The following is a 60,948-nucleotide window of genomic DNA, read 5'->3' as shown; positions in this document are numbered from 1 at the left end:
TTTTTCAAATGATTTTTTTTTTTTGGCTTTTGATTGATGTCAGCAAGACAGTGTTAACATCTCTTAAATAAATCACATTTTTGCTGTGTTGAGGAAAAATTACTTTAGATTGTTGTGTTTTGTGTACCTAGAATCTTGTCAGTATGAAAGGCTTTTTGTGGCAAGAAATATGCACACACACACACACACACAACTTATTTTGCTTGAATTAACTAAATCAGTGGCGAATCCAGGCGGGGGCGCACCGGGTGCGCACCCCCTCTTAATTTTGTGTCAAAACAAAAAAAAAATATAAAAAGAAGGGGGGCATGCACCCCCCTTTAATTTTGTAAAGGCGCCGCCCCTTAACGAAGTTCCTGGATCCCCCCCCCCCTCCCCAAATTATGATGAAACTGCAACTGTTCACGGCAGGGAAATTTCGTAATCTGGAGACTTGGAGTCAAAGGCCTTTTTATGCCTCCGCAACGAAGTGGCCGGAGGCATTATGTTTTCGGGTCGTCCGTCCGTCCGTCCGTCCGTCCGTCTGTCCGTCTGTCCGTACGTCCGTCCGTACGTCCGTCCGTCCCGTTTTGTTTTTGTCGATATCTCAAGAACCGTGTGGTGGTTTTACATCAAACTTGGTATGAGGGTATATCCTTGGGGGATAATACTTTGTGTGGATTTTAGGGTCACAGGGTCAAAGGTCAAAGGTCACAGGTTATTTTGTGAAAAAAATTGAAATTTCATGTTTTTCTCCATATCTCGCAAATGGTTCAAGGTATCTTCATGGAACTTAGTATATATGCTTGTATCGATGGGCGGTGATTATCTAGGGAAGTTGGGGGTCATGGGTCAAAGGTCAGGGGGTCAAAGGTCAAGGTCAACTCCTCAAAATATCACTACTTTCCTTAAAATGCAATGTGCCGGAAGGTTTTTTTTTTTTTAAACTTGATGTATGGCATGTATTACCCAATATATATTTTTGGGGAAGGTTCTTGCCAAAAGGTCAAAGGTCAAAAGGTAAAAGGTCAAGTGAAAGTGCTAAATTGCACTTTTTCCTCCATATCTCGAAAGTAACTTAAGGTATCATCATGAAACTTACATATTTATGCATGTTCAACCTAACAGTGATTCTCTTTGGAACTGTGAGGTCAAAGGTCAAAGGCCAGGTTTAGATAATGCTATTTTCCCATTTGATACTGAAATTATACTTTTTCTCAATACCTTGAAAATTACTCAATGCATAAACTTATAACAGGGTCAAAAGTCAAGTAAAAATCATCAGTTCCCCAAATACCTGCACTCTGACATTTTAATCATTCATCCAATTGAACCTAGTTCTAGGAAAGTGAACATTCAGCACATTTGTGTCAAACCTGTCATTTTAATATTTTGCCAATTGTGTGAAACTGTCATCACACATTGTCAAGACATTGAACTATAAACCTATCAGGAGAACCATGCATTATGGCGGAGGCATATCAGTAGCCGTAGCGATATATCTAGTTCAGCATGAAACTTCTGTGACTTCCCACTTTGCAATAAAAAATGATACAAAATAATGTCCAAAATATCATCATCTATGTTTATCTTTATATTTTACTTTAGGGCTATAACGAAGCTTCGATACAATCAAAGAAAACTGCTGGTCTGGAGGACTTGGTTATATTGGGAGACGTACATGTATCTACTCTAGTTTCTCATTTTCTCTCTATGTATGTGTATGTGTGTGTGTGTGTGTGTGTGTGTGTGTGTGTGTGTGTGTTATTCAAAACCATCGTCAGCATGACACATGTATTGTATCTCACACTTCCATGAATGATTTGCGAAAGATGTAGAGTTTGTCGACAGTGCAGAAAGCAATGTTTCCTGTAGTTTTGAATTGCTGAAGGCAGAACCATTTTCGTTTAGGGATGTCAAAGAGCTGACCATCAACGAGTGTTTCCTTATGCTTCAGGTCACTAGTGTAATGATCGATGCTGAGTAGATTTTCTTTCCTATGAACCCAGGCTATCAAGATGGAGTCATCGCTGCACACTGCTGGATAGGCAAAGTAGATGTCGGCATTCTTCATGACACCGCTCTTCACTGCCCCGGTCTCGTCTATTACTGCCACGGAGTTCCAATGGGTTTGGATGACAAGCTCCTTGTTTGATTTCAACGTGTAGTGTTGTAGAGGCTCGTAGTCTTTGCAGGGTATCTCACGCACTGCCTTTCCACCTGACTTCATGAAAACTTTGATCAGCTGAGCTTTCCTGTAGCTCACATAAATGTGATCTTTATCGCCTACCGAAACTTCACACCATCCGCCCTCACTGTTTGGCAAAGTTTCAAATTTTACGTCACACTTTTTACCGTTTACAGCAAAAAGTGATATTTTGTTTGAACCGTCAACGATTATGCGGCGACCATCTGAGAGATACGCCATGCTTCTGATAGAAATGACCTTGTGATCATTTGACGGTGATAGCTCACCGTAGCACGTGTAATAATAAACCCCACCGAAGCGAGATCCTACGGCAATCTGACCTGTAGGTGTTAAAATCATTTCGTTCATACAATCCTTCTTATGAAGCTCTTTCTCCACAACCTTTTTCCATTTTACCTTCTGAAGTTTGCCAAGATGGAGCTCGTTGTTTGTCGTGTTTGACTGAAATTGAAGACTTTTTACACGTGCCTCGTTAGAACTGGCGTTAGCAAGATCTGGTTTATCTTTCCCTATCGCACACTTCAATTCGTCAAAAAGTGACCGGTGCATCGCAATTGTGCTGCCCTCTAGCGGCGCCTTTAAACTTTTGTTTGCCAACTCCGAGGAACATTTTATTCTTGCAATCTGTGTCTTAGTATCATCCAATATATCCTTGAATTTCTGTTCTGACTCCGTCTTCTCTTCCTCAAGTTGTCGAATCAGTTTCTCCTTCCTCATCGTCAGTTTCCTCACATATTCGTCGTAAGTCTTATTGATTTCTTTCTTTTTCTCTTCGATATGTGCGATGGAGTTTGTTCTATTCTGACTGACATTCTCGATGAAAGTTTCTAAATCATCTTTATAAACCTTACTTTGTTCGTTCAGTCCATTCATTTCTTGTAATCTCTGTGTGTTGTACTGGGCGTTGCTCAAGACTTTGTGACCCTTCGGCTGGTGATCCAGCATTCGACACCTTATACACATGATCTTCATGCAATCAAGACAGACATCCGAACAGTACTGCTCTCCTTCGTCCTGATCATGACTAGGACATAAAACCTTCTTCTTGATGTGCGCCCTCCCCTGTTTGATGTCTTCAACGGTGACGATCTGGTGGGTGGTGTTTGCTGGCCACTCATTGTGCTTCACGTGACATTTATCACACATGTAAGCCTTACAATTTTGACAGTAGGTCTTTGCGTCAGGGCTATCCTCCGAGGTACATATCGTGCATGGCTGAATGGCTCCTGCCATCTCGTCGACCAAAGACTGAACCTGAAGGTTAGTGTTAAGGGTTGACACATTCCTGTCTTTCACCTCCGTCTTCGTGCGGCAGAGTGGACAGGAAATATGATTGGGATTCCCGCCTGACGCTTGTAGGAGACAGAGGCAGTCCTTACAGAAAGTGTGACCGCATGACAGAAGTTTCGGTGTTTTCAGGAGATCGATACACAGTGGACATTGGAGACTTTTCGTTACAGCTTGTTCTAGTGAAGACATTGCGGAGAATTCTAAGGAGAAAATAACAATCAATCAAATATCCCAATTGTGATATGGGGAGAGATGACTGTAAAGGACCAAGTAGAAAATTTACCTCCACTTTATGATTTAGTCTGATCTTGCGAGATTCTTAGCAGGTATATTTACATCAGTTAGCAATACATTCTGGTTTAGAGCGAAAATGCAAGACCCCCCTAAAATGTGATTATAGTGCGAGATTCAGTCTGGCAAAATAGTGTTTTAAACCGCATTCATGCCAGACAGGGGCACTGCATCTGTTAGAGAAGTTAATTTCTGTAAATGTCAGCGTTTCCACCATGATAGTTACGTACTTTACACAATATGATTATCAATTTCCTCTCAACGTGCAACAGATGAATTTTTATGGATATTTATCAGGTAATCTCCCTTCACCACAGTTATACTTTGTTTTCAAGATAATATTCCTACAATAGTGTTTTTTTATATATAGTGATATATCTGCCGTATTTTCCAAGTTTCAATTCTCTAAATAACAAGACAGAGTGGATGATTGAAGAGAGTGAAATATGGGAGAGGAGGGAGAGAGGAGAAGGAAGAGAGGGAGGATCAGACACGACGCAACATCATTATCTGACATTATCCACAAAAAAGCAATGTAATCAGGCCTATATCCTGCTAATAAGGTAGAATAGACCAATAGATGTAGTATCATTAGCAGAAAAGTTCCCGAAATAGTGCAAGGAGAAGACAAGTATACAGTTATAACAATATGCAAGAAAAGAATTCCTCGGTAGTTTCGGGGATCAAGAAAATTGATATACGTAGATGAAATTCTACATGGGTCAGTCGGAACAGATATTTAGAAAAACGATTAGAGGATTTCAGTAACTACAAACTGAAAATGAACATGACTTTTTCGCTCTACTTACCTGTGAATGTGTATTCCAGTAGATAATCAAGGCGTGTTTTCACGTGAGCCTACACTCAACACCGAAGGATGTCTACAGTAATATATAGTGCAAACCAATCAGTAACCGTGAGATATAATTATACTCTTGAACATACTCTTGAACATACTTGTACATAATTGCATACGGAGTGTGCGCTTATTATAAACTTTGGACTAGTCATTGTTCACTTGATATCATAATCCAATGATGTCAAAATCATTTTCTCCTTTTAGTTAAGCGACTCTCCAATCAGACACATCGTAAAGGACGCTATCTAATCACGTTCCTCGAAATCATAAATATCTTTTGCATTCGAGAATAGTCTGCACCACCTCGACCACTGACAAGTATTATAAGGTCGCAGTTCATTTCTCTTTTAGGATGTGTAGGACTCTCATTAGCTTTTGTAGGATACTACTCAATAAAGTAATTTTTTATGGATATTTACCAATTAATCTCCCTTCACCACAGCTATACTTTGCTTTCAAGATAATATTCCTACAATAGTGTTTTTTTAAAAGTGATATATCTGCCGTATTTTCCAAGTTTCAATTCTCTAAATAACAAGACAGAGTGGATGATTGAAGAGAGTGAAATATGGGAGAGGAGGGAGAGAGGAGGAAAAGGAAGAAGGAGAGGAGACACGACGTAACGTCATTATCTTACATTATCCACAAAAAGCTATATAATTAGGCCTATAATATCCTACTAATAAGGCAGAAGAGACCAATAGATGTAATGGTATCACTGGCAATTGAAAAGGGGCTGAAAAAGTTCCCGAAATAATGCAAGGAGAAGACAAGTATACAGATGTAATAATATGCCAGAAAATAATTCTTCGGTAGTTTCGGGGATCAAGAAAATAGACGTAGATGAAATTCTACATGGGGGTCAGTCGGAACAGAAATTTAGAAAAACGATTAGAGGATTTCAGTAACTACAAACTGAAAATGAACATGACTTTTTCGCTCTACTTACCTGTGAATGTGTATTCCAGTAGATAATCAAGGCGTGTATTCACGTGAGCCTACACTCAACACCGAAGGATGTCTGCAGTAATAGTGCAAACCAATCAGTAGCCGTGAGATATTCGAGAACATACTCTTGAACATACTTGTACATAACTGCATACGAAGTGTGCGCTTATCATAAACTTTGGACTAGTCATTGTTCACTTGTACAATGTACAATGATGTCAAAATCATTTTCTCCTTTTAGTTAAGTGACTGTCCAATCAGACACATCGTGGAGGACGCTATCTAATCACATTCCTCGAAATCATAAATATCTTTTGCATTCGAGAATAGTCTGCACCACCTCGACCACTGACAAGTATTATAAGGCCACAGTTAATTTCTCTTTAAGGATGTGTAGGACTCTCATTAACTGTGTAGGATACTACTCAATAAATAACTATACTGGGTTCGGGTTACAGTGTTGATCACTTGGCATGATGCTGAAGCGGTGAGGTCCGACTGTAATGTAAGTCATATTAGTAAAGTGAGGAGAATATGTCCTATCGTCTTGAAGCAGTTCTAATGCAAAATCCTACTCTTTTCTCTAACCGTTATACAAGTTGTATTACAATTGGAAGGCGTTACCGCTGGCACGTGCTGCATAGTCAACATGTTGATAATGTCATCTTTGCACCTTGAACTGAGACAATAAAAGCTGAATATGGATCCCTCCATAAACTTTTATCGGGCTTCCTCCATCGATTCGCCATAGAATCTTGCACGTCATCTTACTTTTTGACGCTCACTCTCGTATAAAAGTGGCTAATCAAAATATTAATACAAAAATATGCCAGATGTGATCGACTATGCCAGAAAATTATTATAAATGGGTCTTTTTCTCTTGAAATAACAGAAAATGATGTGATTTTGATTTGACGTGCAGTTCGCTGTGGAACATTACCGGGGTTTTATCAGGGGGACAAATACATGTATAATGCTCACTTATGATAATGAAGTACCATTATGACACTAAACTTTATATATTTACTATTTTCTCTTTTGCATAAAGAATCTTGCCTTGGCCCAGCCGCGCGTTTACATTCAATAGACATGATAGGAAAAAGGGATCCAAGGGTCCTCAAAGATAATTGTGTCTAGTCTAGTCATCCTATATTGTGTTCGTCTTGGGCGGATGCACAAACGACCAGTTAAGGAAGAAAAATAAATACTAGAAATTACAAAGAAATTTGTAAAATTTATCAGTCGCCTTTAAGGCCACACTAGTTCGTCTCTGTAAAACTTCAAAAAACACAACACTGTTTAATTAAAATTGCTTGCTCAGATGGAATACGCTCTAGCTATACTGTTATAGCTGTACTATACTGCTATATGTTAACCATTACTATATTGGACTTCTCACAGTAACATGATTTTGTATACCCATAATGACGTGAAGTAAGCCCTATATTGAATTGAATTGAATTGAATTTATTTATTTAACCACGGTAAAAATCCTGCTATCAGCTATAAGCTGTTTTTCAGCAAGGCCGTGAAATGATAACAAAACATAGAAATCATACAATGAAGAGAATTCACATAAAAAAACACAAAATAATCATTAAAAACGAACGCCAGAAAAAACAAATAAAAGAAAAAAAAGTCACAGAGTATACATTGTGTAAGTACAGACACACAGAAAAAAGGAAAAATCAAACATGTGACAAGTTATTGGGAGATAGTAATTACAGAAGCATTGTGTACTTTGATAAATTCGATATAATCAGGTAGAATGATTAGCAAAGGAGATGTGCGAAATTGCTCTTGAAAATGCAGTAATTGAAGTTAAGGATCTTGTTTCTGTTGGTAATGTATTGAATAATCTCGATGCCGAATATAAAGTGCTATTTTTAAGAATAGCTGATTTGGGCTTAGGGAGGTGAAGAATATTTTCATGACTACGTAGATTGTAGTGACTTACTCTTTTCTCGAGACGTTCACATAAACTTTCTGGTAGAACATTATTCAGCAGTTTGAAGATGAAAATCAATGCTTGCTTTTTCCAACGATCAATTAAACAGTCAACTTTAAGTGTACTATATAATGTTTGGCGGTTAAAACGATTATCAACTTGCAACACGATTCTCAGCGCCTGTTTTGTATTATCTGTAATCGCCTTAAGTGCACTGAATTACCATTCATCCAGAGAGTACAACAGTATATAGTCAAAGTGACTTTGGAAAGTGTGGTACAGCGTAAGAGCTGTTGCTTTGTCAATAAAACCCCTTGCCCTTCTGAGTAAATAAAGATTTCGTATGGCCTTAACTCTTACACTTTCAATTTGCTGGGACCAAGTTAGATTACAATCAATAATAACACCGAGGAATTTACATTGATAAACCCTTTTGAGTTCTGTATTACCAATACAAACATTAAAGTTGGTAAAGGGTCTTAATTTTGCTTTAGATCCTAAGATCATGTAATTACATTTCTGTACATTTAATATCAGGTGGTTATGCGAAAACCAGTTAGCCATCAGCGAAAGATCATTGTTCAAAACGTGTTGTAATTCTTGGGGGGTTTTGGATGCAAAATACACACAGGTGTCATCCGCATACAAAGACAGGCGACACTTTTCAACAGCTTTTGCGTGAGGCATATAAATTTCCACTGATTACATTATCTCATTAATGTTTAAACCACGTCAGCTGATAATTCTACTGTACAGCTGTTGTCCAAAAGATATCCTCAGGGTGCAGGTCCATACCAGAATAATTATAAAGGCGTTCTATGTGAAATAAATCTATGTATAATGAGCAAATACCGAGTCAATTATTTTTGTGATGTGTGACATTAATTTTGCATGACAGCTGCAGGCCATGGATACTGTACATCATAAATAAAAAACTACCTCATCGAATGGGTAAATGTTGGCATTTCCCTTGGCTAATAGGCAATCAGTTTTCTGCAATCTTTCTCCACACTTCAAAGCTTACGATGACTTTTGTGTCTCAATCACCCCCACCCCCGAAAAAAAGAAATATATTTATATATATATATATATATATATATACGTATATATATATATATATATACGTGTATATATATATATATATATATATATATATAGAAGTATTGCAACAAGTTCACTCGGTTGACATCAGGTTCATCCGTATTTTATTGCTACTCGGAGTTTCATGCCACCTTCATTTATGGGCAATCATCAGGCAATGATTAAATACATCCCAGAAATGCATTTGGATTGAATTAACGCATTTTTAGCGCGTGATACCAAAACAAAAACAAAACAAAACAAACTATACGCGCCTGGACCATAGGGACCAGTGCGCACTTAATCATATCCATTATTACGTATATCGGGCAATGATTAAACCGTTGGACAATGCATCGACACCATAAGCTTGTGCGCTATGACCGTAGTTACCAGCGCAAATTCAATCCAAATGCATTTCTGGGATGTATTTAATCATTGCCTGATGATTGCCCCTAAATGAAGGTGGCATGAAACTCCGAGTAGCAATAAAATACGGACGAACCTGATGTCAACCGAGTGAACTTGTTGCAATACTTCTGTCTAAAGCTCTTCCTTTGAGGATATCGAGCACTCTTCATAGAAGGATAGAATCACCAAGTGTCTGTATATATCGTCGGTGTTTTCACGAAGTGGCACGACCGGCCAAAATCGAGTAAATTTTCGATTTTAAGATTTTTGCATGTTATGATAGTAAATACCGAGATCTACAACCTGACAAATTTTTGGACCTCAATCTCAAATAATTACGTAATAATAACGACCGTGTCACTTCGTGAAAACTTCGACTGGTCGGTCTACGATTTTCACGAAGTGGCACGATCGCGGGTTGATGGTGCGTATACGCCGGACGTCATCATAAATCATTATCCGCCAAACGTCCTCGTACGCGCGCGTCTAAAATGCCTGCGCCCAGAGCAACGGAAACTAGACGGATGAAATCGGTAAAGTTACATTTTGCTCTGTATTGACACTTTAATTGTTCGAATTTTTCACATTCTTGAATGTAGATTTATGAATGAGGAATTAGAATATCAAAATAGCGTAAATATGTATTCTTGCAGATCACATTGACTTCGTTTGGCGCTGTCCTAGGTTCGTTATCTACGTGTGCAGTCCCACATCTATTATTCGGTGTAAGTGGAGAATAGGCAGGGAGAGTGATTCGAACTAAAGTCAAATTAACACGTCTCACATTTGCATCGAATCTTAGGCGCACTAACTGGTGATATATTGTGAAGTTTTATTGTTTCCTGTATTACGAGCTCAAATATGTAATGCAACGACCTACTTCTTCCCAGGTGGCAGGTAGACTGATTTAACTCTCTTATCTCACTTGATTATGTCTGAATCTTCCAGGAATTTAGATCCATTAGGGAGTCTATATCTAGGCCGACAACTTCAAGATCTAATTAAGATAGTTAACAGTGTTACAGTGTTGATAGTGTTCTTGAATACCGTTGGCGTTACCTGTCCAGGTTACTCTCAAAGTGATGTTATTTCACTGACTACCTTTGAATTCTCAATTTAAAAAAAAAAAAAATGATTTTAGAGTTTAATACTTCTGCTAAAAGTCTGACGTTAAATCAGGGAGGTCCTCTTCCCACCTCCCTGTCTAAATTCAGGCGTTACCAACAACAATGAAGAGTTTGATAATGTTGTCGAGAATACCGTAACAGCAAATTTGATTTGGATAGACAACAAGCAAAATGCAACGTTTATGCTCAGCACCTGAATTCATAAATTGTTCTATCATGCTATATAATTATGAGCCTAAAAGCCTCAATGTGGTCGTAATTGGCCTATACATGGCAAGTACTTTTGCCTTAGTTTGCAATTTTTTTGTTTTGTTTGTTTTGATTTTCTACAATCTATGGTTCTTTGAAACACAGAGGGTTTGGGGGGGGGGGGGATGGAGGCTGGGGATTCGGAGCTGGGCAAATTGTAAAATTAAACCAAAGAGATGTTCATTGTTCATAAACTTCAGATTCTGGTAAGCCGTAGAATATAGACCTGAAAGGGATGGGGGGGGGGGGGGGGCAGTGTGATGTTTTGCAAATCTGTGCATCAATTTTATGATCTTACAGAACTGGTAGTGATGGAGTTTCATGTGACTGACATCTTTCATTCATCTTCCATTACAAACAGATATTGAGGCCTTTGTGTAGACAACCCAACAACTTGCAGACTGGAATGAAATGAGTGCTGTCCTTCGATGATGGGCTACTTTACAGAATTGTACTCCATACCGCATTCCTGCAGATTTCTCCTATCATCTCAAGCTTGAACAAGAACCGTAAGTTACATTGCTATCTGTCAAGGATTAAGAGTAAATTAGACAGACCAGTGTGTAATAGACAGTGCAGGCACACTACTAGTAATAATAATATTACTAATATGATTTGCCACATACTAAAATAATTATTTTGATTACCTTTGAATTCTCAATGAAAAAAAAAAAGATTTTAGAGTTACTTCTGCTAAAAGTCTAATGTTAAATCAGGGAGGTCCTCTTCTCACATCCCTGTCTAAATTCAGGCGTTACCAACAACAATGAAGAGTTTGATAATGTTGTCAAGAATACCGCACCAGCAAATTTGATTTGGAATAATGGATAGACAACAAGCAAAAAAAAAAAAAAATCCTGTGCAACGTTTATGCTCAGCAACTGAATTCATAAATTGTTCTATCATGCTATATTATGAGTCTAAAAGCCTCAATGTAGACGTAATTGTCCTATACGTGGCAAGTACTTTTGCCTTAGTTTGCAATTTTTTGTTTTGTTTGTTTTGATTTTCTACAATCTATGGTTCTTTGAAACACAGAGGGTTTGGGGGGGGGGATGGAGGCTGGGGATTCGGAGCTGGGCAAATTGTAAAATTAAACCAAAGAGATGTTCATTGTTCATAAACTTCAGATTCTGGTAAGCCGTAGAATATAGACCTGAAAGGGATGGGGGGGGGGGGGGGGCAGTGTGATGTTTTGCAAATCTGTGCATCAATTTTATGATCTTACAGAACTGGTAGTGATGGAGTTTCATGTGACTGACATCTTTCATTCATCTTCCATTACAAACAGATATTGAGGCCTTTGTGTAGACAACCCAACAACTTGCAGACTGGAATGAAATGAGTGCTGTCCTTCGATGATGGGCTACTTTACAGAATTGTACTCCATACCGCATTCCTGCAGATTTCTCCTATCATCTCAAGCTTGAACAAGAACCGTAAGTTACATTGCTATCTGTCAAGGATTAAGAGTAAATTAGACAGACCAGTGTGTAATAGACAGTGCAGGCACACTACTAGTAATAATAATATTACTAATATGATTTGCCACATACTAAAATAATTATTTTGATTACCTTTGAATTCTCAATGAAAAAAAAAAAGATTTTAGAGTTACTTCTGCTAAAAGTCTAATGTTAAATCAGGGAGGTCCTCTTCTCACATCCCTGTCTAAATTCAGGCGTTACCAACAACAATGAAGAGTTTGATAATGTTGTCAAGAATACCGCACCAGCAAATTTGATTTGGAATAATGGATAGACAACAAGCAAAAAAAAAAAAAAATCCTGTGCAACGTTTATGCTCAGCAACTGAATTCATAAATTGTTCTATCATGCTATATTATGAGTCTAAAAGCCTCAATGTAGACGTAATTGTCCTATACGTGGCAAGTACTTTTGCCTTAGTTTGCAATTTTTTGTTTTGTTTGTTTTGATTTTCTACAATCTATGGTTCTTTGAAACACAGAGGGTTTTTTGGGGGGATGGAGGCTAGGGATTCGGAGCTGGGCAAATTGTACGTAAAATTAAACCAGAGAGATGTTCATAAACTTCAGATTCTGGTAAGCTGTAGAATATAGACCTAAAAGGGATGGGGGGGGGGGGGGGCAGTGTGATGATTTGCAAATCTGTGCATCAATTTTATGATCTTACAGAACTGGTAGTGATGGAGTTTCATGTGACTGACATCTTTCATTCATCTTCCATTACAAACAGATATTGAGGCCTTTGTGTAGACAACCCAACAATTTGCCGACTGGAATGAAATGAGTGCTGTCTTTCGATGATGGGCTACTTTACAGAATTGTACTCCATACCGCATTCCTGCAGATTTCTCCTATCATCTCAAGCTTGAACAAGAACCGTAAGTTACATTGCTATCTGTCAAGGACTTAGAGTAAATTAGACTTGTGTGTAATAGACAGTGCAGGCACACTACTAGTAATAATAATAAATTATTCCTAATATGATTTGCCACATACTGAAATAATTGTTTTGTCTTACTCTTTCTTTAATTACGACTGTATTTGTAGTTTTACGAAAGTGAAGCACTGACATAATTTGGAATCCAATATTTTGACATCTAATTATCTGTAGTCATGTTGCATTTTGGTATAAAGGCAATGCTGTCCCTCAGTCTGATTTTGATATGGTACCAGTATGCATTTCTTCAGTGTCATTAATCTTTCAGGACTGTTGTAACTGTAGTTTTTATTGTTAGTTTGATTATTGTTGTGTTTTTATTTTTTTTATTGGGAGGGGGGCAAGGGAGATGAGGAAGAACAGTTATACACTCTGTACTGATATGAGATACCATCAACTTTGCAAAAGTCAATGGGACATACTGTATGACAAATTCTTGGCAGAGACGATGAAAATGAACTGTCTCAATATACATTTATAGTTTAACTCATGTCAATGTGTTTTTTTTTTCTTTGTACACTCAGAAGTCAAATGTCTGAGACATTACTTTTAATACATGGAATTGACTATGTCACTGATTTTCACTTGTGATGTCCTGCTTTCTTTATTCTTTACTTTAGTTCTGCTCCTGATTCTAGTCAACAATGTGTTCATTCACCATTTCATCTGGCTTGGCATCCTCTTCTTACTGCACTCAAAGGTTACATTGTGCACCATGCTAAAGGTTAGCAAGATCAATAAACAGCAATCCATGCAACACCTTTTCATGTAGTATTTGGTTTTATTTTGTCATAAACAATTACTAAAAAAATCCAGTGTCAATGGACAATAAGGTGTAATCCTAGTACAGTCTTGTTATGCACATTATCACATTGATTTAAACTTTATGATTAAAAAAAAATGCATTAGCACTTTTGAGTAAAACATTACCAGAGTGTTGATATGAAAGGAACATTATCATATAATTATTTTCTTAGGGAAATCGGTGTAGTTTTAGAAATGTGGCAAATTAATTAAGAAGTATGTTATGACTGTTGTATCAAATGTCATCATTCCCCTCTGCAATAGAGAAGTAATATTGTCTGTGAAAAACAATTGTTCCTCTTTGCATAGGGAGAGAAGCAGATAACTGTCTACTGGAGAAAGCCAAGAGAAACCCGAAACAGCTACAAATGACTAGGGTGGCTGAGCTAAACATCTGCACTAAAATCCAAGCCATGGGATCATTATGGAAGGAGATCATAGCAATATTTCACCACAATCACAGAGTTGCTCCACACAGCAGCATCAAACTTTTCACAAGAGTGTGTGCTTTATGAATGGACAGGCAGGTTCTAGCAGAACATTATTTCGATGTTCTTTTTGATTTTCTATTTAATGACTTCGTGTTTGTATGTGTGCAGAAATGGGGGGGGGGGGGTAGTGGTGTCATAAAGTAGGACATCATTTTTAATAATGATAATAATAATAATAATGATAATAATAATCATAATCATCATCATCATAATCATAATCATAACAATAAAAATAGTAATAATTATAATAATCAACAGTGCTTATATAGCATATGGAAACATTCTGTATTATGCCTTTTGTGCTCAAGGATAGAAATGATTGAACAAAAACATACAATTGCAATTACAATGATACCTTTTTTCACGTTTAGACTGTGATGACAGGTGTTTGCAAGGCAGACTTAGATTTGTCAACATTTGCAATTCATTTTGAATTCTGGGTAAGATTATTATGCCATATATGGTAGAGACATTACAAGCAAATGAATGCCATTGCTTTTTTATTCAGAATAACAAATAAGTCACTGCCTTTTGAATGAAGGTTTCTCTCTGGTGTGTTTCCTATTTAAAGTAGTTCTTTCAAATAGTGTGGATTCAAAAGTTAATATCAACATTTTGATCTGTATATGAATTTTGACTGGAAGCTAGTGCAAGCTTCTTAGCACTGGTGAAAGTTTTTTGTATATGTTTTTTTTTTTTTAATTTGGACACTACTCTTGCAGCAGAGTTTGGAATAGCTTGTAATCTCTGTATCTGTTTGACTGACAATCCACAAAGTAATTAATGACAAGATCAACATGTCACATTAAGAAACCATGAATTGAATGTACTACTGTTAATCAGTAAAGTCTCAAATTTTCCAAATATCTTATGTGAAAGAATCAAGGAGACATTAAGGGATATTAATCCTACATACTGTATCTCTCACTGTCACCTTATTCACTGACATTACTCTTGATAACCATCAATCCATGGGTCTCTCTATACTGCTTTGTCACAATTATACCATCCTCAATTTCCGCTGTATTATGCTTCCCCTCTCTGACTTTAAACAGTGCTTTTCACAACAAAACCATAGCAATGTCAAATACCATATAGATGTCTCTTCTTTTACTTTGTTTATGAACCAGCTCTCCCATCAAACTATTCATTTTGTCTCCCTTAGCCCAGCCACCATTATGCCAAACCCATAAACAATTTTCAGTATTTTTGAATTATGCCTACCCCAGCACCTGTGACACCCACAGCAGACGTAAACTAAAGTCAGGACCAAGTCAAGTCAAGTTGTGCAAGTTAGAAAGGTATTAGTAGACTGCAAGAGGGATATAAACAATTGGATGCTCACATCTCCCCTGCTTGCTCTCTCTCTGCAACTCAAAAATGACTAATAAACTTTGACAGAAAATGTTTTCTTGGATGATAGATGTACTGCAATACATAGCCATATTATTGCAGTCTGTGTCCACATCAGAAATTATGGCCTAGACATCATTATCTATGTCTTTTTATATTGTATATTTTTGTGGATTTTACTTTTGAAACAATAATGAGTAAATGCAGATCTGATAGCCACTTCTTACTGAGCTTAGATAAGGAACTTTGTATATGGTATCCTCTAGCAGTGAGAGAAAAGAAAGGGAAACATGAGGATTTTCATATCTTGCAAAATAACATGGTATGGTAATGAATAAAATTTCAGGCACGTACTGTGCATAATATGAGTGCTTACAGACTTTTACAAAATTAGGGAAGATAAAGACTGTTTGCAGAAGATTTATAACACACTTTGTGAACTGTCACAGCAATTTAAACATCAATTAGTTCAGTCACTGTCTACGAGATTGTATTGCCTTTAATATGAAGAAGGTTATCCATACCAAATTAGCTAGTGTCTTTGTAATTATGTACTTGTATTCATATCATCAAATTCTAGATTGATTATAAAGTCAATGTTTGGTAAACAGCATTTGACTAGGTTGAAGTTAGGTGATGGGATATGGAAGGAGGTGGAACATTTTGGTCATTATTTTGTAAGATTTGGGGGCTTTAAAGGCAAAAGTCAGTCTAGTCTCATACGTCTGAATAACATTTTTGAATCTAAAAAAAAAAGGAAATGTTGTAGTACCCTGAATGCCATAAAATATAGATATCATCAAGGTGGATGATACATACAGAGCTTCGTATGAATGTTAGAACATAACAGAAACCTTCGTTACATCTGAAAAATAAATGAAAAGTAATGTACTGTACCTTAACTTCATTCAAGTTGGAATCTGCATTATATGAGTAGTATGATCCACGTATAGTTTATTGAAAAGCCATATTTAAAACTCGTGTACTTACGTGATAATAAATCTATGAATGAGAAAAGATACCCAAATAAAGCTCATTTAGTTTTTATGTAATTTAAAAAGTTTTGTAAGGTGTCACGTGTAGGAAATAAATAGAGAGAGAGATTGTGTGTTTGTTTGTGTGTATGTGTGTGTTTGCGTGTGTGTGAGGGAGAGAGAGAAAGAAAGCGAAAGAAAGGGTGGAAAAGAGAGTGATATTACCAGCACAGAATTATTTTCTTTACAAGAATGACACATTCACAAAGCAATAGAGCAAACTGATTACATTTCATATTCGAAAACAACATGCTTCGTGGTTATAGCACGAGATACAATAATGCTCCGAGGAAGAGAGTGAATCTTGAAAATTATGATCCGAAATAATGTGCAGAAAGACCGATGCAATGAGCTGAGAGCAATGATCAATGTGTAATATAATGAAGAACAACTCAATAATAATGCCCTTCTGCGAATGGATGAGAGATTTAGAAGGGGGAAAGAAAAAAAAAGTATCAAACAAAATCTTGATACCCTATTCATATCACTAGTATACAAAGGAGCATCGCTAATGCGCGCGCTCGATTATGTGCGCGCGCGGCTATGAGAAATGATGAAGATAACCTAACGCGCAGCGCGTGCGCGCCGATGGTGTCACTTCGTGAAAAATGAAATCCGCACCATGCGCGAAGAATCAAAGCGGCACGGCCGACGGTGCCGGTTCGTGAAAATATTGGAAGCGTTGTTTACGTGTTTTTGTGTTTTCACGAACCGGCACGACGGACTTTGCCCGATATTTCAACGAAACTTTTGTTTTTCACGATGAACCAAGAACATGAAATACACAAACAACTCCTAATCTGTCGTGCAGTGTGATATTTAGGTAACTGGACGTGAAATATAGGCGCAATCATGGATTTTGCAAAGGCGAAAACTTCAAACGCGATTATCTCGAAACTTACTTTCGCGGCTCCGGGGCCGGCTGTGCCGGTTCGTGAAAACACCGGCGATATATGTGTGTAAAACCTACGACTCAAGAACCTCGCTGCTACGTCCTAGCTTGCTTGGCTACAGCACACGAACCTTGGGTGTAAAGAGTTGGGTCAGTACTGCGCACACTGCACTCCACTTAAAAGCTCCTTTGCGCAGGCCCGAGGACATGTCCACGTCCTCCTCCCCCTTAAAGTCCTGCAGCGATGGGAAAGGGGCGAAAACGGCAGGTGAAAGATGTCACTGGCAGCCGCAGCTCCAATCCTACATGCAGGCGGTTCAGGATATTGGTCGCTTAATGCTGACCTGGAGACGACAGCATCATTCGGCAGCACCTTGAACGACCAAGCAGCCCTTTTTAGGGATAGCACTGCTTGCTCCGCATGGAGAGGGGCCTAGAAAAGGTGGCCTAACCAAAGCTCGTCTCCTCTGACCTAGTTGGTTAACCGCGGCCAACGGGCATCTTCCAAGCGGTCGAACAAAACAGAACAAAAAGGTCACACCTCCTTCAAAAGGTGTACACAAACTGAAGTTAGCATGTTGGAACGTCAGAACAATGTTGGACACGGACGGCCACAGACCTGAACGGCGGTCCGCCCTCATCGCTCATGAGCTCTCCAGACTTGACATAGACATAGCTGCTCTCAGCGAAGTCCGCCTTGCAGATGAAGGTAATCTCCAAGAACATGGTGCGGGCTACACACTCTACTGGTCTGGGAAACCTCGGTGTGAACGACGTCTATCAAGAGTTGGTTTTGTGGTCAAGAATTCCATCGCCTCCAGGCTCGAAAACCTTCCTACAGGCCACTCTGACCGGATTATGTCCATGCGTCTCTCCCTTCGCAAAGGTCAATATATCACTCTGTTCAGTGTCTATGCCCCAACCCTTCAGGCGGAACCAGCCGAAAAGGATAAGTTCTACAATGATTTGCGCATCTTCTCCCAACAAGTTCGGGAAGACGACAAGGTTGTCATCCTTGGTGACTTCAACGCCCGCGTTGGGAAAGACTCAGAAACCTGGTCAGGAATCCTTGGTAAACATGGCGTCGGAAAGTGCAACGACAACGGACGCCTCCTGCTGGAGTTCTGCACAGAACAACTAGTCATCACAAACACCCTTTTCCAGCAGAGGGACAGTTTAAAGACTACCTGGATGCACCCCCGGTCCAAGCACTGGCATCTACTGGACTACATTCTGGTTCGCAGGAGAGACCAACGTGACGTGTTTCACACCAGAGTTATGCCCAGTGCTGAATGCCACACTAATCATCGGCTTGTTCGCCGCAAGTTAAACCTTCATTTCAAGCCTAAGCTGAAATGCAGAGGGGCCCATCAGAAGAAATTCAATGTTGCTTACCTGCAGTCAGCTGAAGTGAGATGTAATTTTCAGACGAATCTCCAAACAAGGCTTGAAGATGAAAACCAATTCAAGGACATTTCTCCTGAAGAGGAGAGAAATCAGAGTGCACCAACTACAGAGGAATCACGCTGCTTTCCATTGCGGGAAAAATCCTTGCTCGAATTCTTCTCAATAGACTAACGCCTAGTGTCGCAGAAAGTGTTCTCCCAGAATCTCAGTGTGGTTTTCGCGCAAACAGAGGAACTGTTGACATGGTCTTTGCCCTCAGACAGCTTCAGGAAAAGTGCAAGGAACAAAACAAGGGACTTTACATTACCTTTGTTGACCTAACCAAAGCCTTTGACACAGTGAGTAGGAAAGGACTCTGGCAAATTCTGGAGCGCCTTGGTTGTCCCCCGAAGTTCCTCAATATGATCATCCAACTGCATGAAAACCAGCAAGGCCGGGTTAGGTATAACAGTGATTTCTCCGAACCCTTCCCAATTGACAACGGTGTAAAGCAAGGTTGTGTTCTTGCACCGACCCTGTTTACCATCTTCTTCAGTATGATGCTCAAACAAGCCATGGAAGAGTTCAATAACGAAGATGCTGTTTACATCCGGTACCGCACAGATGGCAGTCTATTTAATCTGAGACGTCTGCAAGCTCACACCAAGACGCATGAGCTACTCGTCCGTGAGCTACTCTTCGCAGATGATGCCACTCTTGTTGCTCATTCAGAGTCTGCTCTCCAGCGCTTAACGTCCTGCTTCGCAGTTACTGCTAAAGCATTTGGCCTTGAAGTAAGCCTGAAGAAAACCGAGGTTCTTCATCAGCCGGCTCCTCGACAGGATTACCAGTCCCCCCACATCACCATAGGGCAAACTGAACTCACAACAGTTGATCAATTTACTTATCTCGGCAGCACCATCACATCAAACGCAAGAGTCGACAAAGAAATTGACAACAGACTTGCTAAGGCAAGCAGCGCCTTTGGTAGACTGCACGACAGAGTCTGGAAAAACAACCACCTGAAAAAGCAGACAAAGATCAGCGTGTACAGAGCCGTTGTCTTACCAACTCTCCTGTGCGGATCCGAGTCATGGGCCCTCTACCGGCATCACCTACGCCTTCTTGAGCGCTTCCACCAGCGATGTCTCCGCTTCATCCTAAACATCCACTGGAATGACTTTGTCACTAACATCAAAGTTCTTGAGCTGGCAGAGAATACTAGCATCGAAGCCACACTGATGAAAACTCAACTGCGCTGGGCTGGTCATGTCTCGAGAATGGAAGACCATCGCCTTCCGAAGGTCATGCTGTACGGTGAGCTCTCTTCTGGACACCGAGACAGAGGTGGACCCAGGAAGAGATACAAGGACTGCTTGAAAAAAAAAAAAAAAAAAAAAAAAAAACCTTGAGCACCTGCAACATCGATCACCGACGGTGGGCTGCTATCGCCTCTGATCGCACATCTTGGCGCCTTACTGTTCGACGAGCAACAGCCGCCTTCGAGGATGATCGCAGGGCCCGACTCAACAGAAAAGGACAACAGAGGAAAAACCCAACACCCAACATCAACCAACCGACTTTCCCGTGCAACCGCTGCAACCGTGCCTGCCTGTCCCGCATCGGACTCATCAGTCACTTTCGAGCCTGCAGCAGACGTGGACTTTCTTAAATCTTCGTTCGCGAAGCAAAGCCATACATACATATATATATTACATATATATATATATATATGTATATATATACGTATATATATATATATATACATACATATATATATATACATATTATACATACTATATATATGTAATATATATATATTATATATATATATATATACACACAAAGGACTTTATTCCCTACAGCCTTTTGTCAAGGCATTGCATTTCCGGGTACTGCTATCAATTTGTGTTTCTATGTTTTCCTCACAAGGGCATAACTATATCCTCATCTATCAAATTCAATTATTTGTTATTTGCATACACGTGATTCGTTTTGCCAAATTGATTGATAATAATATGTAAATGAATGGCATATCTATTGAGATATGGATCCTTCTGAAAAAAAAACAACTTCAAACATTGTACATTTTAATTGATTAGTTTGCAAAAAGGCCGCATCTTGATCGAGATACGCCTTCCTGTCCTGCCTTCGAGCGCTCTACCCATCTGTTCATTAACTTGACAAAAGGGTGTATCAAGATTCTACCCGATTCTGCCCAGTTTTAATCATTGTATTGTTCATTTTGGCAAAAGGTTGTATCTAATCAAAATATGCCCTTGAGCAAAATGTCAGATCACTCTATCCGTGTAAATGCAGGTGTATCTACAGATACGACTTTTTGGCCAAATACAGAGGAATATGTTGGTAAAAAGGTAGGGAAAGCCCCAATTAGTTATAAAACAAAAAAAAATCTATGAATTATCAGAACTGGCTGATCAACATTTCGAACTTGATAACTTACAACAACGTATCACACGGTAACAAAAGAAAAATATTTTGCACGTGGCCGTACCGTCACCTTCCAATGAGCTAAATCATAACAGTGAAAAGAGTTGATATTGCATTATTGGCAAATACAGCCTCACTATTACTCGCCAAAAAAAAAAAAAAAAAAAAAAATCGTATCCACCATCTCAGGATATATTTTAAAGTCATCATATCATTTTCCTCGGGGGTCACTAGTATTCTGCAGGGGCCGCGGAGCGCTTTTCATTTGTTGTTTTTTTTGGGGGGTTTTTTTTTTTGGTTTTTTGTGTTTTTTTTTTTTTTGGTTTTTTTTAGGGGGGCTGCGGGACGGGGGGGAGTCAAGGTCAAGTCCCCCCACCTCCCCGCTTAGACGCGGAAAGCAATACTGGGGTTGCAAAAGGTGCGGTTAGTATGCGAGGGGGCGAAGCGACAGAGCCCGAGCGAACGGACGGAGCGAGAGGGAGGGGGGTGTGGGAGGGGTTGTCCCCCCTCCCACGGTGGTGAGAACTTTTTGCACTTTGATGATTTAAATGGTGCAATTTGATGCATGTTCTCGTGTTTTATCGACTTGAAACGGCCCCAGTTGTTTAAGGTAGCAGAATATTTTGATGTGGATTATCATTGAACAATGTTTTTATAAAGTGGTAGCACTTTATAAACTTCTTGTATTAATTCTTACAATGAATTTCATGAACGCTGTCTGTTATTAAGCAATCAAACAGAAAAGGCATGCACACGAGGGTGTACATAAGGGATATTTCTCCTCCCACACGAAGGTGATTTCAAATTTTCAGACCTGAAATTCACCGATCTGGTGCAAACTTTTGGTGCAATACTTGGCTTTTTTTTTCTAGTCCCTCCCCCCCCCCCAAAAAAAAAAAATAATAATAATGATGGAAATGATTAGGGCCTTTTTTTTCAGGGAAGTGTTAATAGCAAAATCAGGGCATTTAGCTCTTATTCCGGGTGTGCATCATCTGTGTGTATGTACACAGTCTAATGAGGTAGAGGGGGAGGATGTGGGAGGGGGATGCCCCTCCCGCTTGACGGAGCTTTTGCGTTTTTAAAATGGAAATAAAGCGATTTGATGCACATTTTTTGTGGGAAATTCGGAAATTGTCATTCCCCAAAGTGTACTAAGTCTATAGAGGGGATCAATCAATAGGAGGGTAGCAAGATACCCCTCCCATATTCGAGGGAGCTTTTTTTTTTTTATTTTTAGAGCTGAAATTCAACAATCTGGCGCACACATCTGTTGGAATATCTGGAAATTTGTCAATGCAGAGAAGTGCAAGTCTGTGGAAGAAGACACAGCAGGATGATGTGGGGGGATAAGCACTATTCTCCCTCCTACATAGGGGAGACTCTGTATTTTCTGATTGCAGTTAAACGTCTTGGTGCACACATTTTGTGGCATATATTTGGAAAACTCAAAGTGTAGCCATAGTCTACTTGTATGCACAGGGCGAGGGGGGGGGGGGGGGGGGGGGGCAAACAGGGAGAAAGCGTGGAAGTGCTATCCCCACCCTTCCCGTACGAGGGAGCTTTTGCCTTTTTAAAGTTGAAATTGAGATATCTCGTATACGCATGATAGAATATTACCTTTTTGAAAATATCAAAAGAAAAAATGGTCGGGGGAACTGAGAGAGGAAAAATTTGATTAAAAGGGGATATTCCCCTTGTACATGAGTGAACTGTTGATTTTTCGGAATGTAAGTGATAAGTCTTGTGCACCCAGAATTATTCAGAATCTTAAGAGGGGAGACAGCCCCCATTGCCCCCCTCCCCCACTTTTGCTACGCCGGTGCTTAGACGGACAATTTATGTCGGAATCTTTGGAAATTCAAATTCATGGGTGTTGTGATTTTTTCCTCGATTGTTCCTCCTTTTTTTTTTCTTTTTTTTTCTTTTTTTCCCCACGACCCAAAAGTGCGTGACGGGGGGGGGGGGGGGGGGGGGGGGGGCTCAGCCCCCACCCCCGGTACTCCGCTGCCCCTGTTCTGTGTGTTTTGTTTAGTTTTGTATTCCTTAAAAATAGCCTTGCTTTGCTTTGTTTTGAGGTAGATAGATAGATAGATAGATGGAAAGATAGATAGATATATCCACGAGAAGACCATGGATCATGTTGGGTATTGGCCAAGCCGACCGTTTCTTCCTGATTTTCTGCCATAGATTAAAGAGCAGCTGTTAATTGTACATTCCCTTGTACCAAATATTTCAAAGTTGCCTGGAATCAAACAGTGCATATTTCACCAATGGCTGCACTAAGCAGTACTAAACAGGAGTTACTGACATTATGAATATAGTATTTAGTTTGTTTTGTTTTGTTTGTTTGCGTGTGTTTTTTTTTTCCGCCGGAGATCTTGTGTTGTGAGACTAGGTTACCAAAAGCCAATTAAAAACCTGTGCATGTACACAATGGATATAAACTCATGCTCTCATAAGGAGTAGGCTCTTGAGACGTATCTTAGCACATTGTAAGGATACAGTATGATCAAACAGGAGCAAAGTCCAGTCATTTTTTCACTCTGTACAGAACAAAATTTCTTCTGTCTTTATTTTGTCTCGTGGAGGGCGGCCTTCAAAAAACTGTGGGGAAAATTGATTAGACCAGATGATTAAGGGTTTTATGTGTAATGGAGTGTGTGTTGTAGTAATGAAAGTCAGAAAGTTAACATAACATTATACAGCTTCAATCACACAAACAAATAAAAAAGGCGTGCTCAATCAATCTCCCTTTTTTTAACTTCATGATCCACCTGTAGCCCCGGAGACCGCGCCGCCAGGCGCGGTCCTGGCGGCTTCCCCGCAGTTTCGCTTATGTTAGTTCAAGTATTCTGTGCGCTTGTGCAAGTGATTGTGAATTCTGTGAACATCGGTGAGCTGCTTATAAGACATCATTTTGTGCATCACAAGCAATGAAATGCATCAAACAGTCGCCGATGATAGTCATTTAGGTTTCATCGACCCATGTAAGTATTCCTAGTAGTTTCTGTTGAAAAATTAAGGAAATATAGCGCCGCAAAGGCACCCGTTTGTTCAACATGAAGATCTTTCATGGGAGCACGGCGCAGCCGCCACACTGCGTGTGGCGGCTGTCGCAGTAGATCCACCTGGAGAGTAACTGCGACAGCCGCCACACTGCACACTGCACACTGCGTGTGGCGGCTGCGCCGTGCTCCCATTTCAGATCTTCATGTTGAACAAACGGGTGCCTTTGCGGCGCTATATTTCCTTAATTTTTCAACAGAAACTACTAGGAATACTTACATGGGTCGATGAAACCTAAATGACTATCATCGGCGACTGTTTGAGGCATTTCATTGCTTGTGATGCACAAAATGATGTCTTATAAGCAGCTCACCGATGTTCACAGAATTCACAATCACTTGCACAAGCACACAGAATAGGGGAGCTATTCGTTATTCTCACATTAGCGAAACTGCGGGGAAGCCGCCAGGACCGCGCCTGGCGGCGCGGTCTCCGGGGCTACCTGGAGAGCAGTTCACACAAATGATTGAAATGAGTCAAGTATTCCCTTTTCTGTTTTTATTACAAAATATAAACTCTGGTAGGTATGTTCAGATCAAAATATTGCACAAGACGGAAAAGTGTAATTTGGCATCGTGAAAACACTCAGAATGTGGGAATTAACACGTACGAGTACGACATGTAGAATGTAGAATGTTAGATCTAGGCCTACAACATGTAAAATGTATTACGTAGCGCTACAGAGTACATGTGCAATCAATATAAAATTGAGGACATACCAACAAAAAGTCAACTGGAAGTCCATTCCGTAAATGCAAGTGTTTGGCGGATTAGTGTCCACAGTCCACGGTCTATACAAACGAAGCGATTTTACCGTGCCGACTGGTTAAGGTGAGCGAATCGCTGTAGCAGAAGACCAAAATGATGAACTGGAACGGTGACAGAAAAAGGGGCTCGAAGAACGGGATCCTGCGGAGCTGAGCGGACGCGATGCGATGAACAGCTCGATGCGGGGATCGTTCGGAGACTTGATGCGACACTCCATCGTACGGGGCTGAAGAGCCATCGGAGGTTGAGATGAAATGCAGCTCTCTACCAGCGCGGTGAGTCGGGCGTCGGCAGGAGGCTGAATAAAACGAGTTCGACAGGACGGTGAGTCGCCTGGAACGATGGTAGACATAGATGATCAGCCGGACAGCGGGTCGTCCATGGCGGGAGCGATGAATGGATGAGGTCACTCGACGACAATGTCAATGAAAGTTGTGCAGTAACTCGACGACAACGTCGGAGGACGAATAATAAATGAAAGTTCTGTGTCGGAGGCAACAAAACTGCGAAGCTCCATCCCCGAATCTCTGGTACGGTGCGCAGAGAGGACAGCGGCCGGGTAGAAACTTTAAACAGCCAGCGGGCCCGTAAAACACAGTTCTATCAAACGTAAAAAGGTGGAGGGTGACTCTACCGCAGGACAGGTAATCCGGAGGTCGTTCCTCAACGGCGGTTGAAGCGGGAGTGTTTCGGTGCCGCGAAGGATCGTGTGACATCTCACACGTGCAATGGGTGACGCGCGAGTAAAGGTCGCGATTGGTCAAAAGTAGCGTTAATGATACTAAGTACGCACTTCATACGCACTAAAATCTACAGTGATTGGATTAACACTATATCATGAATAATAAATCTACGTGAACGTGTGCTACATCATTGCAACAAGACATGACAGTGAACCGGTCTGAACTAGATTGGAAAAGGTCAACCAACTGTACATGGAAATTTCCACTAGCTATGTAAGGCTGGGGAAATCTTACTGACATATGCATAAAGCAGTGACAAAATAAACTAGCCAAAACACAGGGTAGCTACACACAAAATAATGAGCGGCTAATCGAGCCACTACAAAACAAAACATTACATGCATAACAAACAAACAAACAAAAAAAACATATATGTATGAAATCAAATCCTTTTTAAATTTACACAAGCATCTCCCCGTTAACAACTTGAAGTAATTTAATAACAAAACAAAGGAATGGCCTACGGTGCATCATGTTTGTACAAGAGGAAAATAATTTACATTAGAAATAATTTCTGGCACCGTCTAATCAACTGAACACTTTGTTAAGTGGTCAGCAAATTGTACGCATCTCTGTATACCGCCACTCTTGTATCTCAGAAGGGGATAGAGGCTTCTACACTTGCAAATACACTTATGTTGAAGGAATAGAGCAATAGGACATAATCTTATGCAGAACACTGAAGCATGACCAGTAAACAATCACCGTTAGGACTACTGTAGTCAAATACATTTGTAGAATTGAAAGAAAGAATAACTGGTAATAAAAGAGACCCACACATTGTAATAGCTAAGACGATGATCCTATCATTAAAGGATCGAAGATTGTAGACAACAAATCACATCTGGTGTGTTCCTATTGCAGAAAAGTTGAGGGTTGGGCCTCGATCTTCCAAAGGAATACATTGTACGAGAAAAGGAAGACTTTTCCCTCTCTTAAAAACGGGAAGGAATGAGTATGAACTTACCTGCCTTGCAACACTTTTTTATCACAGTTTGTGCATGAAGAGTAACCAGGAAGTTTTTTTGGGATGTTATTATGTAGTACACTGAACTTCAGACAGTTTTGGACTATTATTTCTGTAGATTCTTATAAAAGAATGATAATGGTAAGTTCATACTCATTTCTTCCCATTGTATGTGCTAATCATGATGATAAAATGAATCCATCCCAAGGGGCCGTTTAAAAGAAACCTGTACTGACATTTTCTACTTGTCTGATAATTCTAATCTACATTTTTTGATGCCTACAACTAGAAAGAGAGGATTCTAAAACCCAGGATAAGCCTGCAATGATTTTTTGGAAAAAAAAAAATGAAAACGAGCAAGCCAAGGAACGATCCACACAATTTGGCATACGTCACAGGTGCCAACCTCCGACTTTAGCAAAACGAACTAGAAAGGTTCTACACATGTCAATTTACTGATGAAATCTCACACGAAGTACTGCAAAAACTGTTATTCAGTAAAATTGCAATATGGAGCTGAAATAAACATGTTAAACAATATTTATTAATTTTTAAAAGGAATCTCTTCAAAAGCTTTTTATTTCAAAATCAAATTTGTGGGGAATATTCCAGATATGCAAAATGAAATTGGCATCATTGTCCGAACGTGCTGCCCATAGAAAACTGTGTGTAAGTAACGTTGCACTAACTATGCATTGATGAGCGCTATGAGCTAGCGATATAATGGTTCGACATCACAGTTCAAACTATCTAACGAAGATGAGGACTGAGTGATTCTTAAAATCTAAATCCAAAAAATAGTCAACGGTAATCACGGTTTACGCCTAGTTAGAAGAAAACGGCACTCAGTACATATAGACTCTAGACTAGAACTAGGACTAGGACTAGTGAGCAGTCAAGGACCGAGAAGATTCTACTCGCCGCCCCGTCGACAGCTGTACGTGCACAGCGCTAATAATAGGCACAGCGTAAACGTTTAGTATGCAATACATACCCCTGCTGCCAGAACTTGAAGAAAGTCCAGACGAAAGTCCAGACTCCAAGGTCTAGCGTTGCTGCTAGAGGCCCTTGTGCTGCAGACCCTGTTATTTCTGTGCTGAATTTTGCAGGTAAGGTATCTGCTTTATGGATTTTCAATGTTTTTGTGGTCGAGATAAATCTCATGGTGGTCGTATTAACACCAAGGACTAACTTAGATCTAGTTTTAGTAGGACCCATACCTCGGAAGAGTGGCCCGACCACGTAGATACAAACAGTGCCACCGCTTCGCGATCCAAGCGCTGGTGTAGGCATAGTGCTAGAGTACTTCCGTATCCATGTAGATATCTCTAAATTCACCCAACCAAATTGCACCAAAATCACAAGAAGTATTTTATGACTCATGTCTACTTGCTCACGCTACTTGGAACCAAATCGCAAGTTGAGAAGCGTAAGTGAAGTTGTCGACTTTCCTGTCGTCGCTAAAAACAATCTGCTCTGTACGACTAAACAAGAGTGATCGCGGCGTAGTAGCCCTACTTGCCAGCGCACGCACAGACTGAAGTTAGCCATCTAATGTCATGAGACAAATCTTTCAAGTAATCGGGAGCAAAAAATCAATTTATAAATTATTTGAGCTAAGTTGAATGAAAAATAAAGTTCGTAAATCACACAAATCGCTAACATCATGACATGTTTTAATTCAGTTACCGCGTAAATTCCCTGTTCGCACAGCACTAGTCGGCTAACTTCAGTTCTAGATTGTGCATATCGCGTTTACCAAGATCTCTCGCGAAGAGTGAGGGTTTTTTTTAGTGACAACTTGAAATTCGGCGTCAATATTGATACTTCTCGATTACCAATTTCGTTCAAATATAATACGGTATTTTGAAATATGCTTAGAAGTATATCCTGTAATTTTGGTGAGATTTGGTTCAGCGAAATTTGAGACGGCTGCATGGATAGGACAGTACACAAGTGCTGCCTGCTAGCTAAATTGGGCCTAAGCGTCGTCTGCTACTCGGCACGATTTAACGCACGCGTATGCGAGGGCTTGTAATCAGTGAAACATTTGGCACCTGTGACATCACGACATCCGGGCTCGTCAGCTCATTAGCATAATTCTCGCCCAAAAATTTCTATTTTCAACATGAAATTACGGACTAAATCGTTATGAAATTTTGATTCTGTTTGCACCGCTGGGTCTTTTAGAATTAAAAGAACAACATATAAAAAGATAAAAACCCGGTACAATGCCCTTTTAAGTGCAGCTTGGGGCATTACAAAAGACGTCTCACCAACGTGCCCTATTGGGGTTCTGGGCTCGAGTTCAATTCTTTCAATACGCAGCTACCAGTTCAGACTACATTGCATTAACCTGAGAGTTTAAGTTATTTGCTGAAGTCATAATCTTGTGCTGCAGTCATGGGTTTAAAGTTTTTATGGCATTATTCATTACATTTTGGGGTAGTAAAGACACAAACACAAACCATGGCACAAAGAGTTCTTGCAAGTGCCAATGTTTTGAAATGATGACAATGATACAAGGGAAAAACATACTGTGAAAAGTACAGAATACATACATTTTCATGAAGTGTATTATCTTCACCTGGATACATCTGATAGACTCACTTGTCTTCTTCATCATTGCTGCATATTTGAAGTTTCACAGCATTTGCTATCTCTTGAGCGAAAAAGCTAGTACCCCTTACCTTGAGGTCATTCAAAATAGCATGTAAGATATTGTGGCTATTTATTGTTTCTTTAAAAGAAGTCATAAAACTAGGGAATGTCTGTTTGTCAAAAGCGTATAAGAGACTGAAATAACAAAAACTTACGAAGGAAACAGAAACCAGCTAACACATTACAAAACATTACAACATGCACCATATTTAAATTAACCCACAGCTAACTAGGACACCCATTATATGAAATAACACATTTCTCTATTTCACAATGCTACATAACATGCTGCATAATTTAACAATTACTCATCTTTCAGGCTTTCTCTTGAAATATTTACACAAGGGTTGAGGAGGGATGACTGAATGAAAAAAAAAAAAGAAGAAGAATCTTATAAATGTTGACTTCACTAACCATCCAGCAATCTGCCAACACTACCAGTATCATTGATAAGTAACACACAGATAGTATCTATCATACACAGCCAGCAGCTTTAACAGGGAATAATATATACACAGATATATCTAGAAAAGAGCACTTATTCCATTGAAGATAAAGAGGGTTACCGAAATGAAGAAATAGGCTTGGGCATACAAGCATGGCCCACGCAGCCCATGTTTCCCCACATGTAACAATCAAACATGCTTGAGGTTTGAGGACTGTAAAGGTGCAATTTTGGTGGAAAAAACAGTAGTGTTACCTTTCATGCGACAGACATACGGTGTAGTGATACATTTTTAGAAAACACTTTATTCCATGAAACCCAAAGTATTTTTGGCAAAAGAAAGTACAAAAATCCTAGAAAAAGAGGCAACAGTGCTCCATATTACCACTGAATGAAATCAAGCGCCTATCCTGGAACCTCAGTACGATGAGATAATGGTAGGGGTTTTTACACCCATTCTATCATAATCAAGGACAAAATTAATATTCTGCGATATCTCCTTGGTGTGGGGTTTTTTTTCACCTTTTTCTCATGGTCTTCTTTAGTGAATATTGCCTCTCTTCAATAGGTATATTGCATGGAGGGCAATTATTGTTATTTTTCTTCAACTAATATCACGTGACATTCACATTCAGCGAAGAAGAGCGCCATTACCTAATTAAATTTGTGTTTGTTATCCTCTGATTTCAATGGAAATACCTAACCACTGTAGACTGCATCTGATCAAAAAACTTCAAATCTTGCTTCCTACTCTAGCTCTCGTAGGAAACACACACAGAAAAAAAAGCAGAGGATAAGTTTCCATTCAATAATAGCAACATAAAGCTACACATGGTTCACCTGTTGTGTGCTATTCTCGAAGTGGATCTAAGCGGTAAATGCGTAAAGGCCTCCCTCTATAGCCTACATCAATCCGTTATAATATCGTATTTTACATCCTCTGATTGTTGTATCACCTTCTTTCATGGGAATGTTCTTTTTTTTTTCTTCAAATACATCATCACTTCACCATCCCATACCACTACACCAACACAATATCATAGGTATTTGTGTGTGTGTGTGTGTGTGTGTGTTCATTATGTCTTTATATAGTGTAAGATTGACGTTATTGTGTAAAATGTTTGTGTAAAATGCAGTTTGTCTTTGTATAATGTTTTGTTTTTGTTTCTGTGAACGTTTCTGTTTCTGTGACATGAAATTAAACGAAATTCAAATAAAGAATTATCCCCCCAAAAAAGTGTGTGTGTGTGTATGTGTGTGTGTGCGTGTTTGTTTGTGTTATTGAAAACCAGCGTCAGCATGAAAAATGCATTATACCTCATACTTCCATCATTGATTTGTGAAAAATGTAGAGTTTCTCGGGTGTGCAAAAAGCAATGTCCCCTGTAGTTTTGAATTGCTGAAGGTAGTACCATTTTCGCTCAGGGATGTCAATACGCTGACCATCAATGAGTGTGTCCTTTTACTTGAGGTCACTCGTGTAATGATCGATGCTAAAGAGACTTTCTTCCGTATTAAGCCGGGCTATCAAAATGGAGTCATCGCTGCAAACTGTCGGAAATGCATAATAGATGTTACCATCCTTCGTGACATCGCTCTTAACTGCGCCGGACTCATCGATGACTGCCACGGAGTTAGAATGGGTTTTCAAGACAAGCTCCTTGTTTGATCTCAACGTGTAGTGATGTGAAGGTTCGTAGTCTTTACAGGGTATCTCACGCACTGCCTTTCCACCTGACTTCTTGAAAACTTTGATTAGGTGAGCTTTCCTGTAGCTGACATAAATGCGATCTTCACCGCCTACCGAAACACCGCACATTGCACCCTCACTGTCTGTCAAAGTGTCAAATGTTATGTCCCATTTTTCACCGTTTACAGCAAAGACTGATATGTTGTTTGACGTGTCAACAATGATGCAGCGACCGTCTGAGAGATACCCCATGGTTCGAATGAGGATGTCCTTATGATCACATGTCGGTGATAGCTCACCGCTGCGCGTGTAATAATAAACCCCACCTAAATGAGATCCTACGTCCATCTGACCGGTTGATGCTTCAGCCATCACGTTCATACAATTCTTCACAGGAAGCTCTTTCTCCACGACCTTTTTCCATTCTACTCTCTGAAGTTTGCCAAGATTTATCTCATTGGTTGAAGTGTTTGACTGAAATCGAATACGTTTTGCACGTTCCTCGAGAGAACTGGCGTCATTTAGATCTGATTTATCGTTTCCAATCGCACACTTCAAGTCGTCGAAAAGTGACTGGTGCATCAGAATTGTGCCTCCCTCTAGCGGCGCCTTTCAACTCTTGTTTGCCAAATCCGAGGAATCTTTGATTTTGAAATCTGCGTCTTAGTATCATCCAATTGTCATGGTCGGACATCCGGGTATTTTGCGTGTCACGGGGTCATGGATAGCGGTGGAGTGAAAACAAACCATAGTCTTATTAGTCGCGTGAGTCTGGAGTGGTAACGCTGTACGTGTTTTCTGCCGGGGCGCCCGGCGAGCATAGCGCTAGCGCAAGCTGTACCACTGTAGCTGTGCGGGCGGCAGGATTAGGTCCTAGGCCTACCCAAAATTAGGCCCTACCCTAAGCCTACTACAGTACTAACGTTAAGCCTATAGACCTACCTGAAGTTTCTATGAGATACTAAGTAAACGTAGATATCGGGGTAGGGCCTACTCAAAGAGGTTCTACTGCACAACTGGCAATTTTGTCGGGTCGTTGATTCAGAGTCCTGCCGCAATTTCATACGGGCACAGGTCCAGTCCGGCTGCCTTCAACTTGGCAAAATACCGGGACCGATCGATCGACAGGATCCAGATTTTTAGAATATTGCTGGCAAGACATGATGCATTATAGTGGAGTATCTCATGAATGATGGCACAAATGACAAAATGAATAATGAAAAACAGTCCCCATAACTTTAGAGTTGCACATAAATTATACGCGTCGCACATGCACAGCATGCAGTATGCGCATTATGCAGTCTTAGCGTTTGCAAGCAGTTTGTTTTCACTCCAGTCAACCGGAAGTGACGTGTAGCCGACCGCAAGAATACATCCTTAAATTTTTGTTCAGCCTCTGTCTTCTGTTCCTCAAGTTGTCGAATCAGTTTCTCCTTCCTCATCGTCAGTTTCCTCACATATTTGTTGTAGGTTTATTGATTTCCTCCTCTTTTTTTTTTCTTCGATATGTGCGATGGCGTTTGTTACCCACGCCGATGAAAATCGGCAGGGGGTCATGTAAAGGGTTCCGTATGTTTGTTTGTTTGTTTGTTTGTTTGTGTGTTTGTTTGTGTACAAGATAACAAGAGAACGGGTAAACGGATTTGCACGAAATGTTCAGGGGATGTTTGGATAATGGCAGGAAAGAATCGATTAGATTTTGGTGATAATCGGTTGACCCTTGCAAATTCTGTGTGACCTTGAAGTTTTGACCCCATGATATAGTGACCACTCCTAAAATTTCCCGTTTCTCACTTTGCGATTTTCTGCTACCATACGAACACATAAACTCCCAAACGATCCGACTTCGCTGCTCAAATGTTCGTAAGAATTCCGAAATTTACGTTTAGGCCTGTTTGAGGGACTATGTCCTTCTAGATTTATTAAAGTTCGTTCTCCGTCGTCACAAACTGGCCCGTATTTTGATGGTTTTTCAAATTAACATTGATTGTTTTTTTTCGTTGGAGGAGCATTTGCTCGGTCGCAGTCACACTGCACGATATGCGCGCTCAATGTCAATGCGTGTGCAAGGCCGCTGACAATGCATCGCGCTCTACACTGTTGGTGCAAAATTGCATCGGGGACGTTGCGGCGCTCGTTAGTGACCGAATGCTGGTGCAGTAGACATTGCATTCAACCCTTGCATTGAATAATTCCCGTAGACACTAATCATAGGGGAAATTGCCTGGGGGGTACGTAAATTTTGTTTTTCTTTTGCGCTTTTGTGGATACCATCAAAGATCGTACACTCATACGACCTTTGATATCATCACACTCTCGGCTTGCTATAATCAAAATATCCCGCAAGAAAACGGCGTATTTCTCGATTTTTAGCGCTTTTTCGGCGACCCGTCGCGTAGACAATACTCTTAAAACTGGACTTAATTCGCGTGCGCTTGGAAAAGTTCCGATTCTGCACTTTTGACGGTGGAATTTGGGATATTCGATGGATTTTTGGTGGAGACTAAAGGACTTTCCTATTGTGAATGAGTGTTACCGTATGTGAAATGATGTGACTTTGCGTGTGATGTGACTGTAGAACCAAAGATCGTACACCTCAGTGTACGATCTTTGGTAGAACTCACTGGCTGGTGATAAAGCACACTGGCAATTAAGTGACCGAATTCTGGTAGATGACCGAATGCACATTATGTTTACCCCGACTTTGTACTTCAGGCGTGGGTCTGCCGCCTTTGACGGCCCCTCTCTAGTTCTCTTCTGACTTACATTCTTGATAAATGTTTCTAGAACATCTAGAACTGCAAAAGGTTAATGCCCAAATTATACACCTGTTTCTTGAGTCAGTCTAAATACAGGGCATTACGCTGTTACATTGAGATTGACAAAATCAATGTAACTTTAAAGCTACTGTTTACCACTGGGAGCAGTGATTTGAGAAAAAAAAATAAATGAGGTATCTCATTTGATGCATGTGTGTAGGAAAGGAGTATCACAAAGCATCCTACAGGATTTTAAAAAATACAATAAAGCCTATGCTATAAGGAGATATCACGATCTTTTTCAACAAACCATAGCTGAAGACCGTGTAGTCTTGAAGTTGTTTTTTTTTATTATGACCCTTAGTCACATTTTGTATATTTAACTATACGTAACGTCGATTATACTGATTCAAATTTTTGCATAGGTTGTTTTTATCCCTTACTCACATTTTAGAACTATTTTAAAAAACCAAAGCTGAGTTTTTGTTTCATTTGCAGATAGTAAATTATGCCTTTAATATAAAAGCATAACTTATGCAAAATTGATGTCCTGTGTATGATGTTTTGTAGTTTTATTGGAGTAGAGGCAAACCAGTCGTCGCTGTTCTTTTTATATAGTTCTGCTTGTTTTGGCCAATGTGGAATATGTTCTTACCTTGCGTTTTATACATCGGATATTGCTCAACCTATTGATTTGTGTTATTATGATATTTTCTCACTCATTTTTATCATGCCTGTAAATGCTTTATTTTGTAACTGTCTGAATTTATTTGTAATGTTATACGCAATTTAACCCCTGGGCTACGAGATACAATATCAATAAATAAACCTTTCTATATATTCTATAAATGAAAACGGCAGTAGGCAGGGACACCGAATCAGCTATGTCGGCTTCCTGTATACATAAATCTTTCTACCATGATAGTTTCAGAAACTAATGTAACCTACAGGTGTCATGAATAATTATGCATTTGCGAAGAATGGGTGTGGCCTGTTCGGCCCACGTTTGATCGAGGCCGTGGACGATGTCGCTTGAGGCGAGGGGAGGATGAAGTTTTGTTGAACTTACTCAAGTCTGGGCCCTGTTTTATGAAGAGTTAAAATATCAGTTGATTTCTATCATAAGTCTATGACAGCATGTGTGTTACACAAATTTATAATCGATTTTATCTTTTGATAAAACGGGGCCCTGGTATGATGGTGGTTATTTTTGTTGTTGTTGTTGTTGTTGTCGTTGTCAGAAGTGTGTGACATGTTGTTGCCCAACCAATATTCCCCCCCCCCCCCGTTATAAAAGTTTCTATAACTCAATGTGCAGGAAATGAATGTCGATAGACATTACCAGATATACTTCCTCACCGAACGATGTTTTGTGTGAAGCGTAATCTTCCCGCAGTATGAAATCGTAATATAAGTGCAATATTTCATAAGTTTCTATTGCCCAATCAGCAACAAATTAATGCAAAGCTATAGGAATCAGGCAAGAAAATGAACAAGAGAGAAAGGGGATCGAGTGCTAGAAAGTGTGTGTGTGTGTGTGTGTGTGTGTGTGTGAGACAGACAGACAGAGGGGAAAGGGTGAGGGGAGAAAAGACAGAACACCTTTTAAATTGTAACGTGATGAAGTCGACGTCACACTTCGATATTGATACAAACAGCCATACATTGATCCGTTAAAAGCTATCTCCCGTTTAGACAGGAATGATCTGTGGAAGTATACGTAGTCTTATTACTTTCGACAAAAGGGCTGCTAATCTTCCAGTATAACGTATAACTTTTTTTTTCAAAGCAGCGGCCTCTGCAAAGACTACAGTGAGCCCTATAACACACGGTGTTCCTGCAAAGCTCACCTCTTCATTAACATAATCATGCGAATCTTCACACAACACAGAAGGCAAGTATGCAGGTAATACCTGTGCTATAACGAGGAAATATTTCAGGGCTGATTTCAGAGGATAAGAAAATAAGCAATTTACGAGGACGAAACTCCATAGTAAATGATCTGAGTAACTAATAATTACAACATTAAAGATTACATACAATATCTACTTTACTTACTTTTGAATGTGTATTCAAGTAGATAAGGAAGCCACGCACTCACGGAGATTTCTGTACTGAAGTCAACATGTCTGCAGTAATGTAGTGCAAACTAAAGCAGGCGTTGTTAGCACTCGAGCATCAAGAGTACATTATTGTAAACGGAGTATATTATGTGCAAATATAAACTATGGACTCGTTATTGTGAACCTGGAAATCCCCGTCCAATAATGTGAAAATTACTTTTTTTTTCGCCTCGTAGTTAGCTTAATGGCAGCGACTGTCCTTATCAGATACGTTGTCAACAAGGTTTAATCGTAATGGCATTCTGCGAAATCAAAATTTCATAAAGTATCGTCTGAATTCGAGGAATACTCTTGAAGAGTCACAAGGCCGCAATTACTTAGTCCTCAAGATCTGATGCGAAGGACTGTCATTAACGTTGAACTCGTAACTTGGTTGTGTAGGCTGATTATGGGACATGATGTTGAAGCAGAAAGTCGGCAATTAATGTACCAGTAGGATGAGGAGGATGTCTGCTACATTTAACAGTGAATCGTGACGCGGCAATTTTGTATGAAGAATTTGCATCTTGTCTGGGCCAACTCGTGTGTGTACACTATAGAGAAGAACAGAACAAGGAAGGTACTCCAAAGACAATTGTACCTGGTCTAGTCATGATCATGCCTTGGACTGATGGCACGGACCAATCCATTTAACGAAGGGGGGAAAGTATAAAGATTCCCCCAGAAATATGTTAAAAACTCAACGCGCAGTTTAGTTCCTGTTTATCTTTAATTACTTTCTAGGCTTGTTCAGATGGAACTACGGGCATGGCAAAATTTGATTGTTGTATATATATATTTTCGTTATGTCAGTCAAATGATTGTGTAAGCCCTATAGGCATTTTGGTGTCAAATAGCCCGTTACATTACCTGAGGGATATCATATTTCACTGATTAGACTGTCTCTACCATGAACCACTTCAACTGATATTGCTACTGAAGTGAATTGTCCAAAAGGTATTCGCAGGCTTTGGATGTACACCACAATAAAGGATATCTTCGTCAAATAAAATTATCACGTCAGCCAAATACCGCTCCTCTCGTTTTCTTGATAATTATGAATTGATATCATACCAACAATCTTAAAAGGTGTATAAAATCTGCATACTATGTTTACTGTCTCATTTTACTTATTTTACCTCTAGGGCCCGAAAATGAACAAAATCCGAAATTGTTTTTACATCAATGCCAGAACCCAGGGACCCCTTCTTGTATGTGTTAATGCCTGTCTCTCTATAACTAAAGCGCTATATGGAAACAAAGAAAACATAAAAGCACTTCAACGAAACATTCTACCATGTATACGGAGCGCAAGTGATATTTGTCGCAAGTCTTTTTTTATCCATGTTTTCTGCTATGAATTAGAACATAACTTCCAAATACACTCAATCACACAAAATATAATGAAATATGAAATAAGTTCACAGATATTATGCAGAGCTGATACTAGTCATAAAAAATCAACTGTGTGAAAAAAAAAAACATGAATAGTTGCACAACTTGTGAGATAGAGTGTATAATCCTTGCTGCTGGAATTGACAAAATTTAGTTTCGTCAAGGCAGACCTTTTGAGACGGAGAGGTTGCCGAAAAGGGAAAGCTTATGATGGACAAATGAAATAATTTCCTCACATAAAGGAGTGGGCTCTTGACACGTAATCCGAGGTCATTTTAACTACACAGTAAGAACAAACAATAACAATGTCCAGTCAATTTTACTCTGTGCAGAACAACATTTCCTACATCTTTATTTCTTCTCATGGAGTGTGGTCTTCAAAAACATTGAATAGAATTACATTCATAATAAAAATCATGCGTATAGGTATAAAAAAATCAATCTAGAATTTACACAAGCATTTCCCTTTGACTACCTTGAAATGAAAAATCGAAACAGAGGAATGACCTACGATGCATCATGATAATAAAGATTAGAAATCATTTCTCACATAAGTATAGTGAGCAAGTGGTATGCATCGTTGTTTTCATCCACTTTTGTATATCAGGGATCACTGAATCACTGAACTTTAGGCGGGAATTAAACTAAAAAAGAATCCATGATTTTTTTTTTTTTTCAATATACTCGCAGCCACAAAAAAGGGGGATTTACGTTCACTGAACTTGGCAGGCACAAATGTGCGCTAAGATACGGCTACCACTTCCACACTGTATAGTCTGTATTTCCTATATGTGTTATTACTTAGCTGTTATAGCTTATGATTCACCCAAAAACAACAAAGCTATATTGCTTTTTTGTTCATAAGCAAATCTATTCTTAATAGGCTTTGAATAGTATGTCATTACAGAGGACTATAATGCATGAAACCATGGCTGACATGAAGACTATGTCTGCCTGAGACAGAAGCTAAACATTGACTAGACTTCTCAATCCAGGCACCTCGATGTAGTCGTCCTTCATTTCTATTACAATTTAATCCATTTCTCCAAACTTCACCCCGAAATACTGAGTACTCAGGCACACAACAATTGCACAATGTAGCAATCTGCCTCGGTCCAGTAAAATAGCCATGGTAACACAACGGAGATTACATGTATTTTGTCATTTTTATTCATTGACAGTTTCGTTTCCAGCCATCTATGCCAGTTGGCAAAGGAAGGACTCCAGAGGGCGTGTCAATGACCGAAAATAAGCGAAGAAAGGGTTACTAAGTAACCATCGTTAGACACAAAGTTAACATCTCGAGGTGAAATCGATAGAATAATCTTCAAATTTGACACATCTCTTAATCCAAAATTGGCAATGACATATTTTCCAAATGCTGGGTAACACTGCAGTAAGTCAAAGGAAATTTCTGTTTCACGGTATACACACATCTTTGAGCACAGAATTTTGACACTCATGCAGCTGGTACCTACCGGTAAAGCACACGAATTCTTCTAATTGGATTGACTTTTATCGAAAACAAACAAACAAAAAATTCTACACCACCAGCAGCAGGAGTAGTATCCATTTTTTTTTTCTTTTTGATGCATTACATGTTCTGTCATGTTGGTCTTGCTTGCGTCTTGAACTTGTGTTGCAGAACTTTGGTAATGAAACTTCGTATGAACTTTACAAAGAGAAAAAAAAACGCTACACCGCAAAATATGCAGCTTACATATTACCGTCACTTTGAAAATATTATGGAGTGGAATTTTGACACAATTTGACACATTTTGCATTCTGCGATACCAGCAAGGAAAGAAAAGAAAAGAAATGAAAAAAAAAAAATGTTACTTTGTTTTGTCCTTGTTAATTCCTTTGTTCACTTCCGGTGTGGTGAGTCAAGAATTCTATTAAAACTTAGGGCATTAGATATAGGACTTAACATGACCAAAGATCTTTAAGAAAAAAAGGAAAACGTTTCTAATTGCTCCAAATTCTAAATTTATTATCCTTTGAAACCGTTAACATCGACCTGAGACAACAACAACAACAACAAATATATAACCTGCAATTGAAATTATTCACAAGTCCTGCTCAGGTAACAAGCCATAATCCAACAGTTGTCTCAAGTTCAGTGGTAGGCCCACTACACGGTAATATTTCACAAAGCTTCCTGATTATTTTTCATGCACAAACTATGATAAGAAAAGGGTAAAGTTGTAAGGCCAAGTCATTTGGCCCATTTTATGTCTATAATAGTTGTCGTAATCTTGGTGTTAAAAACCTTCTTCCTTAAAGCGAGGTTTAACTGCAATACCATAGATATACATATATTCTTTAAGAAGGTAATTGCCCATTAAGGCTTTACCTAGCAAAACATCATGTCATAGTCGCCCCTGCCTGAAATTTGCTTCATCTATCTCCATTCATGATTCTTGCTGATGATATAATCTCAAGTTGCATTCACATTTTGTCACAGATGGAAATGATTGATACTTACATAGAAGACAGAAACCAGCCATCATGTTACAAAACATCACAACATGCAACATTTTCAAATGAACCCTGGGCACTGCTAACTGGGAAACCCATATGATAGCTATGTAATGACGTGACTTGTTCTCTATTTCACAACGTTGCGTAACATACATAATATACTGAATGATTGAACAATTAATATCGTTCAGTCTTTCTCATGAAATATTTGCACAAGTGCGGTTGAGGAGGGATACCGGAATGAGAGAAAAAAAGAAAGAATGGTTGCCTCACATACCATCAAGTATACTTCCAACCTCACTAATATCATTGATGAGTGATACACAACGAAGTGCATGTATATACCTTTATAAACAAATAGTATACACCATACACTGTTGCTGATAATTATCAGGATTATGATATCTGATTTTCATATTTGATATGGTTCAAATATACGTGCATTATAACAATCGATGCTGTTGCGCTCGACATACAGACATTAATTTGATACAGTCTTAGCCTATAACATGTACTACACCTACTGATTATATCAATGAATTGATTACAAGAGCATAAACGGAGATTTGAACAAAACAAATACATACACTATGTGTGCTTACACTGGATCATTACACCGGTTATAAAGAATGATTTAATCTAAAACAACCTAACACACTAATGATCGAGTTGGATTTACCCGAGGTAAGAAACCTTGTGGGACACCAAACTACCAAGCTCATTTAAGTTCTGCGTAATGTGACTGTTTGATACAGCCTCCAGTTGGAAGGTGCGAAATTGGTGCAACCTGGGAGTTAGCATGGTTTGACTGGAGATTTCTGTCTCCCTCATCTACTGACCAATACAACGATCGAGTTAGGACATAAGTTTGCATTACACTGTCGACTTTATTCTTGTAAAGCAGTAGGGACATATTATCGATGAAGACCGTTTTAGTAACCATGAATAAAAATCCTAGTTTAGACGGGACACCTTTAGCTAATGTTAATGCTCCGCGACTGCAGTGTAAAAATACCAAGTAGTATGGGTTTATTTGAATGTGGTCATTTATTATGGTTCAAATTCATTGAGTTAGCGTTAAGGCATAGTGCAGTGTATTTGTTAATACTCTAACAAGCCGTGAATATCATTTTTAATCAGTAATGTGTATAGGCATTTTCTCGAAGTGGATCTAGGCGAAAATGTCTTATACGCCTCCCTCTGTAGCCTACATCTCTACATTGTTATTAATGTATTTTACATGCTCTGATTATTGAATCACCTTCTTTCATGGGAATGTTCTTTTTCAAATACATCACCACTTCACCATCCCTTACCACTATATCGAGTGTGTGAGTGTGTGTGTGTGTGTGTGTGTGTGTGTGTGTGTGTGTAGGGGGGGAGGGTATTCAAAACCAGCGTGACAAATGTATTGTATCTCACACTTCCATGGTTGATTTGTGAAAGATGTACAGTTTGTCGGCAGTGCAGAAAGCAATGTCCCCCGTCGTTTTGAATTGCTGTAGGCAGAACCATTTACGTTCAGGAATGTCAATACGTTGGCCATCAAAGAGTGTTTCCTTATGCTTCAGGTCACTAGTGTAATTATCGATGCTAATGAGATTTTCTTTCTTATTAACCCAGACGATCAAGATCGAACCATCGCTGCAAACTGTTGGATGGGCAGAATAGATGTCACCATCCTTCATGACATCGTTCTTCACTGCCCCTGTCTCGTCGATTACTGCCACGGAGTTAGAATGGGTTAGCATGACAAGCTCCTTCTTTGATTTCAGTGGGATGTGTTGGTTAGGTATGTAGTCTATGCAGGGCATCTCGCGTATTGCCTTTCCACCTGACTTCATGAAAACTTTGATCAGCTTAGCTTTCCTGTAGCTGACATAAATGCGATCTTCACCGTCTACCGAAACATCGCACCATCCGCCCTCACTGTGTGATAAAGCGTCAAATTCCTCGTCGCATTTTTCGCCATTTTCAGCAAAAAGTGACATTTTGTTTGACCCGTCAACAATGATGTGGCGACCATCTGAGAGATACCCCAACTTCCCAATGCCTATGTGCTTGTGATCACATATCGGTGATAGCTCTCCGTTGCGCGTGTAATGATAAACCCCACCGAAACGAGATCCTACGGCCATCTGACCAGTCGGTGTTTCAACAATTTTGTTCATACAATCCTTCTTAGGAAGCTCTTTCTTCACGACCTTTTTCCACTCTACTCTCTGAAGTTTGCCAAGATTAAGCTCGTTGCTTGTTGTGTTTGACTGAAATCGAATACATTTTACACGTGCCTCGAGAGAACTGGTGTTAGTTAGATCTGGTTTATCTTTCCCAATCGCACACTTCAATTCGTTGAAAAGTGACTGGTGCATCGCAATTGTGCCGTCCTCTAGCGGCGCCTTTAAACTCTTGTTTGCCAACTCTGAGGAACCTTTGATTCTTGCAATCTGCGTCTTAGTATCATCCAATATATCCTTGAATTTTTGTTCTGCCTCTGTCTTCTGTTCCTCAAGTTGTCGAATCAGTTTCTCTTTCCGCATCGTCAGTTTCCTCACATATTCGTCGTAAGTCTTATTGATTTCTTTCTTTTTCTGTTCGATATGTGCGATGGTGTTTGTTCTCTTCTGGCTTACATTCTTGATGAAAGTTTCTAGAACATCTTTGTAATCTTTTCCTTGTTCATTCAGTCCATTTATTTCTTGCAATCTTTTTTTGTTGTACTCAGCGTTACTCAAGACTTTGTGATTCTTCGGCTGGTGATCCAGCATTCGACACCTCATACACATGATCTTCAGGCAATCAAGGCAGACATCCGAACAGTACTGCTCTCCTTCGTCCTGGTCATGACTAGGACATAAAACCTTCTTCTTGATGTGCGCCCTCCCCTGTTTGATGTCTTCAACGGTGACGATCTGGTGGGTGGTGTTTGCTGGCCACTCATTGTGCTTCACGTGACATTTATCACACATGTAAGCCTTGCAACTTTGGCAATATGTCTTCGCGTTAGGGCGATCCGCCGAGGTACATATCGTGCATGGCTGAATGGCTCCTGCCACCTCGTCTACTAAAGACTGGACCTGAAGGTTAGTCTTCAGGTTTGATACATTCCTGTCTTTTACCTCCGTCTTCTGTCGGCAGAGTGGACAGGAAATATGATTTGGATTCCCGCCTGAAGCTTGAAGGAGACAGAGGCAGTCCTTGCAGAAAGTGTGAGCGCATGACAAAAGTTTCGGTGATTTCAGGAGATCGATGCATAGTGGACATTGGAGACTTTTCGTCACAGCTTGTTCCAGTGAAGACATTGGACTAAAGCAAAAACATAATACAACGAAATATACATTCCCCTAAGTACGACATAAGTAAAGAATCAAGTAAAGAATAAGTAAACCCTTTACCTCTTTTCTTTTTATTCAGTCTAATCTCGAGTTCAGAGATTCTTAGTAGAAGAATTCTGAGAAAAAAATCCATAACTATTACATAAGGGAAAACTTTCATTCCTAAGCACAAACTCCACCTTTTTTCCTAGATCTCGCTTTATTTCTTAGCAGATATTGACAAACATTGGCTTTGTTATGTGATTATAGTTTTGAATTCAGACTTGCAGAACATCGATTGAAACGCAAAAAAAAAAATGAAATAAAAACCGAAAGCACAGGCATGACAGGGGCACGGTATCTGCTTCAGTTGTGAAGTCGACTTACATGTACTATATAGAGGGCCTACATTTCCACTATGATATATTTATACCTAACATTTGATTATCACTTTCCTCTAAGCGAGCAACAAATAGATTTTAACTGACATTGCCGAGGTATACTTCCATATAACCAAACAATGTTTTGTCGCCAACATAATAGTCCGGCAATCATGTATAAGAATATAATTATCCACAATATTTTCCCAGTTGAAGTTCTCTAAACAGCAATCAATTCATGTAGGGCTAAACTGATCAAACAAGAAAATAATAAGAGAGTAAAAAGGGAGAGAGAGAGAGAAGAGAGAGATTAGGGGCAGGAAAAGGAGGAGGAGGAAGAGAGGGAGAGGAGAGAGAGAGAGAGGGGGGGGGGAGTAGACCCGACATAACATCATTACCATACATTATCCAATCATATACCTATCTCCTGCTAAGGTATGGAAGAGACATATTATAGAAGTTATGGTATCACTGTTGAAAACGGGATGGAAAAGCTCTCAAAACAAAGCATTAGGAAGACAAGTATACAGATACATGCCAGAAAATAATTTCAATGATGGTTTCAAAAATATAAGAACATTTGACAAAATCATATTTAGGATTCAATCTCAACAAAAACTTAGACGAAAAATGCAGTGATTACAAACTGAAGTAGGATGTTCATTTTCACTTGTCCTTCGGATAGGACATAAAATGGAGGTCCCGTGTATGAGAGAGTCACAGCTCATGCACGTAAAAGATCCCGCTTCATTCATTCATCGCAAAGAGCAGGGTGTTTAACCCGGTGAAGTGGTCCCACCCCACATCCAACTGGACCCCATGGAAGACCAGCTTAGTGTAGCTGAATATGGGCTATCCAGCCATCTTCACAGATGGAAAATGAACAACAACAACAACAACTTCACTTACCGTGAATGTGTATTCCGATATATAATCTTGGCGTGTACTCACGGCGTTTCTGTACTGAACTCAACTACCGAAAGATGTCTACCGTAATAGTTCAAACTAAATCAGGCGCTACTAACCGTTTCTGTGCCAATAAGGGAATTTAGTGTGCACAAATTTCACCCATATGTTTATGGGCAGGAAATAAATGTTGCATACAAAAGATTAAATCAGGATGCTCTAGCATCCTGAGTACGTGATTGCGAACGGATGTGTGCTAATGTGAGGTTTGGATTAGTAATAGTGTACTTGAAATGGTAGTTTCATAATGTCAGAATGAATTTTGTTCTCCTCATAGTTGAAGGGAAGGATCGGACGATTTATCAGTCTTTCGAGGGGAAAGTATAGAAATAATAGAACACATTGGAATTGTGTTTCAATCTAACAAAACGCGCCATGAAAATGTTTTAATTATTCTTTTTTTTTTTTGCCAGACTCGGCCTAGTTCTAGCCAGATGGCGACAATCCATTGGGCAATGACCCACAAACTGTCGTGAGTGACGTAGCAGCCTCACAATCGATCCTCTCGCAGTACACACACTGCACTGAACTTGGTATCTCACTTTACTCACATTCGTATACGAAAGTTCGCCAATTTCAGTTTTATTACATTATTGTTTATTCCATTCAAATGTAATCATATTGTGCTTGGCCGATGAACAAAATTGTAGGTATGGTGTCTGGCTTGAGAACCTTTCTCGTCGTCTTGTAATTCATCATTTCTGCTAACATGTCTTCCTTAAAGCATTCTGCTTCGAAATGGTTTTCGCGGACGACGCGATTCTTACAATAGTTATAGGATTTTACGTTATATTCGTTCGGTCCAATATTGATTGGCCATCTAGATGTAAAAGCAGCACGTCCACCTATAATTTACCAGGAGAAAGAGGAGAATGTATGCTACAGTTGATGATAAACTGTACACCCCCTCCCTCGATCCTCATGAAGCAGCTATTTAAAAGCAAGATCTCCTCTGAACTGTTATCACGATCACGTCGGGGCGTTCCAACAAGTTGGCCTACTGCAAAGTCAACATGATATGATAAATGCCGTCTTCACACCTTAAGCACCTGAGACGAAAAGAATTGTTCATTGATCGCTCAATGAAACAGTCGGCCCGCCATCGGTCTGTCATAACCTCTCCACTTCTCAACTAACGAGTCGTACCCATCGTATTACTTTTTGCCGCTTACCTTCGTAAGAGTGGTAGTTTGTTACTATTTTGTTACGCAATATGCCGCATGTGATTGCCAATGCCACAAAATTATTGTATCATGTAACTTTTGTTTTCCTATGGAATATCACAATAACGTGATTTTCATATGACATGCAATGCGCTGTAGGGTATGATATTTGCTTTACCATAAGTTTCTAGTGGTGTGCCAGTTTGACCAGGAAAAGGCAAATATATTATATATGTTCGCTTATGATAATGAATAGCGCCATTATTTCTTTTAAAAATTCTTTTCTTAGTTATGTTCTTAACTTTGTCTCTCCCTTAGCAATTGACTGGTAGGCCCTATAGTAATAACTAAAAAGCCGAGGATATTGGCCTGTAAGTTTTGATATTTTTCTTCAAAATCCAGATGTGATTAAATCTTGTATTAGTGGTCACTTTTCCCTACACTTCAAAGAGTATTAACTGATAATTTTGTCTCAGACTTTCCAAAATATTTATAAATCAATGATTTTATTCAATTTTTATGGTTTGCATCCAATCGAAACAACAACAGCAAAATTTCCAACCTGACAACAAAATTATTCACAACTGCCATGACTGCTGCTCAGATAGCAACCAACAAAAATTATAATCTAAAAGTTGTATCAAGTTCAGTGTACTACATGACAACATTTCACAAAACTTTCCGATTATTTTCCATGCACAAAATATAAGAAAAAAGAAAGTTGCAAGGCAAGTAAGTGTATATAGAGGCCAAGTCATTTCTCCCATTGTATGTACATGTATAGTTGTGGTAATCTTGGACTGAACATTCTTCTTCTTCAACCCTATAAAGCCAAGGGGGGGGGGGCACATTGTGCCCCCCCTACCAGATTTCCATTTGCCACTCCTTCGCCCTTTATCTGATTTCAACCAAATTTGGTGACTTTTCCTAAAATCTTATTGCGAACATTTTGATATATAATTTAGCTATATTTGATGTTGCTGGTTGCCATGGTAACCATAAACTGACAACCATGTCAGTCAGATTTTGCATCTTTTTTCTGTTCCCATTTTATTTAACAGCATTACAGTGGATGAAATGGGTGTTTCTTGGCTGAAATTTGTTGAAGGAGCAAAATTTGAAGTAATTATGGTCCTGGAAAGTTTTTCTTATTATTTCCTTTGTTTTGATGAGACACAGGCATAAAACAATAGATATAATAGAGATAATTGAAAAAAGTAATATTTTCTAAAGATTGCCCTTCTATTTTGTGTTATTTTGATTCCCTCACCCAAGTTATGCCTCTAATATCATTAGTTTATCATATCATCAATTTGCAATCTTGAAATTCCACTATTATGCAAATATGAAGTGTCATAATTATACATGTACCCATCCGAAATATTTCATCTCAGGTTTCATAATGTATTCTTATGTTGACATGAATAGCGCCCCCATGTGGTGACCTTGAGAAATTTCAACCGTAACAAATGATAACATTCCACTTGCTTATCATTTGTGACAAATATGAAAATGATTGGTCTTTAATAAGACATATATAATGGGGATAAAGAAATTATACAGAAAAATCATGTTTTTGGCATATTTCCTATGTATTTCTTTATATTTTGGAAAATAGCGCCCTCCATGGGTGACGTTGAGAAAATTCAAATGTGCGGTCATGTAGAGTATGAGTTACTCTACCCATGTGCCAAATATGACGATGATACATCAAATAATAAAAAGTTATATAGGGGGGGGGGCACAATGTGCCCCCCCCCCCCCGCCCCTTGGGCCTGCGAGGGGTCAAAATAGCTTGGGCTTAATAGGGTTAAAACGAGGTATAAGTGCAATACCAGGGCATTACAACAGATATTTCACCAGCCTGCTCTATTGTAATTCTGGACAAGAGTCCAATATTATTTTAGAAGGTAACTAGGCCTACTTATTCAGGTTACGTTACTAGCCAAAGAAAGAGTTTTAGTAGCCCCTACCCGAAAATTGATTCCTGAATCTTGCTGATGACATAATCTCAAGTTGCATTTACATTTTGTCACAGATGGAAATAACTGATATTTACGTAGAAGACAGAAACCAGCCATCATGCTACAACACCTAACAACATTCAACATTTTGAAATGAACCCCTGACACTGCTAACTGGGATACCCACATAGCTATGTAAATGTGACTTGTTCTCTATTTCACAATGTCGCGTAACATACTTATATATACTGAATAATTTAACAATTACTCATCGTTCAGTCTTTAAAATATTTACACAAGGGCTGAGGAGGTATACCGGAATGAAAAAAAAAAATGACTTCACTCACCATCAAGCAAACTGCCAGCATTAGCGGTATCATTGCTGAGCAACACACAGACAGTATAATACACTTGCATTATTGATGAGTAACACAAAGATAGTAACATACCATGACATCATTATCATATGACATATAATATCTGCATTCTATATGGCTCAAATATTTGTGCATTGAGTGCAAACGGCGATGTTGCGCTCGACATAATATATAGACATTGATTCTATAACGTCTTAGCCTCATGTACTGCACGTCCTATATCATTTCGACGAATTCATGAAAGAACAGACTTCAAACGATAAAATACATGTATATTCTATATCTATATGTGCTTTCTGAATGTTTTGAGAATGGTTTAAATCTTAACAAGAACCTTAAAAACCTTATAATCGAGTTGGATTTACCCAATATAAAAAACCTCACTATTCACCAAACTTCCTAGAAGCTCTATATACAATGTGACTGTTTCATACAACCCTCCTTTTGGACAGTGGTAAATCACTTAAATGAGGAATGTCTTCCTGTTCTATCCGATCAGATAAACATTTTACCACAGGTTTTTCTGTCAACTTCATTCTCGTACAGCAGTACAGAGGGGACACAAATGAGAGAGTTCTAGCCAGATTTCCGCTGATGCATAAAAATCATAATATTTTGGCTTACTCATCAGTATCATTCATATTTTTGTTATTACTTGTCTGTCTGTCGAAGAAGTGGACAAGAGATTGAAACAATGAAAAGTCACGTAGGTAACAGAAAACAGCCAGCACATTACAAATGTTACACCATTCACTATATTGAAATGAACAATTAACATTGTTAACTGGGACACCCACAATAGATATATTCTATATAATTATTTTTCACTCTACATAAAATACAGCGCAGTTTAACAATAACCACTTATCACTCAATCTTTCTTTTTTATTATTAGCTTACACGAGGGCAGAGGAGAGATGACGGAATGAAAAAAAAAAATTGACCTTACTAAACCATCCTGCCGATATTACTAGTATCATTGATTAGTAATACACATAGAAGTATATACAGTGACATCATTGATAAGTAACAAACAGATATTTTAAATCATACACTGACATCATTACTATGACATCTAATATCTGTATTCGATATGGATCAAATACACGTTTATTGTAACAATCAGCGCTCTTGAGCTTGACATTGATAGACATTAATTCGATACAGTCTAAACCTATTACATGTACTACATCTACTGATTATTTCAATGATTTGATTACATGAGCATAAAAGGAGACTTGAACAAAATAAAAAAAATTAACACCACGTGTTCTTATACACTGGAGCATTACGCCGCTTATAAAGAATGATTTAAATCTAAAACAACCTGAAACAAACTAATGATCGAGTGGATTCACCTATCAAATAAAAGAAACCGTACAAATCGCCAAACTACCAAGCTCCTGTAAGCTCTGCATAATGTGACTGTTTGATGTAGCCTACATGTGATTCTGGTAAATTGGTGCAACCAGGGAGTTAGCATGGTTACACAGGAGATTTCTGTCTCCCTAATCCACTGACCGAGACAACGAGTTATCACAGAGTTTGTATTTCACTGTCGACTATTACTTTAAAGCAGTAGGGAAATATTATCGATGAAGACAATTCAAGTACCCATGAAAAGATGCATAAAAATCTTACTTTACTGGACACTAACAGCTACACTGTACTGTTAATGCACCGCGACTGCAATGTGATACAAAGTAGTATTAAAGAGAAATATATATTGATATGAAAAAGGTCCCTTATTGCGGTTCAAATTCATTGACTTTAATAGCGTTAAGGTATAGTGCAGTGTAGTTGTTGATACACTAACAATTCGTGAATATCATTCTACATTACTATAGTGTATTATTGACTTTTCTAAGCCTTAAATGTCTTATATGTCTCCCTCTATAGTCTACATCTCTACATTGTTATATCGTATAATACCTCCCATGATTGTTGAATCACCTTCTTTCATTGGAATGCTCTATCTTAAATACATTCAAAATGTATAATGCCATTAATTATCATCCAGTGTCATCACTGCACTATAATCCCATACCACCAGTGGCGTATCTAGGGAAAACGGCGCCCGGGGCAAGCGCAAAAATTTCTGATTTTTCTGAAAAAATTTCTGCAAATTTCTGAAAAAGACTAGTGTTCAACCCCAACCCCATCCCGGTAGGGACTTTAAGCAAAGTCCACATGATATGCTTTTCAAGCCCTTAAACGGGGTCTTTTGAGGGTGATTTAAATGAAATGAATTTTGATAAATTTTGGCGAGCGAGCGCAGCGAGCGAGCCGAAAATTTGTGTATTTCAGCTGACAAAACATGGAATTCTTGTCATTTTTTGCTTATCAAATCTTACAATTCTAATCAAGATAGTGACGGTCTTAGAGATAACGATTTATCTATACCAACAAACTGAGTACTTTAAAAAATATTCTAAATCAGGGGGGCATTTCATGAAGCATTTTGTCCGACAACTTGTCGGACAAAATTTGCTTTCAGCCAATCAGAAGCAAGGATTTCAGTAGCTTTTAACAGTTTGTCAGACGAAATATCTGACAAATTGCTTTATAAACTGCCCCCCCCCATGTACGCGCGAGTGAGCCGAAAATTTTTGTATTTCAGCTTACAAAACATGGAACTCTTGTCATTTTTTGCTTATCAAATCTTACAATTCTAATCAAGATATAGTGACGGCCTTATAGATAACGATTTTACCAACAAACTGAGTTCTTGAAGAAATACTCTAGATTAGTACGAGCGAGTGAGCCGAAATTTATATATTTCCACGTCATCATCATCACGTTTTGTTCTTATCTCCTTTTTGTTTTGATAAAGTTTGGCGAGCGAGCGCAGCGAGCGAGTCGAAAATTTTTGTATATCAGCTTACAAAACATGGAACTCTTGTCATTTTTTGCTTATCAAATCTTACAATTCTAATCAAGATATAGTGACGGCCTTATAGATAACGATTTTTACCAACAAACTGAGTTCTTGAAGAAATACTCTAAATTAGTACGAGCGAGTGAGCCGAAATTTGTATTTTCCACGTCATTACGTTTTGTTCTTATCTTGTTTGATTTTTGGCGCCCCCCCCCCCGTATGTTCGAAACCGTTGGCGCCTTCTTTTGATCCAATTGGCGATCGCTTCAGAACGAAAGAAACTGCAGCCGCTGCTCCGTGAAACATTTTGCCTGCTAGATATAAAATGACATGTGTGAACACAATAGACATTGTCATTTTGTCCGCGTCATCATCACATTTTGTTCTAATTACCTTCTTCTTCTTTAATATAGAAGAAGAAGGTAATTTTATATTATAAAATTTAGAGAGCGAGCGCAGCGAGCGAGCCGAAAATTGTTGTATTTCAGCTTACATAAAATGGAATTCTTGTGTGAACACAATAAACATTGTCATTTTGTCCGGGTCATTGTTATGTTTTGTTTTTATCTTTTTTGATTTGGTTTTCTGCCCCCCCCCCTTTCCGGTGAGTTTCTTCTTCTTCTTCTTCTTCTCCTTTTCTTTTTTATTTTTTTCTTCTTTTTCTCTTTTTTTCTTCTTCTTCTTCGTTTTTTTTTTTTTGCGCCCCCAAGGAGTGGCGCCCGGGGCACGTGCCCCCCTTGCCCCCCCCCCTAGATACGCCACTGATACCACTACACCCACATTATAACATAGGATTGTGTGTGTGTGTATGTGTGTGTGTCTGTGTTATTCAAGACCAACGTCAGCGTGACACATGTATTGTATCTCACACTTCCATGATTGATTTCTGAAAGATGTACAGTTTGTCGGCAGTGCAGAAAGCAATATCCCCTGAAAGTTTGAATTGCTGAAGGTAGCACCAAACACGTTCAGGGATGTCAATACGCTGACCGTCAATGAGTGTTTCCTTGTACTTCAGGTCACTAGTGTAATGATCGATGCTAAGGAGATGTTCTTTCCTATAAAGCCAGGCTATCAAGATGGAGCCATCGCTGCAGACTGCCGGATAACCGAAATGGATGCCCCCGGCCTCCTTTGTGACATAACTCTTCACTGCCCCGGTCTCATCGATTACTTCCACGGAGTTATTATGGGTTTGCATGACAAGTTCCTTGTTTGATTTCAACGAATAGTGATGTGAAGGTTCGTAGTCTTTGCAGGGTATCTCACGTACTGCCTTCCCACCTGACTTCATGAAAACTTTGATCAGCTGAGCTTTCCTGTAGCCAACATAAATGCGATCTTCACTGTCTACCGACACATCGCACAATCCGCCCTCACTGTCAGTCAGAGTGTCAAATTCTACGTTACACTTTTCACCGTTTACAGCAAAAAGTGACATGTTGTTTGACGTGTCAACAATGATTCGGTGTCCATCTGAGAGATACCCCATGGTTGTGATGTTTATGTCCTTATGATCACTTGTCGGTGATAGCTCGCCGTTGCGCGTGTAATAATAAACCCCACCGTACACGGATCCTACGGCTATCTGACCGGTAGGTGTTAGAGTCATTTTTTCCATACAATCCTTCTTATGAAGCTCTTTCTCCACGACCTTTTTCCACTCTACTCTCTGAAGTTTACCAAGACTGAGCTCGTTGTTTGTTGTGTTTGACTGAAATCGAATACATTTCACACGTGCTTCTAGAGAACTGGCGTCAGTTATATCTGGTTTATCTTTCCCAATCGCACACTTCAATTCGTCGAAAAGTGACTGGTGCATAGCGATTGTGCCGCCCTCTAGCGGCGCCTTTAAACTCTTGTTTGCCAGCTCCGAGGAACCATTGATTCTTGCAATTTGCGTCTTAGTATCATCCAATATATCCTTGAATTTTTGTTCTGCTTCTGTCTTCTGTTCCTCAAGTTGTCGAATCAGTTTCTCCTTCCTCATCGTCAGTTTCCTCACATATTCGTCGTAAGTCTTATTGATTTCTTTCTTTTTCTCTTCAATATGTGCGATGGTGTTTGTTCTCTTCTGGCTTACACCCTTGATGAAAGTTTCTAAATCGTCCTTACAAACTTTACTTTGTTCATTTAGTCCATTCATTTCTTGTAATCTTTGTTTGTTGTAGTCGGCGTTGCTCAAGACTTCGTGACCGTTCCGCTCGTGAACCAGCATTCGACACCTCATACACATGATCTTCAGGCAATCAAGGCAGACATCTGAACAATAATGCTCTCCGTCATCCTGGTCATGACTAGGACATAAAACCTTCTTCTTGATGTGCGCCCTCCCTCGTTTGATGTCTTCAACGGTGACCACCTGGTGGGTGGTGTTTGCTGGCCACTCATTGTGCTTCACGTGACATTTATCACACATGTAAGCCTTACAATTTTGACAGTAGGTCTTTGCGTTGGGGCGATCCGCAGAGGTACATATCGTACATGGCTGAATGGCTCCTGCTATATCGTCTACCAAAGACTGCACCTGAAGGTTAGTCTTAAAGTTCGATACATTCCCTTCTTTCACCTCCGTCTTCTGGCGGCAGAGTGGGCAGGAAATATGATTGGGATTCCCGCCTGAAGCTTGAAGAAGACAGAGGCAATCCTTGCAGAAAGTGTGACCGCATGACAGAAGTTTTGGTGTTTTCAGGAGATCGAAACACAGTGGGCATTGGAGACTTTTCGTTACAGCTTGTTCCAGTGAAGCCATTGCGAAGAATTCTGAGGAAACAATAACAACAAACACTATATCAGACAATGAGGAAACTTTGCCTCTTCTTTATAATAAAGTCTGATCTTGCGAGATTCATAGTAATACCTTCTGGCTCATACCTGTTCTATTGATACAGAGCAAAATGCAAGACCCTCAAAAAAAATAATATTTTACAGTGTGATCGATTCATACTGGCAAAACGTTGTTTCAAACAGCAACAAACAGGGACAAGGCATCTGTTAGAAAAGTGTTGCCGAATTTCTATATAGGTCAACGTTTCGGCCTCAACAGTTTCATACCTTACGCATGATTATCAAATTCCGCTAAATGTACAACAAATCATATTTAATGGATATTACCGGGTAATTAATTTTCCCTCAGCAAGCTATGTTTTTATTTTTAGTTATTATTCCTGCAATAGTGTGTTTTATAGTGATACATCTGCCATATTTTCCAAAAATGCAATTCTCTAGTCAACATGACAGGAAGAGGGGTTGTGAGAGTAAGAAAGAGAGATAGATGAGGAGGAGGAGGAAGAAGAAAGGGAGGAGACACGACGTAACATCAATATCTTACACTATCCACCAAAAGCAATATAATTAGGCCTATAATATCCTACAAATAAGGCAGAAGAGACATGTAGAAGTAATGGTATCACTAGCAATTGAAAAGGGAGTGAGAACTGCAAGGAGAAGACAAGTATGCAAGAGAATAATTCAGTGTTAGTTTAGTTCGAGGATCAAGAAAATTTATATACATGAATGAATCACTATAATTTATATTATAGAAGTCTGTCCAAACAGAGCTTTACATAGAAGAAGAAAGAATTTCAATTAATTCAAAAAGAAATAGGACATGACTATTTCGCTTCACTTACCTTAGAATGAGTATATTCCAGTAGATAATCAAGGCGTGTACTCGCGGGGGTTTCTGTACTGAACTCAATATCGAAGGATGTTTGTAGTAATTGTGCAAACCAAATCAGAAACCGTTAGATATATACATAGAGTACATACTCAACTACATACTCACATGCTTATCATAAGCTTTGGACCAGTCGTTGTTTACTTAACATTATAATCAAATAATGTCTAAATCATTTTCTCCTCGTAGGTAATTTCAATGTAGCGATTGTCCAATCAGACACGTCGTTAAGGACGTGATCTAATCGCATTTTGCCTTCGAGAAAAGTATGCACCACCATGACCACTGACAGGCGGAGGAAAACAACTTCGTCAACGACTATCATTAAATTTGTTCAACTGAATCAGTTATGCTTGATTCTGGTTACAGTGTTGATCACTTGGCATGATATTGAAGCGGCAAGGTTGCCTGTAATGTAGATCTAATTCCTATTAGTAAATTGAGGGGAATGTCCGATCCTCTTGAAGCAGTTTTAAAGTAAAAACAGCTCTTTTCTCTAATTGTAATATCACAATATTGGAGGGCGTTGCCACTGACACGTACTGCATAGTCAACATGTTGATAAGTGTCATCTTTGCACCTTGTACCGAGACGATAAAAGCTGATTAATGATCCCTCTATAAACCTTTATCAGACTTCCTCCATCGATTCGACATAGAGTCTTGCAAGTCACCTTTACATACTTTTTTGACGCTTATTGCCGTAAGTGGCTAATCAAAATATACAAAAATATATCAGATGTGACGGACTATATCAGAAAATTATTAGAAATGTCAATTTTTCACTTCAATTCAATTCAATTCAATTCAATTCAATAGTTTATTTATTTCCATCATCACAAAGAAAAGAAAAGAAAAAGTTGACATAATCCAAAGTGATACAATTTTTTTTTTCATTTCTCTTACACTCGTCTGATAAAGGATTTTTTCAATACAATATAAAGTATATTATACACGAATGATGTCGTAAAAAAGAAACAATGCACTTTGTCATGGCAACAAAAATAGTAAATAATCACAATGATGGAAAACAGTGTTCCACTAACAAAGCCACGCTTGTAAACGTGGAACACTGGAACAAAACAACAACAGCACCAATTTGTTATACCAATAAAAGATATTCACTTTAAATTCTTCTATATACTATTGTACATTTTACTCATTGATATAATGATGTTGATACTATGAACAATACTTACTAGGATGTTAGGATGCAAACGTATAAACTATATAACATATCACATTTGTGGCACGGACACTATGGGGCCAGGTGTGCCAGGAAAATTGAACGGAAAGGAAGATATGCAATCGGCCACAAAAAAAAAAAACATAACGACGACAACAACAACAATAACACAATACACAGAAATAACAGAATTTGAGGAAATGCACTCAGACAGATACTGGACAACGAAGAACGAGGAAAAAGGAGCAGGGAAGAATAGAGAAGGAAAAGGAGATGGATGGAAAAGGTCTGTGGACACACTACAAAATCTCAAGGAAAAGTGAAACATGACGGGTTTTTTCATTGAACAAAATTAACTGGTATATTTAGAAAACAAATATTTTTTTGAGTTTATACTTGAATGTAATTAACTTCACAGATTCTTTTAGATCATTATCTAAGCTATTCCAAAATCTGGGTCCGGTATAAACAAATGTATTTTGAGTGTGTACAGTTCTAACTAAGGGAAGATGAAATTCTTTAGATTGTCTAATGGGATAATTATGTACGTGGCTGTTAAGGTGAAATAAAGAATAAAATATTTTGGGTAAATGATTGCAGTTGTAATAAAACATAAATTGACCAAGTTGAAACAAATAAAGCTCTTTTATTTTCAGAATTTTGTGCTCAAGGAAAAGCTTGTCAGTATGTGCTCGGATATGAAGGTTAAAAACGATTCTGAGCGTCATCTTTTGCAGAAGAAAAAGTTTATCTAACAATGTCGAATATGTATTCCCCCAAGCAAGAATTCCGTAATTCAAGTACGGCAATACCAAACTTGAATAAAGCGTAATCAAAGCCGAAGAAGGAAGATAATATTTCAATCTATTCATTATGCCTATGTTACGTGCAATTACTTTACAAATATAGTTTATGTGACACTTCCATGATAACTTATTATCAACACAAACACCTAAGAATTTAATAGACGAAACCTCTTCTAGGGGAGTAGTGTCAAATATAACATTACCTGGTAATCTATCTAAAGAATTACTGAAAAACATATACTTTGTCTTCTCAATATTCAGTGACAATTTATTTGCATATATCCATTGTGAGACATTCTTCAATTCATCATTCACTGTACTAATTAAAGTATTAGGGTCAGGGTGGGAATAAAAAAGATTGGAATCATCCGCGAATAATATGAAAGAGAGTTTATCTGAAGATCTATAAAAATCATTAATGTAAACTATAAATAACAGTGCGCCTAACAAACTTCCTTGCGGAACACCACATTCTATTTTCTTCATAGAAGAATCAAAACTGTTCACATGTACATATTGAAATCTGTCAGATAAATAACTCGTAAACCATTGCAAGGCTTTTCCGCGAATACCATAATGGGATAACTTAGAGAGAAGCATACGGTAATTAATCGTATCAAAAGCCTTTGAAAAGTCCAGGAAGATGCCTATTGTATGCGAAAATGTATCAAGTGCATGTGTAATCTTTTCCACAAAGGTAAGTAAAGCGTGGGTGGTGTTGTGATTTTCTCTGAATCCAAATTGAAAATTCGTAAATATATAACTCATATTGAAAAATTTTACAGTTCGGATATATACTATTCTTTCCAAAATTTTAGAAATTGAAGTTAATAACGATATTGGTCTGTAATTATTGACATCATTTTTCTCTCTTTTCTTATATATAGGTTTAACTTTGGCAGTCTTCATTTGACTTGGTACAAGCCCAGTACTAAGTGATAAATTAATAATATATACTAAAGGATCTATTATTTGAAGAATTATATTTTTCCACAAATAATTATCGATTCCATCACAACCTGGGCTTTTCCCTTCTTTCAAATTATGAATGATATCAATAACTTCTTCATTATACGTAGGGTATATACCACTTGAAATATAAAGCATGATGTGACTTTGATTTGACGTGCAATTTGCTGTAGGATATTCCCAGGGTTTTACCATGGGGAAAGATATCAAAATTATGCTCACTTATGATAGTTAGCAGCATTATGAAATGAAATTTGATACAGTTATTTTCTCTTTTGTACAAAGAATTAATCTTATTTTGCCTTGGCCCGCGCGTTTACATTCAATAGAAAAAAGGGGGATACAAGGGACCTCAAAGGTCATTTTGCCATTGAAGACACATTTAATCAAGCTGGTCTATCAAATGTCTGGTTAGGCCAAAATGAAAATTTCAGATTGTGCTTAAAAGTTAACTTGCTAAAACTAAGACTGAATGATATTTTTGTCAGGAATGGGGAGTCGCAGTATGGTCAAACAGTGTTTGCACAAATTATAGAATATTTAAAAGCAACCATATTTTTAAAAATTATTTCATCACCCTAAATAAATCTGATTCATTCAGATTCAGATTCAGATTCAGATTCATTTATTGTCCATACAGGAAATTATTCTTGTTGGCATATGGGTGTACACATAGGAATATCTGCATACATGCATACATGCATACATATACATACATACGTACATTCATGTACATGTACACATATAAATAAATACATTATACACAATGCTTTTAGTCTATGTAAGTTTCGGTGTAGATCGCATAAACTACCTGTAAAGATGGTAAACAATGGTCGATTTAATGCGAACACATCACATTGCGATATGCAGTGCACACTCTGCATGTTGTCTCACATAGGGGATCGAGTTTCATTATATTTTTGTTTGCCCGTATTTCCAAAGGGAGAGACGTTTGTATTTGCCCCAAAAGTTAACCAAAATTAGGTTTCCAAGTGTTTTGCACATGGCAGAGCTTTTTGATACCAAAAGTACCTTTTAGTTGAAAAACTAAGCAGGATTTACTTGTCTTACTAGTACCATGTCCCAGTTTTCTAAAAACTCTGAAAAAGATAATCGAATAAGCACCATACAAAAAGAGTTGGTCCTACACGGACACGTATAGCAGTAGGTTAGTGAAGCAACCTTCTTTGTTAAATTTGTAATATTCTGCTATTTACATGAAGATTGTGTATCTTTTCATTTTACTCATGTTTGTACTCTCACATACATTTTATTATCTTGCATATCTTTTTGTGTCGTTATGCGTAATCTACAAGTATTGTATTCACTGTTTTGACATATTGTTACAGTTAATATTTATATTTTTTGTTTGTACTCTCATACCCCGAGAGGGGGTCGAAAGAGTCAATAAAATTCACTTAATTCACTAATTCACTAGTCTAGTCATCCTATATTGTGTTCGCCTTTGGCTGATGCACAAACAAACCACTTAACGAAGAAAAGAAAATACTCGAAGTTACAAAGAAATTTGTAAAATTAAACAGTCGCCTTTGAGGCCACACTAATTCGTCTCTGTAGAATTAAAAAAAAACAACTGTTTGATTAAAAACAGCTTGCTCAGATGGATTTAAGCTCTAGCTACCATAAACTTGTACTATACTACTATAATTATGTAACTGATTTTTTAACTTCTCACAGGAACATGATTTTGTAGCCCCATGGCGTCAAGTTAACCTTGGCCTATATTACATATGATGCACTAAAATGTCCACTGATTTTTTATAGTGTCTCATTAATGTTTAAACAAACTTCAGGTGATAATGTTACTGTACGGTTCCAAAGATATTCACAGGCCCTCAGGTCCGTACCAGAATAATCATAAAGCTTATCTATGTCAAATATATCCATCAAAATCAATCAGTAAATACGGCGTCAATTGTTTTCGTGATGTGTAAGCATGTATTTGCACGACAGCTGCAAACCAAAAATATTATTATCAGTATAAAATTATAATAATAGTAATAGAAAATTACGTCATTAAATTGGCAAATGTTGGCATTTCCCTGACTAATAATTGCCAAGAATAAGGTATTAATAAACTCTAGATTGCCAGTTTTCTTCTGGATTGTTTCTCCACACTTCAGAGCTTATGATAGAGGTTTGTGTCTCAAATCCCTCGCCCCCCCCCCCCTCCCAAAAAAAGATAAAAGAATCATAAGTATTATACATGGATTGCTTTATTCACTCAAGCCTTTTGTCAAGCCATTATGTTTGAGGGTACTGCTGTCATTTTTTTTTCCCTCAGGACATAACTACCCTCATCTATCAAATTCAATAATTGAAAAAGCATACACGTGATTCGTTGTGCCAAATCAATTGATAATACATGTAATACGCAAATGAATGGCATGATATTATCTATTGAGAGATAGACCCTTCTTAAAATGTGCAAAAAGGGCGCATCTTGATCGAGATACTTCTTCCTGTCCAACCTTAAAGCATTCCACGCGTTTATTAAAGGGATCGTATAGTTTTTGGTTATGACCTAATTTCAGGTTTCTAACATTTTGTTTTTGTGAGATGAGAAACCTCTTATTAATAATGAAAGAGCATGTAATTCCACAAGGAATTCAACGCTTATTTGATGAAAATTGGTTTTGAAATGGCTGAGATATCAAAAACAGAGCGATTCAATAAAGTGTGGGACCTACATCATATTACGATCGCTTTGTTTTACTTTGTTTTTGGATGTTTCAGTCATTCCAAATCCGATTTTCATCAAATAAACTTTGAATTCCTCTTAAAATGTATGCTCTGTGCTATTTAATACTGGTAAGTGTTTTCTTGGTATCTCACAAAAAGTTAAAAGCCCAATTCTCATCTCCCCCAATACTGTACTATCCATTAACTTGCCAAAAGGGCTTATCAAGAGATGGGGGATTCTGCCTAGTTTTATCAC

The 60,948-nt window shown here is 38.7% G+C and overlaps 1 protein-coding gene across 3 annotated transcripts; it reads right to left on the bottom strand.

The window, feature by feature from the left end:
• Positions 1-1,465: 1,465 nt before the first annotated feature.
• Positions 1,466-36,462, bottom strand: LOC139716138 (uncharacterized). 3 transcript variants are annotated; one of them, XM_071627696.1, is made up of 4 exons: positions 36,386-36,462; positions 5,578-5,649; positions 4,579-4,650; positions 1,466-3,678 (listed from the first exon to the last, which is right to left on the bottom strand). In XM_071627696.1, exon 4 carries the CDS (start codon positions 3,665-3,667, stop codon positions 1,784-1,786), a length of 1,884 nt encoding a protein of 627 aa, XP_071483797.1. In that variant the 5' UTR covers positions 3,668-3,678; positions 4,579-4,650; positions 5,578-5,649; positions 36,386-36,462; the 3' UTR covers positions 1,466-1,783. The 3 variants fall into 3 exon arrangements, with proteins under 3 accessions (XP_071483797.1, XP_071483798.1, XP_071483799.1); XM_071627697.1 differs by lacking the exon at positions 36,386-36,462 and adding an exon at positions 25,014-31,968; XM_071627698.1 differs by lacking the exon at positions 36,386-36,462 and adding an exon at positions 17,520-20,131.
• Positions 36,463-60,948: the final 24,486 nt, after the last annotated feature.

This window comes from Diadema antillarum, unplaced genomic scaffold (assembly GCF_040938485.1).
Source record: "Diadema antillarum isolate AM-2024a unplaced genomic scaffold, OU_Dant_1.0 scf00000061, whole genome shotgun sequence".
Taxonomy (NCBI): domain Eukaryota; kingdom Metazoa; phylum Echinodermata; class Echinoidea; order Diadematoida; family Diadematidae; genus Diadema; species Diadema antillarum.
Note: the sequence above shows the minus strand (reverse complement) of the source record. Positions and strands in the feature narration are given on the sequence as shown.

Bases quoted from the DNA above. Each gene is read 5' to 3' on its own strand.
- LOC139716138 (XM_071627696.1), bottom strand. From the start codon at position 3,667: ATGTCTTCACTAGAACAAGCTGTAACGAAAAGTCTCCAATGTCCACTG.